General features: G+C 42.0%; 2 protein-coding genes across 4 annotated transcripts; one reads left to right on the forward strand and one right to left on the reverse strand.

Moving 5' to 3' along the window:
* Nucleotides 1-4,513: 4,513 nt before the first annotated feature.
* spg11 (SPG11 vesicle trafficking associated, spatacsin) lies at nt 4,514-51,105 on the reverse strand. 2 transcript variants are annotated; one of them, XM_084058945.1, is made up of 43 exons: nt 50,613-51,105; nt 49,917-50,104; nt 48,618-48,839; nt 47,108-47,312; nt 45,948-46,085; nt 44,243-44,634; nt 41,814-41,959; nt 41,528-41,645; nt 38,654-38,809; nt 37,903-38,087; nt 37,632-37,808; nt 37,463-37,534; nt 37,059-37,186; nt 35,739-35,917; nt 34,824-35,034; nt 33,612-33,794; nt 32,719-32,825; nt 31,042-31,187; nt 30,085-30,252; nt 28,984-29,050; nt 28,534-28,696; nt 27,053-27,261; nt 24,698-24,806; nt 24,355-24,514; nt 23,640-23,918; nt 21,706-21,906; nt 21,319-21,426; nt 21,016-21,181; nt 18,345-18,559; nt 17,557-17,763; nt 17,125-17,357; nt 16,695-16,786; nt 15,947-16,261; nt 15,230-15,375; nt 13,430-13,634; nt 12,969-13,103; nt 11,912-12,045; nt 11,039-11,158; nt 8,338-8,506; nt 6,352-6,428; nt 5,720-5,875; nt 5,482-5,633; nt 4,514-5,335 (listed from the first exon to the last, which is right to left on the reverse strand). In XM_084058945.1, the coding sequence occupies exons 1-43, from the start codon at nt 50,951-50,953 to the stop codon at nt 5,155-5,157; spliced, it is 7,461 nt and encodes a 2,486-aa protein (XP_083915071.1). In that variant the 5' UTR covers nt 50,954-51,105; the 3' UTR covers nt 4,514-5,154. The 2 variants fall into 2 exon arrangements, with proteins under 2 accessions (XP_083915071.1, XP_083915070.1); XM_084058944.1 differs by having other exon boundaries at nt 12,969-13,106.
* A 795-nt stretch (nt 51,106-51,900) lies between these two features.
* Nucleotides 51,901-60,579, forward strand: ciao2a (cytosolic iron-sulfur assembly component 2A). Of its 2 annotated transcripts, XM_084059995.1 has the most exons (6): nt 51,901-52,017; nt 52,133-52,213; nt 54,704-54,868; nt 56,055-56,104; nt 56,709-56,754; nt 59,931-60,579. In XM_084059995.1, exons 2-6 carry the CDS (start codon nt 52,186-52,188, stop codon nt 60,029-60,031), a joined length of 390 nt encoding a protein of 129 aa, XP_083916121.1. In that variant the 5' UTR covers nt 51,901-52,017; nt 52,133-52,185; the 3' UTR covers nt 60,032-60,579. The 2 variants fall into 2 exon arrangements, with proteins under 2 accessions (XP_083916121.1, XP_083916120.1); XM_084059994.1 differs by having other exon boundaries at nt 51,926-52,213.
* Nucleotides 60,580-72,089: the final 11,510 nt, after the last annotated feature.

Here is a 72,089-nt window from a genome sequence, read left to right on the forward strand (position 1 = left end):
GGCTATTTGAAATCTACAAGCTCACAACGTGTTGTGAGCTTGTAGATCTGCTGTTTTTTTTTCTTTTCAAAGCATTTTTACACATTTGGAAACGTGTGAAATGGGATATTCTGAAAAATGAGTACTTTTACTTTCAAGGTTCAACTTTATTAATGTCCCAAAAGGGCAAATAGGTTTACAGCAAGAGTTAGTAAACATAATCACTGCCGGTCGCTGCGCATGCGCCCTGTTCCCTCATTGCAAGCAGAGGGAATCCTTTTATTTTGGTAACAGCCCAACTCACTCCAAAACCAACTCACTCCAAATCGAGCCCAACTCACTCCAGACATCTCCCTCCAAAGCAGAGCCCAACTCACTCCACACACTTGGCCAACTCCCTCCACAGCAGAGGACAACTCACTCCACAAATTTCCACAAATTTGGACAACTCACTCCACAAATTTAATTTGTAGAGGAAGACATTTGTGCTTAAGTACAATATTGAGGAATTAAGTACAATATTGAGGAATTTGTTACTTGTGGAAGACATTTGTGCTTACGTACAATATTGACAGCAGAGGACAACTCACTCCACAAATTTCCACAAATTTGGACAACTCACTCCACAAATTTAATTTGTGGAGGAAGACATTTGTGCTTAAGTACAATATTGAGGAATTAAGTACAATATTGAGGAATTTGTTACTTGTGGAAGACATTTGTGCTTACGTACAATATTGAGGAATTAAGTACAATATTGAGGAATTTGTTACTTGAGGAATTTGTTACTTGTGGAAGACATTTGTGCTTACGTACAATATTGAGGAATTCAATTAAGTACAATATTGAGGAATTTGTTACTTGAGGAATTGGTTACTTGTGGAAGACATTTGTGCTTACGTACAATATTGATAATACATAACTTTGGGACTGTGAAATGCATAGGAAAGTGTTGTTAATTGTAAACTGTAGACATTGAACATCTATTTTGATATAAAGTTATACCTAAATAATTAGATGTTATTTTACAAGGTGAGGCACATTGCTCTACACAACTTTTGTTTTTTACTTTAAACTCCCGGTATGTTCAAAATGTCCCTCATTTTATTTATTTTTTAAATAAAATGAGACATACATTTTGAAAGTAGCCGATCTACAAGCTCACTTTATAGGAAGATGAGCACTTACTCCTATTCAATGAAACATCCATTACAATGAGGTGTTGATTAATGGGTCATGTGCCTGCATTATGCAATGACCAGGTGATAGGCTATATGCAGATAAAGTGTTGATGTGAATGGGTCATTTGTATGAAGTCAATTAATTATTCCAAGAATAATGTAAATGGCATGAAATGGGGGAAAAACACACACACACACACACACACACACACACACACACACACACACACACACACACACACACACACACACACACACACACACACACACACACACACACACACACACACACACTATAATATTATAATTTATAGCTGCAAAGTAACTAGTAAAACAAATACATTTAGTGGAGTAAAAAAACAATATTTGGATCCAATATGTAGTGGAGTAGATGTAAAACCATTGGAAGTTGGGAATACTCAAATAACGCACAAATACCCAACATTGTACTTAAGTACAGTACTTAAGTAAATGTACTTAGTTACTTTACACCACTGACACATTGAACCAATATTACACTGGTGACATTGCATGGAGTGAGTTGGCTTTGGTCCTGGAGTGAGTTGGCTTTGGTCCTGGAGGGAGTTGGTCTTTGGTCCTGGAGGGAGTTGTCCGAGCCCTGGAGTGAGTTGGCCGAATATTTCTTAAGTCTTCATGGAGTGAGTTGGATTTGGAGTGAGTTGGGTGGTATTCCCAATCGGAACCTCACCCTCCGCTGTAGGCTGTAGCTCATCTCGGAGCTGCGTAGCGGAGGGAGAGGTTCTAAATGGGGCTATGGCCCACTAAAAGTTGAGAAACACTGCTTTAGAGCAACATAGAGCAGTGTTTAAAAGGTATTTGGAACGTACTTATAGAACTCAATTAGGTTAGTCAAATCAACAGATGTAATGGTTCGTGCCGAGCTGGGATCGAACCCCCAATCTCCCACCCGGCAAAGTGACAACCTACTGCGCTGAGCTGACCCGATCGGCAGAACTGTTATATGAAGATGTTTGTTTCAACAAGTGAATTTGAACCAACATTTATAATATTAATGAACTTTAACCACTTAGTTTAAGATCTATTAGGTTTACCATCTGACTTGAGACAACGTAGAAAACCTTGTCTTATAATATAACTATGAAACTATTATTATTATTTTTAAGAAAAATAATAAAGAAAACTTCGTCTTTTTCAACTGACCTGTGCCCAATGCGTTAAATAAACCATAATTCAATGTAGCAAAAAGACGTGTATTTCCTGGTAGAAAGAAAAAAAACACTGTAATGGAGACAGTTGTGAAAATTAAATCGACGATGAACATAAGAATTTAGAACGAGCGACCGCCCCGCCCCCGTCCATTGAGTTCAATGGACAAGTGGCGCCATCTTGTGAGGTTTCAGCTATTACTTTCAATGGTATGACATCATGATGACATCACGTTGTCATTCTAAATAATAAAATAAAGTAAACATAATTGCATAAAATGCAAAATATTATCTCCCTCGAGCCGGATTTGAACCAGCGACCTAAGGATTTCAATCATGCCACTACAGTCCTCCGCTCTACCAACTGAGCTATCGAGGGGATACCGTCTCCTGTACAACAATTACAGTAATTAAAGTTATACCTAGATGTCGCTGTTTGACACTGAAATATACATTTCCAGAATCCAAAGACGTTAACCAATATCAAAATTGTCTGCATTTCTACATGGTAAATGATATGGTGGTTATCCGGGGAATACATGTGCATCATACGGAGAGGCTTTGGAGAGTTTACCAACAGAGTTGGTGATAGCTCGATACACTTATTTGTTTTAGCTCTTGCTCATTTGATTTTGCTATTTTGTCTCATCTGTTTAAGGAAATAGGTAGCTGATATATTGCACTTTTACCTTAGCGCTAGGTATACTCTTGGTTGCTTGTTTTGGCAGAAAATGAACTTAAGACCTGCATGGTGATTAGTAGTTTCGTTCCCTACCTATGTTGAATGCACTTATTGTAAGTCGCTTTGGATAAAAGCGTCTGCTAAATGACTGTAATGTAATGTAATGTAATGTAATAGCTAACCTTGGATCAAGATTCTCCAAATTCATGTTGCTGACATTGAGACACATTTCCAGTGGGTCGTTCAGTTGACATTTGAGTGCCATCTAGTGGCAAAAAGGAAAACGGCAGTGAAAGTTAAGACAACATTATACAAAGTGTGAAATGATATTTTCTTTTTAGAATATCTATTTCTACTGTATGTAGGGCAGGATCTCCTCTTTGGTCAGTAGGAATGCACCGAGGACACTAGCTGGAGCGCCTCCAGACCATAGACCCCGCCCACTCCACTGACTGGACTGCTTCTCTAAGCTTCAGTCTGATAATCAGGCTAATTGTATGTCTTTATGTCTTGATGAATTGAATTCATAGGACCACAATGAAAACCAGCCCTCAGGGCTTTTTGTGTTATCCTTTTAGCATTAGGCCTATTGTATGACTGTACCTCTGTACTTTTTGCAAACTGTTAATAAAGTATTCTATGTATGTATGTATGTATGTATGTAGCCTACTAGATTTACAGGCCTGAAAAGCTAAATTAAAGTAGTCTCCATATATGGACATGTTACCTTTGTTATGCCCAACCCATCCATCTCCATATATGGGCATGTTACGTTTGTGACACCAACTACCCACAAGACAATTTTTGAGTGGTGCCAACCACTCCTACATTTGACTTTGTCCGTGTGTCCGTATGTCCGTCCGTCCGTATGATTGGTCAAGCTTCACGTGTCACGTGACAACATATTGTTGCTGATTGCAACACAAGGATGCAACCAGTTACACTTTCAAAGGCACCACTCTCTTCTCACTCGGTGTGATTTTTATATACTAGACTCTTATTATTAGAGTAACTATAGGTACAGGCTGCCAAGTGGCCCTCACATCTATGGTATGTCGCACCGCCAGTCCACAGGGACTCTGGGGGCCCCCCAAGGTGGTCCACCGACCCACTCACTCATTAGGTCATTTTAATATAGAATAGTATAGGATACGATATGTCACAGGCTGTGTTTCTAAGCAGAACCCAGAGAATAGTTCTCACTACGGCTGAGTTGCCATTGGTTGCAATAGGGTCTGGCTGCAGAATGAGTATGTGACCTTGTCTGCTGGAACACGGCTGCAGCCAGGCGCTTCTCATTGGTTGATTGAGAAGACTAGCCTTGATCTCCAGGCTTTTATTGTTTAGTTTTGCTAAAAAATAAAAAAGAAGACTGTGGTCATACAGCTCTGAAAACAGCTAACGGACATACCGTACACATAACTCTAAGTAAATCAGTGTCAACCTTCAATTATTTAATCAATAGACAATTTATTTCATTCAGTAACAGTTTTCATTTAATCTCCACAGAAGACATTGTAGAAAGCATTTAGATTTGATGAGAAGTGTGCATTCAACAAAAAGTTAATAATGTTTGACATATCTAACAGGACGATCTGTTGATCTCCATTAGCTGGTAGAAACACAACCTCAATGTGATGAAGCATGAACAGTCACTCTCAGACAATGAACCAGTCAGGTCCATTTAGCCTCGCAAACCAGACAGCCTTTCCACAAACTCCTAATGATACAGTCTGTATCTGCGCCTTGCAAATGCTGTGTCAGGAAGCTGTCATCCGTTTGTTATTTCCATTCAGGAGTATCTATTTTAAGATATCTTAAAATAGAATTCCCATTTCTGCTAAGCAGCAAACTAGATATACTTTGACTAATTTTATTTACAGAAAATTATTTACGTGACTGCAGAAGAGGAACGGAAGCGAGGGGGATGCAGGATATCTGGTTTATTTTCTGTGGATTTTCAGTGATTCTGATGTAGTCTGTTAGGCGGAAGCATTTCAAAATTGAGTGAGACAATAGTCTGTCTAGACAGATCACTCACTCTTTCAATCAAAGAACCAGATGGTCAGTCATTTAACCAGTCAGTCACTCAGTCATTCAGGAGGTCAGTCATTTAACCAGCCAGTCAGTTAGCCAGGCGGTCAGTGAGATAGCTGCTGCTCTTGCAGTCTTGCAACAGTAGGTTGGCCAGGTCAGTGAGCTGGTGTTGGTAGGCCAGTCTGTACAATGTAGAAACATCATCACAGAACCGTAGGAACCTACGCAGGTTCTGACTGCTACTGCCTGCTGGACGACTCAGAGTCCACCTGGGAGAAAACACACACACACACACACACACACACACACACACACACACAAAACAAATCAATGTGTGAAGCAGGGTGTTGTTGTCAACGGGTATTGCATAATTTGTCAATTCTCTAAGGATCAAAGTTTGTAGTTCAAATCTTACTTCTTGGAGACGTCTTCAAACAGACTGGAGGTCAGCGGCCGGTGTCGTTTCAGCTCCTCTAGGTACTGGAAGTCTCCATTAACAAGGACCTTCTGGTAAACAAGCTCCGCCCAGTCTGGGCTGTAGTCATAAGCCTCGGACACCACAAACACCTACGCACACACACACACATAAATACAGTACACTCTATCTGGGTGCTTGTGTGCATGCGATATTGCATATGTGTGTGCGTGTGTACCTGGTAACATCGTGGCAGGGCTTGGGTAGCGATGGCCAGGTCAGCCTGACGCAGATTGATGATGCGTTGCTGTGAGCCGTCTTTCAGGAAGTGACGCTGCAGTAGCACCAGCTTAGCCATCCTCACACAACGAGATGCTTGACGCACACACTGGTCCTAATTCACACACACACGTCATTTTCTCTTTTTATTGTCCTACTTACTGTGTGAGCACAGCCGTGGCTCATAGCTCATGACTCGTACCTAGATACTAGATACTACCGTTGCTGTCGGGCAGAAACCTTGTATGTCCAAAACGGTTTATTTTCAAGAAATTGAAAGAAATACAGTCGAGCCAATGTAGTTATTTTAGTCATAAACTGTCATTAATACTTTCCGTTGGTTCAGTATTTATAAAACCCACTGACACATTTTCACCTTAAAAAAGAAATCGGAAATAGCGAAAATAGCACACTGTTGTACGATGAAATAGAGCATTAATTTTTTACAAAAAAAAAAAGAAATATGGAGGTTTCTGCCCGACAGTGCTGTATTGGGGCCATGAGCCATGGCTTGGCCCACACAGTATAAATTAAGACTTTTTAGATAAAGGAGAAATACATTATTTGAAACGTTCTAAACAGCAGTGTTACCTTGGAGTAGCTCTCTGCGGCATCTTTAAGCAGATCAAACACCTTGGACAGACTTTTCTCCAACTCAGGAGTCACCACTGGATAAACAGAAAAGAAGATTAATGACAGCCCTGTCTGTCTGTCAAGACAAACGAGTGCTCTCCGTCAAGCTTGGAACGACAGATTAAGATTAAGACAGTGTCAGGTCTACTTGGACTCTGGTGAATTCTGTTCATCAGAACACTCGTCTCTGAAATAGTTTCAGGCCTGAGAGACATGTCCTCAGTCTTACCTTCTGTCTATCATGCCTTCTGTCTATCTCACCTGCTGTATGTCTTACCTGCTGTCTGTCTCACCTACTCTCTGTCTGTCTCACCAGCTGTCTGTCTCAGAAAGGGAGTCTACCGGCGCACCTCAATCTAATACGTTTAGTCTGGTGCGTCACAGGGGCAGGGACACCAACATTTGCAGAAGAGATTGACACTGGAGCAGCTCATTGAGAGCACAGCCCTCGCCTGCCTCCCTAGACGCTGCCATTTATGACTCTGAGGAAGATTAAAAGATTGAAACGTCATTATTTATTGCACTAGCACCTGAATAAAAAGGCTTTAACTGTCCGAACTGCTCCAGTGTCAATCTCTTCTGCAAACAAAACAGTAGTTCGGCTATTATATAGTCTGAAATGGTTAAACAGCTTCATAGAACATACAATAAAGCTACATAGAAGCCAATAATACTATGGACGAGTTAAGTCAATAGGATGCAAGGGGAGGAGTTACAGGAGAGAGGGAGAACTATTTAGATTTAACTTTTTTTGGAACAACCGTTTATCTTTGCTCAGTTTCTCCTAGTATAACTACCATCAATTTCCTCCCTGTGTCCATGTGGTCCCTGTCGCTGCCAACCAACAGTCACGAGAGGGTGCAGACCCACCGTTTCTCAACCACTGTTTCCCCAAAAAGTATCAATTAAATATTACAGCCCGTTAATAAAATAGAAATGACTGTGTTATGACTCTTAGGTACAGTGTGAGTGTGGTCCTTGAGGATTGTTCAAATATGCTAGTGGTCCAGAGCAAAAAAAAAGGTTGATCCTCTGATCCACACAGACTCAACAGATGCTTCCCAGGAGTATTTCACTGGGAGAGAGTAACACATGTTCAGGTTCATGTCTTCCCCAGTTCCGCTCCCCTGCTGAACAGGTGCTCTGTCCAACCACTAGGAGCCGCTAGTGTACTGACACTGTACTCAATCTGCCGACTTCCCACCCACAATGCATTAACCACTTAAACCATATATACTCTGTTGTACACAAATAGCAAAAATAGATAATCGACAACTTCACTGAGATTGTAGATCTGCTATTTTTGGGGCGGTGTAACCGCCCCCTATAAGTGAGTTTTGGACACTGACCAATCCTGCACCGTGATTGGCCAATAGTCTACAACGCAGTCTACACCCCTAACCCTTCCACAGTCAATGCAAATCTATACTTTTGCAAAGTCAGCCAATCACATTACAGCTAGTGTCATCACCACTAGCTGTAATGTGATTGGCTGACTTTGCAAATTCAGGACTGTGATTGGCTAGCGAAACACATGACACATGTGCAGCCCTATGAATAGCAGTATGGACTTAAAAAAAAACAATTATCCTTTTTTTTAAGTTTGTCATGTTGTGATGACCACACACCGCCCACTTCACACTGGGTGTGATTTTTATAGAATGTTTGCTTATTTTAGCCAAATGTTCACCTATTATAACATGCGGTTAAAACACCAATTGTGTTTGCAGATGGAACCCGGGGTCTCCGTAGTAATGGGTGAGTGTTCCCTCTACACCACAACTGACAACCTGTTATGGTAATCCACCCTTTTCATCAGTGGGGGCACGAATAGCACAATGCACCTCTAAGAGGTAGAGCCCACCCAATAAGGATCCTGATTTTGGTGCGTCGTAGACCACCAATTACGAATGTTTTTCACTGATATTTTAGCGAAAGTCTCACCCCACGGTTGAGACTCGATAATCTTGAGTTGCGTCCTGGCTGCCATTTCATGGTTCTCTCCAATCTCGCGCCTCATGCTGAAGCAGAGGGCCACCATGTTGTGTTTCTCACTGTCTCCGGGAAGACAGCGCTTGATGTAGTCCAACAGAGCGGTCTTCAGACTGGAACTCTGCACACACACGACCACACAGACAGCATTGGGGCTTTATGCAGTATTTATCCTACAGTATACAGCAATGGTTCCCAACTCTTTTCCTTGGTGACCCCCCGTCTTACATTATGACAAAAGCTGAGACCTCCCCATGCACGCACACACTTGTGTTTTCCAGATATGTTAACCGCTTAAAGGGTAAGACCACTTTAGTAGAGGTTTGGGTTGTGTAGTTACCTTGCCATGATGTAACTCCAAAGGTGGGCAAGAAATCAAAAATGATTGCTCCATTGATTAGAAATTGATAATTCAAAATATGCTCCTCATTGACTTACATTGTACGGTAAAACAGCTCTCAAAGTCACTCTTTTAGCACATAAATGAACCCAAACATAGCTGATTCAGACAATATAGAGCATCACCAAACCCAGTACTGTTTGTTTTTTTAATATAAATGTCAACTTCCAGTTGATTTTACTATTTGAAGATCTGGATCCGGATCCGGATCCGCCGATCCAGTCCAGGTTTTCTACTTATTAAAAATGGCAAAATCAACAGGAAGTTGACATTTTTATAAAAAAAAAAACAGTACTGGGTTTGGTGATGTTCTATATTGTCTGAATCAACTTTGTTTGCGTTCGTTTTTGTGCTAAAAGAGTGACTTTGAGAGAAGTTTTACTGTACAATGTAAGTCAATGAGGAGCATATTTTGAACTAGACGCGTCGCAATTCAGGGCAATTGCAGAGTGTGGTTGCGCCGACGCGAGTCGCGGATCGCTGCCGTCGGGACTCGAGGAATACGCTGGGAGGAATACCATCAGAGGCTGTGCCAATTACATTGTCACATAACTCCTGAGATCACTTGCGTTTCATTTTGAGAGGATTGATCCCCCCAACATAAGGTTTTTGCATCAAACGGTTACAGTTTGAGCATTTGTGGCGCCCCCTATGGATCAAAGTGGAAATGCTTTTGGGGATTTGTTGAGTAAACCACCCTTGACATGTGATTCAAATTTGGGATTGACTGGACGTGTCGTTCGTGATTTGTGGCCTTTTTTGTAAAACGGGCCCCTTCCGCTAACTTTGGAAGCCATTTACGGACGAACGGTATGGACTATCAAAATTCTGTTTCGGTCCAGATTATCGCATGGGTCCAGAGATCATGTGTACCGATTTTTGTGAAATTTGGACAAAATATATGGGAGGAGGAGCTAAAAGTGTGTTTTGAAGAAAATTCAAAATGGCGGAAAATCTATCAAGACGCAAATGGGCGTGGCCTATATGGAAAGTTGCGTAATGACCCAAGGAATCTAGGGAAAAAGACATTTTGATTTTACGACCTACGGTTCAAGAGTTATAGGCCAAAAGGTAAAGTGGGCTGTTATAGCGCCACCAAGTGGCCGACTGGTGTGATTCTTTTCATAATAATTTCGCAAAAACCTATTAACCTCCCCTCCAAATCTTGTAACTGTAGCCCTTACGGTTTCCGAGAAAAAAATACTTGAATGCAATTCCCATTAAAGTGGATGGGGAAATTTAATGCAGAAATAAATCAATATCAAAAAATCTATCCTGACGCAAATGGGCGTGGCCTATATGGGGAGATGCGTAGTGACCCAAGGAATCCAGGTGAAAAGAAATTTTGATTTTCGGACCTACGGTTCAAGAGTTACAGGCCAAAACGTAAAGGGGGCTGTTATAGCGCCACCATGAGGCCGAATGGTGTGATATTTTTTTCAATAATTTCGGACAATATTATGAATTATCCCTCCAAATCTGATAACTCTAGCTCTTACGGTTTCTGAGAAAAAAATACTTGAATTTGAGTTTTTTCACTTTTCCATTAAAGCGGATGGGGACATTTAATGGCACTAATAAATTAATATCAATTAAACTATTCAACCAATCTCTTAGCCCTATACACGCGCACGATTCCCGATTTAGACGGTCATTTTGATATATGGCACAACATTAGGGGATAAAAACTGTGGGAGGAGATGCGTCTGAAAAAAAGTTTATCTATAAATAAATAAAGAGTATAGAGTACTATAGTCTGGTTGCCCTGTTGGGCAACCACACTAATAAAGTGTGAAGATAACTATAGTCTGGTTGCCCTGTTGGGCAACCACACTAATTATCAATTTCTAATCTAATCGAGCAATTATTTTTTATTTCTTGCCCACCTTTGGAGTTACATCACGGCAAGGTAACTACACAACCCAAACCTCTACCAAAGTGGTCTTGCCCTTTAAGCCTTATATATACTGTACGTCTAGTGGGACAAATAGCTAATATAGATCAGATATTTTTTAAGCTTTTTGAAATGCTTTGGCAATTTTATTGACAATAATTTGTCCAAAGTTGCAGTTTAACAATGTTTTTCACTGTGCTTCACATGTGGGAGTTAGGTATGTTAAAGTTACAGTTTTGGACTACAGCAAGGCCTCATCTCCCCCCTTGTAATCTTTAGTGCCCAGACCCCATGCTGGGAAACAGTGCTATGCAGTATAGTGTATAGTGTTAGTGTATGTCTATGATATTGTGTGTTACCTGTCCAGGTGGTCTGTCTACATTCTTCCTCAGGAGTATCTCAAACCTGTGGTTCTGATGAAGCAGGTCAAAGATGTAGGTCATCTCATTATACCTGCCGATACCTGTCAACAAACGTACCTACACAAGCGCACACGCACACACACACACACACACACACACACACACACTTTATTTTGAATTAAGGTTCAGTTGGTTTTGTTTGACCTGCTTCATGTTATGTTGACTTATGTCTTGTCTGTGTTTTATTTATTGTTATAAGTGGTTCCGTTATATTGATGATATCTTTTGTATATTCAAGGGCAGCTGTGAGGAAGTCCAATCATTTGTCACCATATTGAATTAAAGAAGTTCACATTGGAGTCTAGCCATGTGGATACTGGATATATGTATTGTGGATAATATCTTTGGCGCCTGAATTTCTCCAGCGGTATCAATAAAGGTCTTATTTTAATATTAATGGTTTATCTACCACAATAGTGGGTGTTGTCTATTGGTGTTGTCTATTGCAGAGTGTGACTTAGACGAGGTCTGAGTAGGCATGGTCTGCCTTAATAAATCATAATACTTTTTAAATGTATTTGTACAACGTCACTGTCGGGCAAAAATATCTCCATATTTTTGCCCTGCTTTGTCATACAAGAGTGAAAATATTCAATCTACAAGAGTTTTCTAAATATTGATAATATTGATGTATTAACAAGAGCTTGTGACTAAATAATAAATACATTGCATCCATTGGAACACAGGTTATTTTTTTTCCATTTCCTGAAAAGTAACTGTTTTGGACATTCAAGTTTTCTACCCCACAGCGACCGTATATTTAAATGACATCACAGGGCATGAACAGACAAGGGGGGGGCGGAGTCTCACCAGCAAGCCGTACTGCTCGCTGGGGGCCAGGTGGGCGTGGCTCAGGTGTCGGGCCGCCTGGAGAACTCGGACGATTCCCTCCATGTTACAACTCAAACTGAAACAGTCATGGACCACGATCAACACCTCCACAACTACGCACACAGAGACAGATAGACAGACAGAGAGACCCACACAGATAGACAGACAAAGATGAGTGGGTGTCATTTATAAAATGTGAGATTTGCACTTTTTTTGGTCTTTGTCAAACTTTTAGTCATTGCTGATTCTCTCCATGTGCACTGTGGTTCCTGTCGCTGCCAGCCCCCCTGTTGTCACATGGAGTGTGTAGTGTCTAACAGTACACCCCCATTTGACAACAGGGAGTTGTCTACACTGTAGATCCTCTGATCCACATGGAGTCACTGGCTGCTTCTTTTCACCTGACAGTGAGGAGGTTCACGCTATCTTTTCTAGCTCCGTTCCCCGCTGATCAGACATCAAGACCAACCAGTAGGAGTTTTAAAGTGCAGTGAAGAGGACACAGTCACCCGCCAGCTTCCCACCCGCTAATGCATGATTTATACATGGTTGTGTGCTGTGTTGCACACCGAAAATAGCAGTGAGCTTGTAGATCAAACTAGAACGTTGCGTTTTATCTCTTTTTATGCCACCCAGACTTTGACAACAAATGTTCTCTTATTTCTGTTTTCCATATCGAGAAATATGTACCCCTAGGGGGTTAAATTTGCCCTTTACAAAGTTAATTCATGTTCTTTTCTTAGAAATTATCGTTATACTTCCCCACATACATGGATGTTTTAAATGCTTTCTGTGCTTTCTTTCTTTTAATAACTATTTGAAAATACAAATAATAATTTATTTCGATACATATTTGAAACAGAGTGCCTGTGAATGAGTGATTAACAGGGCAGTAGTGTGTGTGTGTGTGTGTGTGTGTGTGTGTGTGTGTGTGTGTGTGTGTGTGTGTGTGTGTGTGTGTGTGTGTGTGTGTGTGCGTGCGTGCGTGCGTGCGTGCGTGCGTGCGTGCGTGCGTGCGTGCGTGCGTGCGTCTTACTGCAGTCCAGTTTGCTCAGTGGTACAGTGGACAGGAGGTCGAGTAGACAGAGTCCAACCAGGTTGGGGTCACCACATAGTTTGGCCAGCTGGACAAAACTATCTCTCCCTTCTGATGGCCTATACACTTGTCTCTCTGCTGGATTAGCAGACAGACAGACAGATAGACAGGTTAGACAGACATAATATCAATAATAATGTGTAAAGCTAGTAGGGGTGTAACAGTTAATCACACTAATGGTTTGAATCGATTTAAAAATAGTTTTTAATAAAATAATTGTTGGGAGCTTTAAAATCGTCTGATTTTGAGTGACACCATTGTACGACAAAGTAGAAAATAGTGCTAAAGTGGTTAATCACACTAATCGACTTAGACTTCTCGATTATTCAAAAAAGCAAGCAATAGAATAATCGCTAAGAGAATAAATGATAGTTGCAGCCCTAAAAGCTAGTGTGTCTCACCAGCGAGTGTGTCTTGTGTGGAGGCCAGTATTCCCTGTACTGTGCCGTTAGCAACCAGCTGGGCTACAGTGTTGGGTTGAAGGTTCTGGACTTTGATAAATGCCTGAGCCTTCTGGTAGCGCTCCGGCTGAGAAGACATGAGGACCTGAGAGAGGACAGCCTGGGGATCCTCTTTGTACAGATCATCGAACGAACAGTCCAACTCCTGGAGGGGAGAAGATTTTGTATTTGTATTTTCTTTTTAATGGAAATTCGTAAAGCTTTTAACTAATTTATTTGTCGAAACAATGTCCCATAGGAATTCATGTAAAACAATATCAACTGTGCACTTTCTGTTCCACACAGGATCAAAAATGGCTGTGTCAGGGCATTGGAGTTTCAAAGGGACTTCACAACAAATAGTGTACTGTAGAGACCGGTTTTCTGAAAGCAAACATTATATTTTTCAGCGGGAGAAGCGTAGATGGAGCAACTCATTACCTGAAAACAGTAGCCACTCAATACATCCATGGTTAGGTATCAAGTTTAGTTAAGGGTCATTTTGAACACACACCAGACAAACAACATCACCTATTCCCTCGACTGTAGTTTCGCGATCAATGTCTGATGAATTGGCATGACAAACCTTTAGACACATATATATATAACTACAACAGACAATACTTTAACTTTACCTGATGTGAAGTATGTGCTAGAAACATTGGCAGTGGCAACTGTTATACGATAATTAATACAAGTTGGAGTCATACTTTTTGGGAAAAACAACACAGCAAGAATAGGCACAAAAAGGGTCTATTACACTCATAGCTTCTCTCTGATTGTAAGTAGTCTTGGGAACCAATGGTTCTCGGGCCATGTGTCCCATCTCTCGGATTGGCTCTATGATCATCTTCTTCCTCCCACTAACTTCACAGTAGTAAGTTGGAATTTCCAACTTACTACAAGGAATAATGCAATGGAAGGGCCATTTAAGTCGACAACTAAATTCCAACTATGAAACTTGGATTTCTCGATATCTCCGAGATGCAGTTGATTTTGTAGCATCATGGCAGAGCAAACTGGGACCCATTGAATTGCTTTTTAGAATTGCTTTTTAGAACAAACTGGGACCCATTGAATTGCTTTTTAGAAAACTGGGACCCATTAGAATTGCTTTTTTCGAACATTTGCCAGATATTGTTTGGTAGTTGTCGTTGAATTTAATAAAACTGTTTTATGTAGTAATTGGTTAGCGCCTGTTGAGTGAGGAATGGTTGGATACAGAAAATAACCTTTCCAACCGCTTCCAATTATGAATGTCTGACTGTCAGGAAGGCAGCATTATCCCTTCATCCACCGTGCACAGTGCAACACCCTACCACACACTGTTAAAGAGGATTTCTATCAAACAATGAAGACATACCTCCTCTGACATAATTAAAGGGTTGGGAGCCCTAGATCAGCGATTCCCAAGTGAGCTCCCAAATAATTGACAAAACGCACTAAGAAGAGCTCCAGTCACAGAATTTGAAAACGTTTTATATAACTATGGTGTTTCCTTGATGAGAGCGAAAAGGCAGAGAAGACAGTGCGCATTTAGATTTTTTTGTTTTCTTTAAAACATTGGAAAAATAGTTTTCATTGTGATACCAATAAATGGGAACCTAAAAACTATACATTAGTTCCATTGATCCAAGGTGGAACACAATCAATCGATTGATCGTTCAAATAAACATGCTCTGAATCGGCTGCCGTGTTGTCTGCCGTGGTCATATGGGTGGGTCGCGAACGCTAGGTCCTAGATATAAAATAAGAGCGTACCTTAGAGAGCTCGTACAGGCTGAGGACCTGCTTACAGTAGTTGTTGCCATGGCGACAGCTGTTGACCAGTGTCTTCAGTTGACAAAGCACTTGGTCGTCAGGGGGGGGCAACAGGTCAAAGGACAACAGACTGCTGACTGATGGAGCTGAGAGGGAGAGAGATGGGGAGGGGGGTATATTTTTTAAAGGTTTTTTAAGGAAAGAGAGGAGAGAGGGGAAGGAGAGAAAGGGCTGTGCAACATCAAGGTTAAAGCCCCTCTACAGTTTTTAAAACATTTTTACAGCTACTTAATGCTCATTTTGAGTGCAAAGTTCAATATTGTATTCTACATTTGAGGTGGTATTTGGCTAAAAGGGACATAAGCATGATTATTATCCCGATCCCACTGACTGGTTAAATGGTTGACAAATCTAGGCTCTACCGTTCTGGTTTTATTTAGATTAGATTCTACAGGTGAAGGAGCATGAGAGTAATCTTCTTCCATCTCAAAGCTGTGCTCTGAGACATCGCTTTTGCTTTCAATTTCACTTTACATCGCCTTTGTGAGAATTGGCAGCGCGAATTGTGATTTCAAATCTCTACCATAATGCAGATTGGTGAGTTAATCAGTGGGGAAAACAGGAAATAAAATAGGCTGGAGGGTGGTTTTAAAGGTCACAATATGAAGATTAAATGTCAGGGGTCATATGAAGGTTAGGGGTCAAATGGATGCTTACAGGTAGTGAGGCTTCTCCCCGGCGGTGCCTCCGTCACTTCCTGTGTGCCAGGGCGGAGTTCTCCAGATGCCAACCCACGGCAATGTAGCACCACCCGCATGTCACTGTGGTAATAAGAGAAATAGCGACACACGCGGCTTGCCTCGTGGACACGCCCCTCATCCAACAACTGGCCAATGAGCTCAGAGAGGACACCCCGCTCCTCGGAACTCAATGCAGATTCGCCGTGCCCCCGGAGTGCAGAGTCGCTGTTTCCACAAATTTCTGCCATGTCGCCCTTTTCTTTCCCTACTGAGTCATGGTTCGCGGCCTCCTCTGTGTACGTGGACAGACCAGGGTTATTTTAGTTAACCACAACTTATGAAGTAATGGAATCTAGAATTAGTCAACTGAAATAAAAATAAAAACAAGGCTTTGCATAACTAAGTGAAACTGTATTGTGTGTTTACTAAACTAACTAAAATCACAGAGAAGCAGTCCTTAGTTATAGTTTTTGTAAATATTTCTTGTTTTACATTTCGAAAATAGCAAAAATAGCTGATCTACAAGCTCACAACTGAGTTCCCAATTTGCCTGACCTTTTTGAATCTCGTGCCTGACTACCCCATTTAAAAATGTAAAACATTTACTAACACTAAAACAAAATCTAAACTAAACTAGCAAACCTGCTTTAAAACCTAATTAAAAATAAACTGAAATTGGAAGAAAAAAAGTCAAAACGAGATTACAATAAAAAGGATATAATAACCTTGCGGCAGACCATCCAGTGTGAGGTCACTCTCCTGGTTCAGGGCAGAGATCTTGGAGAAACAGAACTGTTCGTTGACCAGCACCTCGTACCTAGGGTTGTCACCATCATGACATGTTAGTTGACCATTAATTGTTGTACTAATAATCGCAATTAACGATTTCATTGTTTTTGGCACTGAACATAAGAAACTACAATAAAACTCACATTTCCATTTTTTAGGCATTTTAGGCTGTTAAAAATTAATAAATTGCACTTGACAAAGAAATTACTGAGACTCATTGGTGCCAATAATCAAAATAAATAATGTACTATGGCCAAAAAGGTCCATGCAATTAATCATTTTATACATTCAAAAAGTTTGCGTAAAATAGGGGATCTAAATAGCGGAAATAGCCAATCTACAAGCTCACACTTGGCCAACTCGTACCATGAAGACAAAGAGGAAAACGAAGACGAGTCGGTCTCTTCTGAACTGACGGCTGATAGCGGTGGGAACGGGAGGCTGAATATGCTCTCGGTCTCCATGGAAACACGCAGGAGAACCCGCTCCCGGATGCGATTGGTCCAGAGGCATTTCTCCAGAAGCCGAAGGCGGGGCAGGGGAACCGGATCGACCCGGGACAGCCAATGACCTGCCAGACTCAGCAGTACACACCGCTCCTGTCAAAGGTCAAACATCAAAGTTTAGCTGCCAATGAAATGGGAAAACCTTGTGTTTAGTACATTTGTGAATTTGTCAATTCTATGTCTAATATTAAGTTTAATAAACTAGTCTAGTACTCTCCAAAATCAGGATCAGCATCTGACCCAAACATCTCATCTCATCATACTGTATTTCATTTCATCTCATCTCATCCACCTGGGTTCTCAGCAGTTCTGTCTGGGTTGAGGAGTTGTGGGGAGTCATGTCATCTTCTTCAGTCTGGGACGAGAAGAACTGGGCGGCTGGTTCTGGACTGGTACCATTGGACTCAAACTGCTCATGACATCTCCTCCAGAAACACACCCTCGCCTCCCTCCGCCCCCACTGCCGCTTGGCCTTCTGGGTAATAAACTCCTGGTGCAACTGGATGAGAAAAAAAGAGGGAGAAATCACCTGAAGTGAAGATAATGGTCACAGTGAAGATGGTCGTTCTCAATGATGGACCCACAAATGCCCTTTGATGATCTGGGATTAGATCCCACTAGAAACTTCTCTAATGTGTCTCCCTCTCAGCTTTCCTACTGTCTGTCTATCCCTGGGTCGGGACCCATTTTTATGGGTCGTGAGTAGATATAACTTATTTTTCGTTTCCTACATTTCGTTTTTAATTATTACTTCAAAAGATTATTAAAAAAAAAAAAAAAATTATAAGCATGTCATAAATAAATTCAGAAAAAAAATGTGTCCATAAATTAGGGGGGAAAAGCACTATTTTCACTAGTTTGGGTCCCAGGGAGACAAAATTTCTCTTTTGGGTCTCGAGCTAAAAATGTTTGGGAACCACTGGTCTATCCTACACTGTATCCCTCTCAACTTTCGGTCCCTCTACTACGCCGTCTGCTTTCCTAGAAGGTTGACTCATTCTACGTCTCTGGGTATACTGGCATCAGATACATTACCTCAAAGATCGAATCTGAATTTTGTGTTCCGTGTTGACGTCTCACCTGATTGATCAGCAGGTTATCAACAGGCAGGTCTGCCAGCTCCGCCACCTGCCTGGCCTGGGGGAAGAGGCCTGCAGCCTGCAAGCTGTCCACCAGGCCCTGGTACTCTGTCTGGAGCTCCTGCTGGGAGCACGGCTGCAGCAGTCTGCTAGACACACACACGGGACCAGCCTGAAGAACCTCTGACAACTGGCTCAGCTTTTTAAAGTCAGGACCTGTACCAACACAAGAGAGAGTTAAACGCACGCACACACAAACAGACACAGAAACAGATGTGCATACAAATATACGGTATGCGGGTCTATGCATCCATGGACATTCAATAAACACACACTCAGACACACACACACACACACACACACCCCAGTGTCATTTAGTTTAAGTCCTATTTTAGTCATCTGAAATGGTTTAGTCTTAGTCGACTAAATGAACACAGCAGCAAATTCTGATTTAGTCTTAGTCTTTTGAATAACACACCATTTAGTTTTAGTCCTATTTTAGTCTTTAATCTGTTGGCAAAAGTTGGCATTTAGCTCAGCACAAACTGTCGGCCGATGTGCCCATTGTTGTGCTAATGCATTATAGCTGTCATTCTGGCCTGCCAGTGTTGCCAGGTCTGTTTATTATAAGCGACTTTGGGCTTGTTTCCCTCTAAAGTCGCTTTTAAATAGGGATGTTCCCAGCGGGGTTTTTTCACTGACGTGTACACAACATTCTTTTAATCGGTTATTTGAATAATCAAAAATTAATTCATTCATTCATTAATTAATTGAAATTAACACCCAGAAAATAGCCAAAACTGAGCACATTTCGATCTATAAGGCCATTTGAAAAAATATATTAAGAGTATATGAAAGCCATTTAAAATGTTTATACGATTGGAATTTGACACATCTGCTCCAAAATAACAAATTACATCATTTCTGTGCACAGCGCAAAAGTATGTAATGCTTGATTTTTTTTTATTTGAAGGCTGGAAATAATGCTTAACATGTTTTGCTGGCCTTTTTGCTCTGTTTCAAGTCTAAAAAAGAACAACAAGTGATGTTCTATACTCCTGGTATGCACTGCAGTATTCATTTACAAACATATTTCATGATCTTTGCATCAGTCGGCAGTCGCACCCAGCAGTGCCTTGATGAAATAATATTCCGTACCATTCATGCCTTTTTAAACCTCACCACCACCACCACAGGCGATATCCCAGGATACTTCATAGAGTATCCAGAGATAAAATGCATTCTCACAAAGGAACAGCTACCTGTCACTCAGTGTCCTGTGGACATGAAAGACCACGTTTCATCTGAGCTAATTTCTACATCTGTCACTTCAAAATGAGATGAGACCTCTAATTTAAACTAACACATCAAGTGAGCAGGATCTTGCAGTAGTTTTTACAGCTGACAGAAGAACAGAGGGTGTTTGATGTTGTAGTGGCAGCCCTATGGGGTGGAGTTATCCTTGGGTTTGGGTGGTGTTATTTGTAATGCTTCTGTCCCCTCTTATTACCTGCCTGTCTGAATCAACATCACACTGACAGGAGTGAACACCAGTATGCTGACAGCACCACCTCATAGAGAAATATTAAAGAATGTCTTGAAGTTAATCTATTCAAAGGCTGCATAACTCCAATCCAAACTTCATTTAAGGATGAATGACAATGAGTCTGATAGACTAAAATGGCATTATTATTATTAAAGGACTTTAAAAAAAAAAAGCTATTAGTTCATTATATAAATCACTTGTTGACATGGCAAATTAATAACGAGAACTGGAAATAGTATGCTTTATTTCAGATAGGTCAGTGTAGAGCAGGGGTGTCAAACTGATTTTGGGGTTAGGGCCGCAATGGACGAAAGGTGATTTGATTAACCAGTCGCAGACGCTATGCAAGCTCGCTCACGTACAGAGAGACAGGAACAGGCAGAGAGAGGACAGGCATGCTAGACAAGACCGATGTGCACACACTGGCTCAGCCACAAATCACCTCAAAGGAAAGTAATGTTTTAGCTACATTTCAGCATAGTTTGAAACATATGACATAGTGCATGTTTCCCAGTATACAAAACTGAGTTCAATTTGCTGAGTATAATTAATTCCAGTATATCTAAATGTGTGTAATGAGTGTTCAATTTGATCATTTGGGGCGACCCAATACCTAAATGGTTAGGGCACATACCACATGTGCTCTAATGCCTGACGGCCAGTCCCCTGGTTTGATTCCCATTTGCTTAATGTCACTCTCCTACTCTCTCTCCCTGTGTTTCCTGTCTTTTTACAGTAACTGTCAAATAAAGGCTAAAAAAGCTCCAAATTGACTTAACTCATTGAGTGCCATTAACGTGTTTCACGTGTTTTACCGCTATGGCGCAACGTGCCAATGACGTGTTTGACGTGTTTTTGAAAATTAAAAAAAAAAAAAAAAATGTTCAGAACCTAAGATATCATCATTATCTGAAGATTTGCAGCTCCATCCACTCCTTGTTTAACTTATAACTGAAAAAGGCTGTATCTCGCTTCCTAAGCACTTTTTTTTTACTTTGAAAAAATCTCTGGCACTGCGACAACATAGCCAGAAATAATTCTGGCACTCTGTGAGTTAAGAAAGGGACCATTTGGTTAAATGGGTCAAATTAACAATCAGGATTTGGCTGAATATGAACGTTCTCACCGTTGGACTTGAGCAGTCCGTCCATCCCCGCCAGGAGCAGAAGCAGTCTGTGGAGTTCGTAGCGAGTAGCGCATCGCTGCAACATCGTCATCAACAATACTGATGCCTGGCTCTCCACCCACTGGACCGGGAGGCCCCCGGGGGTCACACACACACTAGACCGCAACTACAGTACAACACAAGGACAGAGAGAGAGATGGAGATGGAGTGAGACACAGGAGAGAGGTAGGTAGGCTATATGGATTAATTTTTAATGAGGTCGTGGTCGTCGTAACATGGGTGTCCCCATGACGGTATGCTTACAGCTACGAGGCTCCGCTGGAAGTCCAACAGTTTGTTCTTGGCCTGAGAGAAGTTCTTATTGTCTGAACATAACTCAAACATCTGGAGGACATGAACCAACACGCACTCCTGTTAGAGAGACAGAGAGACAGACAAGAAGTCAGTCTCAAGAGATTCATTATTTCCCCTAACATTATTGAAAGTTAAAATGAAAACAAAAACATTATCGATGTTTATCTATAACAGTGGTTTTCAAACTTTTTTTTTTCAAGGAATTCCAAGGAACCCCATAACTCTGAAAGTGTACAACTGAAAGTGTACTACACCCCCCCCCCCCCTCAAGGAACCCAGAGACCCCACTTTGAGAACCACCGATCCATAATAATGTTCAGCGATTATCTCTTCTACCTTCTGGAAGAGCTGGAAACCTCGAAGGAGAGGCCTAACGTGGCCCCGTCCCAGCAGGCCCCTCCAGATGATTGACAGGTCATGGAGACTCCAGGAGTGATGACGCTGGCTCTCCTCCAGGTGGGCGGTGGCTTCCGTAGCTGTGACATCATCAACGGAGGATAGAAGCCATACGCACAGACACTGCAGAAGCTCCGCCTCCTGTCATTCAAAATAACAGCGACACAAATAAAAGAGTGTTTTAAGAAGGGATTTAAAAGACTCAATAGAATTAGCACTTCTAATATAGAAGGGCAGGCTGTTCCAAAGCCTTGGAGCAGCAGCAGCAAAGGCGCGGTCACCCCTACTCTGAGCCCGTTATGTGAACCTCTAAGAGCAACTGGTTGGCTGACGTCAGTGCTCTGTGTGGAGTGTAGGGCTCCGAAAGTTCAGACAAGTATAAAAGGCCAGGCCGTGCAAAGATTTGTAAGTAAATAAAAGAAGCTTCAAATCTATTCTAAAATTGACAGGGAGCTAGTGCAGAGCAGCTAAAACTGGGGTTATGTGCTCTCGCTTTTTTGTACCAGTGAGGAGGCGAGCAGCCGCGTTTTGCACCAGCTGCAGGCGCCTGAGTTGCAGTAGTCCAGTCTGGAATATATAAAAGCATGGATTGGCATATCCAGCTGTTTAGGTGGGAGTTAGGGTTTAACTTTAACAAACAGTCGTAATTGGAAGAAACACACCCACACACACAAACACAGCAGTATAGTTCTGAAACCAGAATTTAGGAGATGACATGCCATTGGAGAACTGTTATACGCTAACCAGTTTGTTAACAGCTTAGTTATTTTACCTTCCTTGTCAGAAAAACATCATGGTTTATAACCTTGTAGAACACCGTTACAACGTTGGGGCCCGGGGCCCACCAGGGGTCCAAATAGACCCTTTTGAGTCTGTAACTCTGAGAGTGTAAAAATGTAACCAACTGGACCAAAGGGGCCCTTTGTACACTGCAAGGATTAACCATGCTCAACAGAGCTGTGGACAAACCTGATCACAACTGAACGACCTACTGACTCGGTGATGCAGTGGATGGGTTGTGTGATGCTTAATTAATAGAATGGTGGAAGGAGGGCAGGGTGGGAAGGGATCGGGGGTTGGAGAGTGGGAAAGGGAGAAGGGTGGGGGATACTGAGTTCAATGATGATGGTTTTGTACTTAAAATGCATATCTGTTTGTATATAAAAATCAATAAAAATGTAATAACAAAAATAAACATTTTACAGTTTTACAGTGTCGACTGGGGTCCCAGAGATAAAAATCCTATTAAACTGTTCTTGAATTAAGGATAAAAAATGGACCGCTGCCAACTTGCATGGTCAAGAGAAAAGTATAGATAAAGAAACATTTTGGTCGTGTAGACCTTCCTCAGGCATCTGAGAAAGGTCAACGCAAATGTAACATGTTTTTTAAATTAAAAAGGTTGGGAATAGAGAACCGAAGTCTGACTTCACTGCCGCTGGAGGCCCTGGGTCACATAGTTATTCTTTCCATTGAAAATTCCATAGGGTCACCTTAGATCGTGTCATATAACAGTGTTAAAAAATAAACAAATCAGCTGCACGATTTTACTCATATGGATATGAAGTATCAACTGACGGTGAAAAAGTACTAATTTATCCAAGGAGTAAAAATACTTTTTTTTTCTTCTCCAAAGTAAACACATACGTTATCAAATGTAACTCAATATCATAAACGACACAGTCACATAGAGTACCTGACAGAATCGCAGGGCTGATTTGTTTATTTTTGGAACACAGTTCTTTTATGACGTGATCTAAGATTTCCCAATGGGATTTTAAATTGAAAGAAATACTTCCGTGACCCAGGGGTAGCGGGAGTGACGTCAGGATGTCGGTAATCTATCACCGTTGCAGAGGGATTGTCATTCTGACCTGGTCGCAGGCAGCCAGTATGGCCAGTAAGGGGCAGCGTTGTGCCAGTGCCTCTCCTAGCAGGTGAGTCCAGGAGCGGGGCTCCTCCTGGCTCTGCAGAAGCACCTGAAACAACTCCCTGAGGGGCTCAGGGACCTCCCCCTTCACGTTCTCCTCCTGCTCTTCGTCTTCCTCATCCTCTCTGACCACGCGCTGTCGACTGTTGAACTGCAGCTCCTGGAAGGCCAGCGACAGGTGCGCCTGGAGGGCGGGGCCAAATTGTGTGGCCAGCAATCTCACCTGGAGGAGCGACCAAATTATGGAAGAGTCTGTAATCACTGACTAGGGTTCAAGCCATTTATGTGCGTTATATGCCTAAATTGTAAGCAGCAAGCTGGTTTCATGACATAAAATGTCTTAATTTTGGGATTCTTTTTATTGCAGCAGAAAATGCTTCAGAGCTCAGAGAGGAAAAAACCTGCCATGGCTCACTGGAGTGGATTTTTCAGTTAAAACCTTTTAATACACGTTTGAAGGACCATGATAAAGACTTTTGTTTTGTAAACCAACATGTCATGAAATCTTTAAATTGCAGGGTTTTTCTTTTTCTTTCTCTGTGAGGTGTTTATGTTTATTGTATGTTTATTTGTGTCTCATAAAAAAAACAATAGATCATTACGTACTAGTTGCAGTAGTAGTAGTTAGCAGTAGTATTAGTAGTTATTAGTAGTAGTACCTGTTGAGGAGGATAGCTGTGTAATTGGACAAACAGCAGGAAGTTGATCCAGTGTCCGTCAGCCGCACAGTGGGCAGGGTAAACAGAAGTGATTGGCAGGTGGTGGAGCTGACAGAACTGGACTGGCACCGCCCACTCCTGACCCGCCTCATAGGAAGTCCTGCAGACAAAATATGGATTAAATATTAATAACACACACACACACACACACACACACACACACACACACACACACACACACACACACACACACACACACACACACACACACACACACACACACACACACACACAGCGCGTCTGTACGTGTGGCGGTCATGTGAGTTCAGGGGATGTATCTAACCTGCTGATGCCACTCTGTTCCAAGCTGTCGATCACAGCTGACTCCAGGTAGCCAATCAGCTCCTCTGCTGCCGTTTGCTCCACCTCCAGCAACTTGTTGCCTTTAGCCACTGGGAGGAAGACAAAGCACTGGTTGGACGGTATGACGGTGGGTGCAAGTTCTCCCATAACCACTTGAACCCCAGCAACAATATTCTCGCATTGCGACGCGTCGTGAGCTTATTATTTTTGGCGAAGACATTGGGTGTAGATAAAAAAATCACACCTGTGTGAAGGTAGCGGCGCCTTTGATACATTTTGTCATCGATATGTGTTTATAATGTGTTTATAGCCATGTGTCACGTGAAGCTTGACCAATCACTTTGTCCCGTACTCAACATACGCATCCATGCGGAGTTTGTGTTGTCATCGATATTAGTTTAAACTTTATAGCCCAGTTAATAAGAATACAGAGGAGGGACATACGGATGGACATACACCTGGACATACACACGGAGAAACACTAGAGAAACAATATTAATTATCTGTCTTCTAATGTCTACGTCTTTGAATGTTTATATAGCCATCTCATTTTGTATTCATGATATAATAGTGATGTCATGAATAGTCCCCTTGCCTGACCAATCAGAACGTTGACGGGCCTGACCAATCAGAATGTTGACGGGCCTGACCAATCAGAACTTTGACGGGCCTGACCAATCAGAACGTTGACGGGCCTGACCAATCAGAACTTTGACGGGCCTGACCAATCAGAACGTTGACGGACCTGACCAATCAGAACTTTGACGGGCCTGACCAATCAGAACTTTGACGGGCCTGACCAATCAGAACGTTGACGGACCTGACCAATCAGAACCTTGGCGAGCCTGACCAATCAGAACGTTGACGGACCTGACCAATCAGAACCTTGGCGAGCCTGACCAATCAGAACGTTGACGCAAAAGCCAGGTATAGAGGGCTAATATCCGCTCTATACCTAAAGGTATATAGAGCGGCTAGCGCCGCTAAAAATCACACCCAGTGTGAAGTGGGCGGTGTGTGGTCATCACAACATGACTCACTTAAAAAAAAGGATAAATGACTTTTTTTTAGGTCCATACTGCTATTCATAGGGCTGCACATGTGTCATGTGTTTCGCTAGCCAATCACAGTCCTGAATTTGCAAAGTCAGCCAATCACATTACAGTTAGTGGTGATGACACTAGCTGTAATGTGATTGGCTGACCTTGCAAAAGTATCGATTTGCATTAACAATGGAAGGGTTAGGGGTGTACACTGCGTTGTTGACTATTGGCCAATCACGGTGCAGGATTGGTCAGTGTCCAAAACTCACTTATAGGGGGCGGTACACCGCCCCAAAAATCACACCCTGTGTGAAGGTAGCGGCGCCTTTGACATTTTGTCATCGATATGTGTTTATAATGTGTTTATAGCCATGTGTCACGTGAAGCTTGACCAATCACTTTGTTGACGGGTCTGACCAATCAGAACGTTGACGGGTCTGACCAATCAAAACGTTGACGGTGAACACGGACAAAGTCAGGTATAGAGCAGGATCCGTATAGAGCGGCTAGCGCCGCTAAAAAAGCGCACCAAGAATAGTGTGTAACTCAGGTCCGTTTGACTAAGAATAGAGGGTTCAAGTGGTTAAGTTGGGGTGCAAATTGCACACTAAACGATACGTCAAAACTAGTTAATTTGATACAAAAGCTGTGTTGATGTTTGGTTGTACCAAATCTTAGTTACACTGGCATAAAGTCCAAACAAACTAAAATATTGTCGCAGAAAATGACGTCTTCACTTTGAGTGGCCAAGCATTGAAAAGCACTATTCTTGATGCGCGTGTTGTCAAAAACAGAATAAACAGTCGGGCTGATCAATCTGGGACAAGGTTGTTGCCAACTGTAGTTACCGAAAATATGGCTTTCATATTTTATTAACACAATCAAATGATAACGCTATTTGGGTCATAGACTGTTAGTATAAATCTATGTCATACATTGCGCCACGGGGGATAATCTGTTAGAACGCGTTGCCGATGCCAATAATTCACTCCTCGTCTTGCTCCAAGTTATCCAAGCTTTGACAACCACTGTTTTATGGAGGACTTTACACCTACTATGACTAGGTGTAAGAATTAAGTTGTAACTTATACTGTACCTACGTTGGAACTACTTCAGCTATTGCAAGCCTTAAACTGTTAGTATTGGGCGTAAGTAAGTGCTGGTGTGTATCTACAGTATCTGTGTGTGTGTGTGTGTGTGTGTGTGTGTGTGTGTGTGTGTGTGTGTGTGTGTGTGTGTGTGTGTGTGTGTGTGTGTGTGTGTGTGTGTGTGTGTGTGTATGTATATCTTACCCAGGTTCTGTGTGTGTGTAGCAGGGCTGATGTGTGTGTTGCCGTGTGTCCAGTGATGTAGTATCATTATGAGGACCCTCAGGTCCACACGGAGCTTCAGGCTGCAGACACCCAGCAGTTCACAGAAACACACACAGGCTGACGATACAGACGGCACGTTGAAACTCTGCAGAGCAACATGGTAGGCCTGCTCTGCTGCAGCACACAGCCTACAAAATGCACGCGCACACACACACAGGCAATCCGTCAAATGGAGGTGGTGGCTATATATATGTAGTATAAAAACCAGCTCACTTGCTCAATAATGAAAATAATTGTGAATCGCTCGCAACGTTTCGGATCAAGGACCTTCTTTGCCCGAAGAAGGTTCTTGACCAGATTTTATTCAGATGTGCAAAATACTTTTGATCACCTTAGGTATGTGCCATGTAAAATCCTGATTTTAATCCTGATGAAGGTCTAAGGACCGAAACATTCATTATTATAATAAAGTATTTTTGCAAGTTCAAAACGACAATCACTCGTATTTTGTGTCTTATCCTATTCTCGACACCAGTTGCCAAGACACTCAAGGTGTGCATCAGCCTTCAGTCAAATGGCTGGAAGTAAAACATTTGACTGCTATGGTCTTTTAACCAAGTGGATCTCAACCTTTTCTGGATCAGGGCTCAGTTGAAAATCTCAAAAGGGTTCGGAGCCTTAACACGCTGCCGTGTTAAGTGGTCAGATGGGTGCATTTTATTGTGCTTATTTTATTGATCAATCAATCGATTTAACAGTATCAATGAAAACTCACATTTCAAGGTTTTAAAGAAAAAAACACCATGAGTTTTTATTTATTCATTTGTTATTTTATATCAAAATCTTAGGCGTTTTGTAAATATTTTGGGGCCCACTTGCAATACCCCCATGGCCCACCAGTGGGCCCCGGCCCACAGGCTGAGAAACCTTAACCGCAGCAACCATATTTGGTGGCTGAGCTTTGTTTCATACATACAGCATTTAACCCATTAAAACCGGGAAAGCGTACATGTGTCATTTTAGATTTCAGCGTTGGCTATTCAAAAATAGCACATCTATATACTTACAAGAGCTTGTACATCTGCTATTTCTGAACATTTTTGAAAAATCTTGAAAGTGAAAGAAAGAAAGAATTCTGAATAATTTAGCATTTTTTTAACACAAATCTTCTCTTCTGGGGGTCCCTGGCACAAAACGTTTTCAGATGGGGGTCTGCGGCCAAATACACATCATTTTGGAGATCCTTGGCACGAAAGTGTTTGAGTACTACTGATTTAGAAGACATTTTGTAGAATCGGCCTCGGGTCGAAATGGGTTAACAGGGTGAGTTCCCCCAGCAGGTGATTGGCAGTTCAGTGCTTGGTGCCCTCCATGTCCTTTAACCCCCCCCCCCCCCCCCACCAGGGACAGATGAAGGCTGGGGGAAACATGTGATACACAGTAAATATTCATACACTCACAGTGTTTTGACATCACTGCAGCCTGGTAGGTTCTGCAGTAGGAAGGTGACGTAGGCAGACGTGGGGCGGCCGTGACGGAGGTAGTAGGCAGCGTCCAACCTCTCCATCAGAGCGAACCTGTTGACCAGCTCTGGACTGGAGAAGTGAGGCAGTTCTGATACGTCTACAGACCACAGCAGCAGCAGCAGCGGCAGCGAACAGGACAGTTTCCGTGGCAACAGATAACATGCAAATTCAGGGTCAGGTCTTATTAACAGGAAATCACAGGAAACACTGTAGTTATTGTTGCTTGCATAATTATAAATGTCATCGAATGGAGAAGTCAAGGTCAACTTTAATGACCTACAATGATTATGGAAATGGAATAGATGCAACACACTTCCAGCATTATCAGAGAATACAACAACACACACACACACACACACACAAACAAACAAACACAGCTTGTACCATTGGGGCTGAGAGTGTTGGCCGTCTGCCAAACAAACAGGCGTGACGGATCCAGCGGCTGGAGAGACTGAAATGGAGAGAAAAGAAAAGAGAGCAAGAGAGACGAGTGAAAAATAAATAAACTTCATTATAATTCCACTGCCTGAGGAGCAAAATATTCAATCTGCTTTACAGCCCGTCTCTCATTAAACAGACCGCAGAAAAACAAAACTGAGCAGATGGAGATTATATTGGTGAATTTTCACAGAGAACAGATTCAAATGTTTCTTGTCTTTTATATGTTTTGACAAATGTGTGCCCATAAACTTTTTGTTTGAGGTTTGGCACTATTGAAAATTGATTTTTTTTATGAAGAATAAGTGCAAATTATGTCATTGCATATTTTCTGGCACATGCAAATGTCTCAGAATAGGCGTGAGTTTGTGTGTACCTAACAAACAAATCAGCAAAGAAAAAGAATGATGAATCAGACTATGTTTGTGGAAACACTTGCACAAGCTGCCAGACTGGCACTTCATTGTTCATCATGCACAAATTTTTCATATTTGCATACGCGCTTGTCCTGGTTATCAGCATTATTTTAAATCAAACACCAGATTATTTTTGCAATCAAAATCAAACAAAACACACAAAATGATTACACCAGGAATGCCAGCCGTGGCCATTTAACACTTCCTGCCCCAAGAACTAATTATTTTTATAGAGCTATATCATTCTGGAACTTCTTACCATCTCACATTCATCTTATACAAAATAAATGATCATTCAAGATAGCTTTAAAGACACACTTGTTGCAGCAGACCACAAGACCGGAATCTTAATCTTGTGTTGCATTTAATTTTTGTATAATGTAATGTAATTATGTATTTTTCATGTTTTATATTTGTATGCATCTTATATGGACCCCAGGAAGACTAGCTGTCGCCTTGGTGTCAGCTAATGGGGATCCATTCAATAAACAACAATAAAAAAGCGCTTTATGATCACGTTTCGTGAATTACCTTTTCATTACCTGAAGGAACACATTTACAGATACTAGCTCTGTACACAGTCCATCATGAAAAGGACACATCTGTTCAGAAGAGTCAGATTGAGCTGTACCTGCATCAGGTGGTAGATAGAAAGGTCAGAGGTCGTGGGGTTGCTGCGGGGGCCCCCCGCGGGGAAGAGGGCGGCTCTGAGTTTGGGGTACGGGGTCAGGGTCATCTTTAAGAGCTGGGGGTCAACTCTCCACGCCGGGCTCCCTGACCTGTCTCCCTGACGCATCACCTGAAGACAGAGAGACAGACACGTCACAGTCACCCCACGAGTCACTGCTGGTTCTCAACATGGGGTCGTTGAGCGGGTGCCAGGAGGTCTCCAGATAAATGATTGTTAGTTATGAACCAAATGGACCCTTACGGGTCTATAACTCAGAGAGTATAAATGGAACCAAATGGACCTGTGAGGAGTTAGATTAACACTAGAGTCCAAGAGATTACAAATCATATCATACTAAGGGTCCTTGAATCAGAATTCATACCCTCCCTCCACCTTCCTCCCTCTTCCTACTACTACTACTACTACCACTTATATGTTCTACGCCTCCGCTCCTCGTTCAGCTCCTCTTATTATTTCATCTCTTTTCAATCCACCAGTTTATTTATGTATTTATGCAAACACCTTAGTAATTGTTGCTTGCATAACTGTACAATGTCATCAAACAGAGAAGGCAAGGTCAACTTTAATGACCTACAACAATTATGGAAATGGAATTGAAACAACAGGGCAATTTCCAGCATTATCAGAGAATATATAATAAATCAGCGCGCATGCACACGCGCGCACACACGCGCACACACACACACACACACACACACACACACACACACACACACACACACACACACACACACACACACACACACACACACACACACACACACACACACACACACACACACACACACACACACACACACACACACACACACACACACACACAGTTAGGAATGTGTTGGGAGTCTCTCTGGAGGTTCAGCCAAATGACTGGAACGTAGACTGGGACAGTGTTGTTACCTGGTCTATTCCTCCAGGGGTGAACATGATGGTGGCAAGGGCAAGCAGGCTGTGTCCCTCTAGCAGCATACTGGAGACCGACGCCTGGCCACCTGGTAGGACCACCTGGGCACTGGTTAGACTGGTCCAGAACACACACTCTGGGTCTACAATAACAACAAAACATTAGGCCATGCAACGTTTGATTTGTAAAAAAAAAAACAGAGGGACATTTTCGGAACCACTTAAGCCCTATAAACTTTGTCATATGACAGATAGTGAATATAGCTATTTTTGAAACGTCTAACATTTTGCGAATTTGCCCCAAAATAGGGACACCAGGGTTAATGTGGTTAACATACATTTTTTATTAAATTGTTAAATTGTGATATTATCAAACATAACATATCAAACATATCTTCTACATTTACCAAAAGGAAATGCTTGTATTTAATTCAGTCTGAACAGAAGCAGGGATAAAACATATCCCCACTGCTGGTGATGAAAAATAAATGACCAGACAAGGGGATATCAAAAGCAGAGGCATGTATAACCCCCTCAAATCGAACCCTGAGGTTGTGTCCACTTTTAATGCAGAGCACCGACCCGTTGTCAAGTTGAAATATTAGCATTTTATTGGTTTGATTGAATACTTTATTCTCGATACACCTAGCAGAGGAACAATATAATTACAGAGGCCATTACTGTACATTAACCATTGCGCCTGAATGTAAACAGCGTGAAATGTAGCAGAAATGTAAACAGCACGAGGTACAGTGAGACATTTAGGCTAAAAGGATAACACAATGTTGTGAATGCTGGTGCCATATGCTTGTAATGTACAGTAATGGCCTCTGTAATTATATTGTTCCTCTGCTAGGTGTATCGAGAGATGGGTTCTGTTCTGTACAATGTTCTATTATTAACCATTGTGTAATGCTGAGGAGACAAATGCAAGGCGCAATAGTTAATGTATGCCATAATATGCACTTTGATAGACTGTTTGGTATAGCACTTTATATGATAAACTGTTAACTTTATTATATTATATACAGTGGAGGTACATAGCACTTTATTTAAAATGGGTTATATCCATTTACTGCACATCTATAGGGTACACAAGTTTTTTGAGTCTAGCTTCTGATCTGATGTACCTGTATCTGTTATGTAATGCATTGTTGTTGTGATGTCATTTGTCATGTGGTTTAGTGTTTTTTGTTGAAGAGGACCACAATGGAAATAAGCCCCCTGGTTTTATTGTGTTTTCATCCTCGGTGACGAATTGACTATATAGTCGGAAAGTGCTCTTGTGCTCTTTTTTTATGTCACCAAATAAAATCAATCAATCAATCAATCAACAACCGATCAAATATGGCGACTGAAGTAATTGAGTTTCACAATTACATAATTGTGAAACATAAAATCACGATTATTATTTTCAATGAAATATGCAGCCCTTACTACTATCCTTGCGGGGACAGACAGTTTGTAATCTTTAGTCTCAGTTGGACATGCCATGTTTGTATCTGTAGGACAGACAGTGTCGTTTGTATCTGTAGGACCGACAGTGTTGTGTGTATCTGTAGGACAGACAGTGTTGTGTGTATCTGTAGGACAGACAGTGCTGTGTGTATCTGTAGGACAGACAGTGTTGTGTGTATCTGTAGGACAGACAGTTGGTGAGGGACCTCTGCGTACCTGTCAAGTCTCTGCTGATCTCTTGGGTTTTGACCAGCATGTCAAACCAGGGCTGGCTCTCAGACAGCGTCCTGTTGGACAGACTGGGGCAGTTCCTGGGAGTCAGCCTGGACAGACAGTGGAGACAGAGCGGTCTATACTTAGTATAGTATAGTATAGTATAGTATAGTATAGTATAGTATAGTATAGTATAGTATAGTATAGTATAGTAGTATAGTGTAGTGTTGTAGGGTGGAAACCTTGTATGTCCAAAACCGTCACTTTTCAGGAAATGAAAAAAGAAAAGAACCTGTGTTCCAATGTATTCAGGGTAGTTATCTAGTCACAATCTCTTGTTAAAGGGATAGTTCACCCCCAAAATGACTATTTTTAGCGGTGCCAGCCGCTCTACATTTGAACGCGTGTGTGTGTCCGTTTGAGCACGGTGTGTCCGTTTCAGCACGGCAACTTTAAACAGCCATAACTCCAGTTCGCAGCATGCTATGGAGTACAAATTTTGTACATGGACTAAAACCACCAATAGGGAGGAACTGTAATTACTTAAGCCCTGCCCCCTCTGTCTGCCCATTGGCTGGGCTTTAAACAGCCATTATTCCAGTTTGTAGCATGCTACCAAGTACAAATTTGGTAAGTGGACTCAGACCACCAATAGGGACGCACTGAAATTAGTTAAGCCCCGCCCCAAAGGCACCGCTTCCTTCACACAGGGTGTGATTTTTCTATTGATTAGTCACCGCATGGAGAATTGAATTCATGGATATTTTTTGTTTTTTGTCGCATTCCTAAGCCAATAATTTGATGTCTGTATTCAGTAGGTTCTGTGGTCTATACCCGGGCCGTGCTGATGTAAGTATGTACTATGTATTCAATAGGTTCTGTGATCTATACTGCACCTGTAATATTGTAGGTATGTATACAGTAGATACTGCAGGCTGTGGTCTAGACAGAACTGTATGAATCTTTTATGGAGGTTTGGAGGCAGTGGGGTGCCAGCTGTCATCACGCCCCCAGCCTGGGACATTCGCCATAACAGCTGGTCAAAGTCACTCAGCTCAGCCTTGGTCAGCATGCCTCGCCTGGACACAAACACCCTGTTATGTTAGAGAGTTTGCTTCTATCTATCCTATGATCAACAAAGGACTCTTCTTTATTGGCTCTGATCCCTCTGGTCTTCTGTCAGGAAAACACAGTACGTCAATTAACACAACTAAACTTTTGTTTAACCCATTGAGACCTGAAGCCGATTCTACATGTCTCCTAAATACCAACAGTTTTCTGAAAAACGTATGTTTCTATATCAGTGGTGCTCCATCTTTTTCATGTCAAGGACCCCCAAAATTATATGTATTTGGCCGCAGACCCCCATCAAAATATGTTCTTCCAGGGACCCCCAGAAGCAAAGATTTGAGTTAAAAATGTTCGCTTTAAAAATATATATATTCAAAGATTTTCACGAATTTTCACGAATTTTCAAAAATAGCAGATCTACAAGCTCGTAGCGCGGCACTCGGTGCCGCGCTATGAGCTTGTATATCTCATATGCTTTGAATAGCCCAAAGTGTGAAATAATGCTTTTTAGCTCAAATCTAAAAATGACACAGTTCCAGGTCTTAATGGGATAAAACACTGGTTCTCCAACTTTTTAATTTCCATGACACCCAGTTTGGTATGCATTAGTTTAGTTCATTTAGCACATTGTAAAAGAATAATAGAAACGATGCATATCAAAGAAAAGAAGTTGCTGTGCGAGGAAAGGAAGAAGTCGGCAGGCTTACTTGGAATCCTTTCCTTAATGGAAGAGGTCATTAAATAAAATAACAGATTAAAAGTTCAATAGGAACAATACCACGGACCCCCATAAGAGAACACAAATGGAACAAAATGGAATCTGTAAGGGTCCATTACACCCAGAGTTACAGAGACGTAAGGGTCTATTTGGTTCCCAAACACCAATCCTTTAGCTGGGGACCCCCTGGAACCTCCTCGAGGGCCCCTGGGGGTCTTCAGAACCCACATTGGGAACAGACGGATTAGAATAAAAGAAAAACTAAAACTTAATAAAATGTGAATAGAGGAAAAATGATCAGACAACAACATCGGCGTACCTGGCCAGCAGGTACAGTATGTGCTCTCTGAGGGTTCTACTGCAGTGTGTGTTGTTGTTCACCAGGTCAGAGGTCAGCTCTGGCCAGCAGGGGGCAGCAGAGGGCTGCGTGTTCTGACCCACAACGCTCTGGATCCAACAGACCAGACGGTCGCGGTCATGGAGAGACGTCAGGTAACCCCACAACACCACGGGGTCACTGGAAGCAACCGCTGATGGACACGACAGGTAGACATGTACACCCGATAAGCGGACAGATGGAGAGACAGACAGGTCGATAGAATCAGCCAGATGGGCAGAGAGACAGTTAGTTAGACAGACACATGAAACTGGCATTTAATCACTTAAAAGCCTGTAGGAGCCAAGATATATTTTGCTTGTGTTTTTATTTTGTTTGGTTTTCCCATACTTTGTTTTGACTTGTTTCATTTCCGTTAATTGATTGATTTGCTCCTGTCTGGTGTCTCATTATCTTTTGATTTATGTCAGGCAGCCAGGCCCAATACAGAGTGAAGCTAGGCTCAATATTTTCTGTTGATCATCACCGTTTACCTTTTATTTGCCTTCAGTTTTATTTATGTAAGTTTCAGTACACACATGTTTTTGGACCACAACGTTACGTGACGCGTTGTGAGCTTATAGATCTGCTAGTTTTGCAGAATTTATTGGGATGCTAGTTTGAAGAGAATCTCGATTTCCTCCAGATGTTTACTGGTCATTTATCTGATATATTGATGCACAGAGATGCTAGGGTTAGCTTTCTATTCTGCCCTCTCCTATGTCTATTCTCTTCTGTTCTATTACATAATTATATTATGTTCTATTATACTATACAATTGTCTATTGTACTGCATTCTATACTATTCTAGTCTATACATTGTAATCTATTCGTCCATTCTATATGCTGGTTAGGTACCTGTGTCCTGGACTCTGGACAGCTGGACTGTCCTCTGTGAGTTCTGGTCCCAGTGTCGGACCCAGTCCAGTCTCAGAGAGCTCCACAGATCGGCTGAGTCTGACTGAGATCTGCTGTCTCCCATTAGGTCCTCCAGTACCACTCTACAACCTGGGTCTGACTGGGCCAGCTGTAGAACACTGTGAGAGATGAGACAAGACGAGCGGATGTTGAGTAGACACACACATGCACGCATGCACAATCACATCATGTTGCAATGAGTTGTGAGCTTCTACATCTACTATTTTCTAATCATTTAGAAAAATCTTGAACAATTTGGAATATTTTGGGGGGGTCTACAAAGCGTTTTCAGATGGGCGTCCGCGGCCAAATACATGGCCATTAGGGGACATTAGGGGTCCTTGACATGGAAATGTTTGAGAACCACTGCTCTAGAGCACAGGAGCATGATCAACAATATTTGGAGTTCATATATCATGACCAGGTAGATATACAACTTGGGCTGGGCAATTAACCTCCAATATATCGAAACCGATATTTAGAAACAATAACAGACTTAATCTAGCTCACGTAGGTTAATTGAATAATTGCATGTTATTTTAATAATTATTTCAAATTTCTTTACGTGTCGATCAACGAATCGACACGTAAAAATTTGAATATTCTTGCGGAAATAGCGGACGCATTGTGAGCTTGTAGATCGGCTACTTTCACTATTTTTTGAAATGTAAAAGAAAAAGGGGCTTTAGTGGTTAAAGATGGCGGTGTTGTGTTGTTATAGCTATAGCATCTAGTTCCGTGTGTTGTTGTCACCTCAGCTTGACCAATCCAGAGCAACAGCACTGCTTGCTTGTCCCATAACTTCCCATAACCTCCTGACTGAGCAGGGCCCAAATTAGGTTCTGAGTACCTTATCTGAAACTAAGCCATAGCGTATAGGGAAAAAATCCAGAACCTGTGAAATGTTACACAGCACGCATGCTTCGCTTATGTCTTGTGGTCAAAAAGTAGCCTGGAATCCAGCCTGATTCGCTACGTTCGTCTTTTTCTCACTTTGCTACTCAGTCTGGCCAGGGTCCTATTTGACTCGTATTTACATTACGTAGGCAAGTCAGGAAGTGACTCGAATTTTACATTGGACAACACTGGCCCCGCCCCCCCCTACAGACCAATCAAAAGCCGCGGGCTGTTTTCTCCCCTTTGGGCAGGGAGATAGGAGGCTTTCCAGACTGTGAAGCGAAGTGAGAAAAAAAAGGCAGAACCTAGCAAGCAGGCTGGATCCCAGGCTAGTCAAAAAGAGCCATGAAAGCAGTTGTGTACCTTGTTGTGTGTGTGAGTTGTGAGCAGCGAGTGGTGGGCTGTGAACCCAACACCTCCATCTGTCTGAGGAACGCCACTCTCTGCATCTCCTCCTCAGACAGATAACCCTGTGTCGCCAGCTCCTCCACCTCAACAGAAAACACACAATTAAGACCAATTAACATCTAGTAATCCTCATTAAGATCACAAGGGCAGAAAGAAATTCAATAAGAAGTAACTTTACACATTATTGTGAGAAGTAAACTGAGGATTGTGACCTTAAGTGTGTGTGTGTGTGTGTGTGTGTGTGTGTGTGTGTGTGTGTGTGTGTGTGTGTGTGTGTGTGTGTGTGTGTGTGTGTGTGTGTGTGTGTGTGTGTGTGTGTGTGTGTGTGTGTGTGTGTGTGCGCATGTTGCCCTTCTCACCACAAACTCCCTGAGGTCCTTGTCGTCAGTGTAGAGACAGACAGAATGAAGCTGTTTCTTCACATTAAACCCCTGAAAACACAAAAGACTTGAAACACACTGAAATAACTCTGCAGTCTCTCTGTCTGTTTGATCAACAACGTATTTTTGTGTTTGTGTGTGTGTGTACCATATTTCTCAGCAGTGTTTTAGCCTGCTGTAGGTCTCTGTTCGACAGGCAGTTGAAGACAAGGCGAAGACCTGTACATCTCAGATCTGAGATTGTCTGATCGGGTCTGCCCTGCCTCTGCAGGAAGGCCTGGACACGTGGGATCTGATTAGTCAGGACAGCCTTCTGGACCAGAGCCTGTAAACACACAGAGATCACAAACACACAGATTAAGAATAAATCAACTAATGTGAGCTATATGAACACATTTGCGTACATCTCCCAGCCTCACCTCTGTTGTGAGGAGGTCCCATTGCTCCTCCTTCCTCCCCTCCTCTTGCTGCTGAAGAGTTGCCGGGGTGTGTGTGCGAGGAGTGTCGCCCCCTGCCGTCCAGGGAAACTTCTTCATGTAAACTCTGAGCTCAGTGATGTAAGCATCCAAGATCTCCACACAGCGCTCAGAGTCAGCATCTAAAACTACACACAACATCACACTACATGAGACAACATTAAGTATAACTAGATAAACACAAATGTGTTGTGTTGTGTGATCACTGTTCCATGGATGCATATGAATGAATGTTTCGTCTTCATTAAATCCCACACTGTTTGTTACAACAGGTGACCCTACCTATCGGGACAATTCCATTGGTGACTTCTTCAGCAGTTCACTAGCTAGCGAACCAGTGCAACACTGGTGTTTTCACAACACAAAGTGAACTGGCAAGCAAAATGATATTCAGTACGAGAGGCAGAGAATATTGCTAGATCCTCCCCCGCATCTTCCTCCTCATTTGGTTCAGTGTAGGGGTCAACAATATGATTCTTTCAGGGCATTTACCGAGTAGTCTGGTGAGACGATAGCTGATGTTTTCAACCAATAACTAATTACAGTAAATGTAAAAGTCAGGCAGGCTAGATGCATGCAGGAGCAGATGCATCTCAAAAATTTAGCAGCCAGCATATAGTGTGTGTGTGTGTGTGTGTGTGTGTGTGTGTGTGTGTGTGTGTGTGTGTGTGTGTGCGTATGTGTGCAGTCTTACCCTGTGTGTTGTTGAGTATGGTAGTGACCTGTGTGTTGAGGAAAGACAATGCGAGGCTAAGTAGCTGTTCAGAGAACTGTCTGCTCTGAGCTTCACTGTGAGAGTCTCTGATGGACGAACACAGCAGGTCCAACGCAGGGCACAGCTCCTGGATGGCTGTGGAGAGGAAGGACACATTATTACACTTGCCCACGCTTAGCACAGCGAGTCACCTCTGTCCGTGTGAGTGTGTCTGTGTAACTTAAGGAGCCACAGCTGTTCTTGTCAGATTTGGATGAAATTCGCACATAAGCTGACAGTTGACCAAGGAACGAATTCTGTAAATAAAAAATGGGCTGCCGCTGACAAGTGATATTTTGTATACATTTTCAGCAATGTATAATGAAATCCAATGTAGCAGCACTGAAACTGCACTCCCTAGAGTCTAAGGAGTGCAGTTTCAGTGCTGTGCTTCTAGCGGAAGCCGGACTGAAACTTATCAAATGTATTATTATTATTGAGAAACTGTAAAAGTTGATTACAGACAACTTTTTTCTAATACTTTTGAAATGAAAGAGAGTTTGGAGATTGGTCTGTAATTGCTGTGAACTAGTGGATCAAGGCTTGTTTTTTTAAAGAGTGGTTGGATAATTGCATGCTTAAAGTGATCGGGCACACAACCAGAGGATAAGGAGCTATTGATGACTGACAAAATCTAAGGACTTGAGACAGTTAAAATATATTTTAAAAGTGCAGTAGGAATGGTGTCAACAGTCAGGGAACTGGAGGAGGATGGTCAACTATGGTGATGCTAGGCAGTGTTATCTTGGACCTTATATTGTCAACTTTGTCAAGAGAGAATGATAAAAAAAAAATCACAGTCATCATCAGAGAAGACAGGAACAGGGGAGGAGCTGGATTAACCAGAGTGTTAATAACGGCAAAAAGAGATTTTGTCTTATTCTTATTAATTAATCAGATTGCAGAAAAATGCAGATCTTGCATCCTTAATGTTGTGATTAAAAGCAGACAGAAGTTCCTTCATGTGGATGAAGTGAACCGTCTCCTTAAACTTTTCCCACCGCCGCTCTACCTTTCTGCATTCTCCTTTTAAGCTGTGGATGTCATCGTTCATCCATGGGGATGAGTTAACAGCATCAGCACATTTATTTTTTGTCTTGAGGGGGGCAACTAAATCTAGGGCAGACAAACATAAATTATGAAAATGGCAGACGAGGTCATTGGTGTCACTTGGAACTGTCACATCCTTACTAAGGTCTGAAAAAACAGAGGATTTTTTTCCAGCAGAGCAGCTATTGAGAGTGCGAGAGCGGACTGAACGTTTGATGGGTTCAGTCTCAGCAATCAAATCTATGTTAAAAAGAATATGTTTGTGGTCAGAGAGAAAGAACTCAACCAAACACAGCTTATTGAGGTTCAAGGACAGTGTCAAAACTAAGTCGGCCCAGACACATGCTGAGTCAAATTTAGCGTTTAGAGTAATGCTAATAAACTCATCAGCTAAGCTGTCGGAGTGATTGTCAACATGAAAGTTAAAATCTCCGGTCAGCACCAAGTTATCAACTTTCATAACAGAGGATAAAAATTCAGAGAATTCAGTTAAAACTCACTGTTAGAACCTGGTGGGTGATAACATCTTAAAATAATGAGAGGATTAGCAGATCCAATCCTAAGCAGGAGAGCTTCAAAGGTATTAAAATGAAATGTTCACAGAGCGGCAAGCAAACTGTTAGCAGCTAGACCACCTTGTGGAGGTGGTCTAGCTGCTGTATTTTACAAACAGTTTGCTTGCTAGACATCCTAGGAGCATTAATAATTCTACAGGCAGCGGGACATAGCTTGTTCACAGTTATGTTGTCTTTGTCTTTCAGCCAAGTCTCTGTTAAAAAGAAAAAATCTGTGTGTTGAGACTTAAAAAAGTCCCTTGAAATGAAGGGCTTGTTACAGGCTGACCTGGCATTAATTAAGGCCATTTTAAATGATACAGACTTAATGGCAGGAGCTATAGGTAGGCAGGGAATGTGAGTGAGGTTTGATGGAGTGACGAGGGGTGATGTTGAGTGAAGAGTGTCTGGTCCTGATAAGAACAGGGATGGCCAGAGGGCAGAAGAGGGATATGGAATCAGCATGACCCAAAGGGGGATGCTCATGATTATTGCAAGGTGAAACTACTATGGCGAAACTATCATTCTGGGGTGCATGTCACTTAGAGCTAAAAGCAATGAACTGAATGTAGTGAGTAATTAACAGATTGGTGCCTTTTGGATTATCTTGTTTATAAGTGATTACTGGTCCAAAAACTGTCAAAATTGTCCACTTGTGAATGTAGGCATCTCTCCGAGGGCCATTATTATTCTATTAGGGCTGAATATTGAACAAAATGAAATACCGGTATCACAATATTTTTTACCTAATTCCTCTGTTTGCCTCCTTGGCCGTGGGTGCTCAGCTAGCAATTAATACTCAACAATGAAAACCACAGAGGTGGAAAAAGAGGCACTCCATAAATAATGATGCAAGAAAATTAGCTCAGAAAACCATTTTCTTTATTCTTCCAGCTGCATTTTTGGTGTGTAGCCTTCAGCAGAGCAAATAGATTACATTTAACGCATCATTATTTGCCACTTTTTTCACTTCAGTGGTTTTCATTGTTGAACCCCAATATTAATATAGGGTGATGATAATATCCTATCCTATTGATGATAATATACAGTACATTTCTTTTTTTCAAAAATACCTATAATAGCCCATCTACAACCGTGCATCTAATAACATTAGATATAAGTAAGTGGCGCCCGGGTGGCGTAGGAGTGAACTTCAGGCGCACTACCATGGATATGGTCAAAACGGTAAGCTTAGAGAGCACGCTCTTACTGCTGAGCTGACTGGGTGTGTCTCCATCAGACACACTGCTGCCTGCAGGATTCAAAATGTTCTCTTTACTCTTCAGGAAAAAATCCACCGTGTCCAGCTGACGGTTCTTCAAACCCGCCTGGAAAACACAGAACATGACATGTTACTCTGAAATTCAAGACAGTCACTTTGTAAAATTACGGGAGAAGTTTTTTTGTGTGCCTTCTACAGAGACAGACTGAGAGGAAGACAGATTAGGGGAGACAGACAGTAAGAAAGCTGAGAGGGAAAACCATGGACCTCCTACCTGCAGTGCATGGAGAGGAATGGAACAGCGCCCCCAGCTGTTGAGGTGACACAGTGCGTCAACGGTGGCAGCGCTGCCAAACACCATCAGTCTGTTTAACAGCTCCTCCTGAGTCACTCCAAACAGAACCTGAACTAGACCACTACCTGTAGAAACGCAAATGAAAGGACAGACAGACGGACGGACAGACAGACAGACAATACAGAAACAGAAATGAAGAGACAGAAAGAGAGACCAGAGGAGTAGAGAATGTATCTATATTTATACTGTATCACAGTATCACACTAGGAGTGCACTGTATTTATGCATTTACATGCACACCAATACACCAGTCTTACCCCGATTAAGGCAATACTCTGGTTGAAAAAGTAATTTAGTGAATCAAGTGAAATGTCCGCACACGATAGATTGCTCTCCCGTCTTTTCTTTATCATTTTAACCAAACAACGTTTCACCCATGCAGTGCTTCATCAAGTTACAGCGTATGGCTTTGGAAACCTTAAGTAGGTCAGAATCAGTAGGTGTCTTCCTTCTCCAATCCAATGTATCTTAAAGCAGATACACTATGGCCAGCTTGCATAAAATGAGTCGCAACTGGACTGTGCATATTCTGATTTCTAATGTCACTTCAATGTTCTGTAATGTGCGTCTTCAGCACTCTTGTCGTCATCCCAACATTATGCCAGTGAACATGGACATTTCAACATGTACACTACATGTGTTGATTTACATGACCAATTAATGTTAATTTAATGTTATTGTTCTTTCCTGTTGATGGATGATTAAAAGACGTACATTTATATGTGAAATGACATTGTGTGCAATTACCATATTTGTAATTCCCATTTGGGATTTCATCCAGGAACGTTTGAAGTTTAGGTGGTAAATCCGATCTAACCACTAGGGACAATGTTAGGAGTTTGTTTAAAGACCACCTGTGGTGGGGCTTTGAAGGTATCTTTTGTTGTCAAAATATGCCAGTGTTTTTTAATAATATCTTTTTAAAACATTACCTAAAGGTGAATAAGTAATGAAACACTGAGGCATTTTCTCCAGAATGGATTTTTCTTTGGGTTGCAGTAGGCATTCCTCCCGAGAGATATTATCACCACAGGTGGTCTTTAAACAAGCTCCTAACATTAGGTCCCTAGTGGTTAGATCGGATTTACCACCTACTAAACCTTGAACGTTCCTGGATGAAATCCCAAATGGGAATTACAAATATGGTAATTGCACACAATGTAATTTCACACATAAATGTACGTCTTTTAATCATCCATTAACAGGAAAGAACATTAACATTAAATTAACATTAATTGGTCATGTAAATCAACACATGTAGTGTACATGTTGTAATGTCCATGTTCACTGGCATATGTTGGGATGCGACAAGAGCGCCGAAGATGCAAATTACCGAACATTGAAGTGACATTAGAAATCAGAATATGCACAGTCCAGTTGCGACTCATTTTATGCAAGCTGGCCATAGTGTAAGCCATCTGCTTTAAGATACATTGGATTGGAGAAGGAAGATAAACCACGTAGGGGAGGAGATTGGGAGACTCTCCAACTTAAAAGGGAGGATTTTGGGATTTATGAACAAAAAACCTTAAAACCTTTTAGTATAAATTTGGATATTAGACCGTTCCTCTAATATATATACCATGCCGTTAGAGGAGCCTATTGTGTGTATATATCATCTATGTATATCTTTATATTGTATGTAACATTGATTGTGTATGTTTTGGTATATTTCATATGTTTTTTTGTATCTATTGTTCAGAAGTATGGCCCCTTAATTGATGTAATTATGATTTTCTTTTGGAGTGGACTCTCACATAGAGAACTGCAGCCTACCTATTGGTTTATCAACTTAGTGATGACACCCACTGACTCTGACCTACTTAAGGGTTCCAAAGACATACGCCTGTAACTTGATGAAGCCCTGCATGGGCAAAACGTTGTTTGGTTAAAATAATAAGGAAAAACGGGAGAGCCACCTATCGTGTGCGGACATTTACTTTTTCTTCACTTGATAATTTTTTGGGATCCAGCACTGTGTTTAAATAAACTGTGGGGATGTGCATATCCTACTCATTTTTTCATATGAAATAGTCATTTAGACACTTCCAAAATGGGGTAAGGGCTTAATCAGGATAAGCGAAACCTGAATAACAGTATTTTTACCAATATTTCAATTTAATAGGGCATGTAAACACTTAGTCAGATGTATTTTGAATGTGTGCATGTCTATATACACAAATGTAAGATGTAACAACATCACTGTACCAGACTTTTGGTTAAAACATATATAAACCGTTATTGTCCTTATCACACTAATGTTATGCTTCAATGGAATTACTGGATTATTCCCAGTAGTCGGAGTATTAGTGCACATTTACTATAAACGCACTCATTATCAGGCTGACCTTTCAGCAGCAGACTGTGTTGCTGTTCTCCACATCGCTGTACTGGCACTGCCTGGCAATCCGCCCTGTGGTAGCTCACACTTTGCGACTGCAAATCCCACAATGCCACAGTAGCCTGGTGTTCACCAGGGTTTGAAGACACGTAGGTGAGGACGGCAGAGAACTCGGACACAGAGAGCAGAGACAGGGAGGCCGAGTCCGGGATGGATAGACTGACAGCTGCTCCGCAGGGAGGGGCTCTGCTCTGGGAGAGCCGGGCTGAGGAAAGCGCCTGTAGGCACTCTGGATGGGGGAGGTCAGAGAACCAGGGCTGGGGGACAGAGATAGGGGGCTGGGGGACAGCGCCAGCCTTGGCTCTGTTGTACATGGATGAAAGGCGTGCCTCCCAGGAGCTGATGGAGAAGAGAGAGGATGGAAAATTAACAGACAGAAGTCAGGAGGAGATTTGATGTGGTTTGATAATACCAACATCTGTCCCTTTCCCTCACTGCCTGAGTGTCTATCAGTGCAGCGTGATTTGGGAACCAACCGGAGCTTTGGGTAAACCACGCCCCCGGAGCTCTCTGTTGGGTAAAGCGAGCTTGCTTTAACGTTGAAAAGGTATCCTGACTGTGTGGCATAACATACAGCCAGGCCCACCTATATACACTATGTTTCAATAATAAAATAATGCATCACTCTATTACTATACCACCTCCGGGGGTGTGGTTTGCCCAAAGCTCCGGTTGGCTCCCAAATCACGCATCAGTGTATCTGTCTGTCAATCTCTTTCTGCATGTTTTCCCCTCTATCAGTCAACTTCTCTGTCTGTCTATCAGTCTACCTACTTTCTTCTTGTTACTGTGATTAGACTGTATATTCCCTCTTTTACTCTGTAGATTTCACCAGGCATAGATTGTATATTTCTCACTATTCCCTGTGGATTGACTGCTCATAATTACCTACGGTACATGCCATGGCATTCAAAGTGATCACAAAAGTCAATCAAAAAACAAGATTTTTGGGTAGAATCTCCTCGTTTATCAACAGGAGTGCACTGAGGACTCTAGCCGGAGCCCTCATTCAGTGCCATTTTGACTATGCTATTGCTTGCACTTCATGGTAAACTAGCGTCGCCAAGCCTTTGGAAAATTGCAAATCTCCCAAAATAAGCTTGTGAGATCAACTTGCACCCCAGGACTCACCTAATCCCAGCTAACTTCATTAGTCTAGGATGGCTCAAGGTTCTGAGCATTCTACTACATAGCCACAGCATAGTACAGTGGAATGCTCTACCAAGAGCCCTGAAATGTCTAAATTCCCGATTAAAAGTTTAAAGCAGCTCCCAAAAATCATGGCTCCATCAAAATTCAAATTGGTCTTAGCCAAATTTCCACGGATTTAACAGAAATTTGCATGCAGTTTGTGACGCTCCAACAGAATTTGTTGTTGGGGGAAGGCGATTTGTTGCCCGCGTACCCGTCCGTAAGCAGAGACGTTGGGTTACTACTATACCTGTTTACTCCTTTTATTATTATAATTATCATTTATTATTATATTATTACTCTTTGCTCTAAGCTCTATCTTTTTTCTGTATGTGTCCTGTGTTTCATTACTGCGGCACTGCCATGAATTTCCCTCATGGGATTAATAAAGGTCTGTCTGTCTGTCTGTCTGTCTGTCTGTCTAATGCTGTCTGTCTGTCTGTCTAATGCTTGCATATTACCGGTCAGAGGTGAATGTGGTGTCCAGGGCATGGTGACTCCACGTGGAGCTGAGCAGACTGTCCTGGTCTCTGGGCTCTGGGGGTCGCATGGAGGGCCGCCCCGAGGTCACACGACAGAGCAAATGGTCTGGGAAGGTCCTGGTTGGAGGTGGGACAGACATACAGTACGTTAAGTTAAGATAAGATGTTTATTGTCACTGTATGGAACATACAACATTTTGTTTAGTGCATCCACTTAAAACAAAGAGCAGCATGCCAGCATCAACAAAGAAATACAGATAGAGCAACATTATGCCATAGACTGTTAGTCCATCCTAGTCAAGTCATCATCATAGTCTGTTGTCAAGTCTGTATGTTGAAGAAAGAAAATGTCCTGAATATGAAAGTATGTTGTATAGACCAACTACTTCAGCTACCATCAACCCGTTTTTTTAAAAGATATTTTTTGGGCTCTTTCTGCCTTTATAGATAGTAGATAGTGGAGATGGACAGGAAACAGGGAGAGAGATACAGGGAGTGACACACAGCAAAGGTCGTCGGTAATGGGACTTGAACCCGCGACGCACTGCCAGGCTGCACTAGAGCCCACATGCGGCACGCGCCCAGACCGCCAGGCCACCGGGCGCCCCCTCCATCAACCAGTTTAAAATAACGTTAGCCAACGCTGGACGGGGTCCGGGAGAGAGAAGCAAAAATGATCAGTTCTCCCAGTGGTGTTTATATTTTCATCATAATACCTACTGGACATTATACGTAGCTACTTATCTAAGCTAACAGCTGACTAACAGGGCTAACAGAACAGAGGTTCCTATGGGTTTGGAAAGCTCACTGTTGTTATTGTTATCAGTTGGAACACTCAACTGCACTGAGGATTTGTCTCTTATTACATGTAAGCATTTTAACTGCTATTTTATACTTTGTCGTAAAATAGCCTTGTGTGGGAAAATAGCCGACAACCTCACAATGTGTTGTACTGTGATGCGTTATCTGCTATTTTCACTACATATGAAAATCCTTATTTGAAATGTTTTTAAAAAAGTGAATTCTTCAAAACTTTGATAAAGATCATTGAGCGTTTTAATGACATTCCCAAAATAGTGATGCCAGGTTTAATGTGGTTAAATGAGTCCAGCCCCCACTGTGTCCTAAAGAACTGTTACCTGAAATAGTGGTTGAGGTCGACCGCTACGGCCTCGTGGGACAGACTGACGGCTACAACTGTACTGAGATCAGCAGACACCTGCAGGACACAGAAGGAGGAGGGGCAGGGGGAAGAGGTCTGCTCCTCTTCTTCAAGCCCAGAGCTCATGTACAGAGGGAGATTGATCATGGCCAGCTGTCTCCCCTCCACGCTGTCAAACACATCTGGAGCTCACAGATAAAGAAACATGTTCACCAAGACACAGGTAGGGCCATCACGATCATAAAACACTTTAGTTGTGTTTTTGGCATTGAACACTGGAAAATATGAATACAATTGACATTTATGTTTCCCTTTTAGGCTTTGTAAACAAATACAGGGTAGACATGACAAATAATTTAGAAATACAAAGAAATTAATAATGTACTATGGCCAAAATAGGCCATATTTAATCATTTAATACTTTAAAGAAAATGTTTTAAACAGTGGAAATAGACAATCTACAAGCTCACAATGTATTGTGATGCAACGCATTTTGGGTTTGTAGATCTGCTATTTAAACTATTATTGAGAATGTTTGAAAATATATATATTATAATATATTTTCAACATGGAAACGAGTATGCAAAATAATTGTGATTATCTCAAATAATAGGGATCAATCGATGATGTAATAATTGTGACAGGCTTAGACACACGATGTGATGTAAGTGTCCAAAGGATGTGATGTAAATGTCCTCAGGGGGTGATGCAACTGCAACTACTGCTCTTGCTATCTATTTTTTTTAAATAAAAAAGTGGTATAAAGGTTTCGATTATCGTTTTTCACTTTTATCGAACTTTATAATATGTTTTCAATGCTAAAAGTTAATCACTATATCTATCGTCTATAGGGCTGGTCTAGGAAATATGAGATGTAGAGGTACACACACCTGTGTTGGTGAAATCCTGTGTGGGCACAAACCTTTAGCGGAAAAACTTGAAATTGAGGTTACTGACAAAGTTTCGACCTTTGTCTTCATCAGGGCAAATTAGGGTTTTCCCTGCTGAAGACATAAGTCAGAATGTTGGCAGTAGCCTTGATGGATTTTTGAATTGAGGCTGGAGTGTACAAATTGCTTTTCCTTCAATTTATGGGCCTAGACCACACAGCCGTGTTCAGCATTTTGTGACTATAATTGTCTTTCCTTCTGTTTACTAGACTAACTTCCCACCCAGTTCCTATCACAAGCACGCACTATACTTCATAACAATGCACACCTTGTGAGCGTGTAGATCGGCTACTTAATAAATGAAAATGTGGAAAATTCTGGATTTTTTTTAAAAAGTTAAAATTTTTCAAAAGTATTTATTGATATGTCAATAACAACATGCCCAAAATATGGACGCCAGATTAAAAGTGATTTTAAGCTTGTGTAGGCACAACATAGCTTTGTATTGTCCTCTGTATTACGTACTCCCCTTTCCTCTACACACTGTACTGCCTCTGTGCACTCTTTGTGAAACATGGAACAAGGATTTGAGGATACAAATGACTCTGTTGGTGGAGAGAACAAACAGAGTTCCTCTACAGAGATGATACTGGCATGCTGGGGTAGGCAGAGGGAGGTCACAGCAGGAGAGAGGCTGTGGGTTGTCTCCTGCTCCCTGCTCCCATTTCAACCACAGCAAGGAACTGTCATTCAGCAGCAAACAGCACCTCCCGTCCACAAAACACAGCATACGGATGGACGTCATTGGCTCACACACACCTGCAGGGGAGACACAGACGCAAATCATTTTATGAATTTTACATGTAAATGCCCCGCCAACTGTACCAAAAAAACTGACCTGCCTGTCTATCAGTGAGTACAAAGCTATTTTACAAAAGCTCCCCTCCTCTAGTTCCACCCTGCTTTGTTGTTATATTGGTACCCGTTCACAAACTTGGCTCACCCTGCAGGTTCCAAAAATCAGTTAGGAAGATCTGCTTTTTGTTACTGTGACCACGTGCTTAAAACATGCTTCAAAAACAAGTTGTCCACATTAATACCATTGAGCCTATTTCAAGGTTTAATTGCCAATTGTATTTATCTTAACTGTCATTGCCATAAGCTTTTTTTTTCTATTGTCATTGTTTTATTAATCTATTTTGAGTTACATTATCAATTCATACACTTATGTTTTTATTTTTATTTAGTGCTGTTATATTCTAAATGTTTTAATTGATAATGCCATACATTCTTGTGCTCTTGTATTTTATTACGTCTGCAATTATTGTATGCCTGTACCACAGCCCCATTGAAAATGAGGGTCCGCCCTCAATGGATTTTCCAAGGTTTTAAATAAATAAATAATGGTGGTGATGATGATGATGATGATGAAGGCGTCAGGGCTCACTGTCCACAGACTGACATACAGAGAGCATCGAAAGGCTGTCAGAGATGCACGGTCACAATTCTATTTCAACATTATCAATAACAGTTCCGGTAACTCCAAGCAATTTTTCTCCACCATAAAGAACTTCCTCAAACTACAATCACCCACTCACAATAACAGGCTATTTTAGGCATTTGCCTAGATGGACCTATTGATGCCTTGTGTGTTTTTAAACTTGAACCTTTTTTAGCTGTGTATAGTTGACCATTGATCTGAATTTTATTCATTTAATTGCTTTTATTATTATTTTTAATTATTAAAAAAAAAGAAATCCTGCAATGTAGCAGTTTGAGATTTGTGTCAAATATACATTGCGCTACAAATAAAACATATTATTATTATTATGATGATGATGATGATGATGATGAAGGGACAAACTGCCAACTTTGGGAAATTATAACAACACTTACTGAGGTCCTTGTCTTTGAGCATCTGTACCAGGCTGCCTGCAGGACACTGACACAGGCAAACCAGAGTAGTGGATCCAGATCGCTCTACTTCCACCTCAAACAGCTTCAGTGCACACTGTGAGCCCACGGCCAACAGTCTGAGACCACTAACAGAACCTGTATGGACAGTCATCTCTTCCCAGGAAAAACTAAAGCAAAGCACAGTAGAGAACACAATGTACTGTATGAAAACAAATGTAGCCTATTTGTTGAACATTAAGAAACCTATTTTTAATGTTATAAATCCCTATGCTGAGTGCTGACATGACATGCCAAAACCCATCTGACCCTTAACTCATTGCTATAGAGTGTTTATTCGGTAACAGGCCCCCCCCCCCCCCCCCCCCCATCTCTCTCATAATACACAGAAAATACATTTTCATTTTAAAGTGTTCCATTTTGTCTGCTCATTTCTTTGTGTTATCACTGACAATTGCACTTGTATATAGAGCTATTTAACCAAAGAAAATCCCTTACCCTACCTTTAAATTTGAGACGTACTTCCATGTTGGTTTTTACTTTTATAATACTACACAGTACATGTTGTGTTATTTTACCCGTTAGTAACTCCAAGAGGGCATGTACAAAATGTAACCAAAATGGACCCTTTAAAAGTTAAGGATTGCAGCTTTGAAGTAACACAGTCAGTGTACTCACTCTGAGTAGGTCCCCTCCAGTGTGGTCCCCATCGCCTCCTCTGTGTGTGTGACATCAGTAACCAGCAGTGCTCCTGTCCTCCCCAACACACAGATCAGAGAACAGCCCTGGGCCATCCGGACCTTCTCTGCCTCCTGGACCACAACACCTCCTCCACACAGACTGCTCTCCTGGATCAGACAAACCTCTATGGAGCTGACCTCCTTCTCTGCACCCTCCTCCTCCACAACAACAACACCTCCTCCACACAGACTACTCTCCTGGATCAGACAAACATCTATGGAGCTGACCTCCTCCTCCACCTCTTCCTCCTCCTGTTGTTGTTCAGACATGTTCAACATCTTCAAAGCAGGTCAACTCGAGTAATAACAATAGACCCAGGAGTCAGGCTTTTGCCCTTGGAACCATTTTCTACCAACAACACTAAACTAAAACACTAAATATAACATGCTGCGAGAACCCAGTGGTAAACAGACAAGTCGAAGTGGACATTATCTTCCTGCACTGGTCCGTCAGTCACATGTCATGTGATGTCTTTCCCCTCCTCCCTGAGTGTCAGCTGACCGAAGCCGTCCAATCAGGAGCGGAGCTAGTCATGGATACACGACGGTCGTCTGTCCCGACCGTCATGGATGAACTTCAACCTGGTGTTTGCATTTTCTTCATTTTTAACTCATACATCTACATAAACTTTCAAATTTCAAATATAAAGTGCTTATGCTATGGCCACAAATGTTAAAATTATTCACGGGCTCTCAAAAGTACCTGTATCTTCCGTATTGTTCAACAAAAAGCATTTTAATCTGATTGGTGGCCATTTTCTTATAGAGTTATAATATATTTGAGCGCAATACACCTCCCAACCAATAGGGTCACGTGTTGAAATACGGAGAAAATGGCCACCAATCGCATTAAAATGCTTTTTATTGAACAATACGGAAAATACGGGTACTTATGTGGACCAGTATATAATTATAACATTTGTGGCCATGGGATAAGCACTTTATATTTGAAATCCGAACGTTTATACAGATGTACAGCCAAAATGAGAAAGAATGCAAACACCATTTTGAAGATCATCCAAGACGCGGTCATGGCAGATGACCGTCTTGTGATCCAAGGCTAGTATTGATCGTTAGTCGATTGCTTCTTCCTGCAACAAATACGCTACGAAGTGTAGCGCACCGAAAATAGCCGATCTACAAGCTCACAACGCGTCACATCATGTAGCGTTGTGAGCTTGTAGATCGACAATCTTCGGTGCGCGACACCCAGACGCAAACAAACAACGATGTCCAATGTGCATAGCAGAGATCTCAACCGCCATCGCAAATCCAGTCAAAACACACGGACCAGATCCACAGTAGTTATAGATCTATTGTAAACTGGCAGCCCTAGTTTTGATGTATGTTTACCTGTCAAAGTCATTCAGTCCCAGTTGTTAACTATAGTCTTTTATTATGGCGTTTTGTGAAATATGGAAGTAGTGTCGAGCCTTGTGTCTCTCACTGTCACTAAAGTCTTACAGGTTTCTGGACTTTATGACAAGAAGAATGCACTCAGGACCCAGAAAATGGAAGAGAAAGCATTAGAAGTTTATGGTAAGCTAACAAGTGAGCTAAACTCGTGGCTAGAATTATTACAAGATCAGTGGTTCTCAAACTTTTTAATTTCAAGGACCCCCATAACTCTCACAGATTTACAGACCTGTAATAAGCGTTCATTTGGAACCCCCTCAAGGAACCCTGAGGGTCCCTGGAGAACCAGTGCTATTGCTATAGATAAGCTTATTACACTCATGATTACATTACATACTAAAACTAGACAACCTGAAAGAGTCAACATATCAGTTGGTAGGTGCTGATCAAAGTGTTGTCTGTGTAATAATCAGACAACTGATTAAATGTATTGTATTGTTTTGTATATGTTTGAACTGTACTAGATTATCATGTGTTAACTTGTCAAAGTACTGGTGTCATTGTCGACTGGTTGAGTCAGCATTGGGTGACTCATGTCTGTGACTGACAACAGACCATGTGACTGTGTGTGAGGTAGGGGGTACTGTATGTCCTACCCATCAAAACTGGGTCAGGAGACCACAAGTCGAGGTGAATGCAAATTCCCATAGAAAGGAGGTATCATCCACTGCCACAGTTTTTCCCTTTTCACCTTTAGTGTTTTGTATCTGTTGATGACATGTATTATTGTGTTATTTTGTGTGTTCAAGTTTCTTTATTAGGTTAACCCCTTGAGATGTACCATCTCGTTGTCGTCACAATCGTTACATGTATACAGAGTAGACGAAACAAACCATATATACTGTACATACAGTACCTACATACATGGACAAAAAACACATACAGCTTGAAAAAGTGCTCATCAGAGCACAGGTCTCCGCCAGGTCAGGTGTGGGCCAGCAATGTTTGAAATTCGCCAATCAGGATGGAATATGGATCCGTCTTGAATGATCACATGACTAGTGATATAAAAGTAATAAAAAAATCAATGCTTTGCAAAAATCGGTCTCCTAGTGGCGCAATGTAGGGCAATATTAAAAGGGTGGCATTTGTTCCTCAGCGTAGTGCGAATATGCATGCAAAGTTTCACCGCAATCGGACGCTGCGTTCGTAAATTACAGCATTTTGTTCAAACGGGCTAACTTTAGATGTCAATCAGGATGGAATATACAAAATCTAACAGATTCGCCCTGATCACATGACTATAGAGATGTGTACCAATTTGCGTGACATTTTGAGCAAATCTGAAGGAGTAATATCAAAAATGTGTTTTGAGGCATTTTGTTCAAAACGGAGCACTCCTCCAAACTTAGGAAGCTGATCTTAGCCAATCAGGATGGAATATGACAAATCTAAAAGACCTGTTTCGTTTAATGACTATAGGGGTGTTTTGCGTGATTGTTGGACAAAATCTGTTGGAGTACTGTAAAAAAAAATGTTTTGCAAAAAGCGGCCTCCTAGTGGCGCTATAACAGGCCCATGTGAAAAATTTGGGGCAGAGGTTCTGCTCTGGCATCCAGGGAGTGTGCGTGCACAGTTCCGCTGCGATCAAGCCAACGGTGCCGGAGATTAGCTGTCCACAGACGGACGGACGGACAGGGTGCAAAACATAGACAAAAATAAAAAATATTTTGCTATGTTGATGAATTGAATACATAGGAACACAATAGAAACAAGTCCCCAGCACTTGTTTCTGTTATCCTTTTAGCCTTAATGTCTGACTGTACCACGTGCTGTTTACATTTACGACTAATAAAGTATTCAATAAATCAAAAACCCGGGATTGGAATCCCGGTCTCTCGCATGGGAGACCAAACATTCAATATGTCCTATCCCACACCAATGGGAGATATAGGGAGACCACACCACTCCATGATTTAATATATTTTACATTTAATATAACTTTCATTTTGAATTCATCGATTTGGGGGGAAAAGAGAAAAAGCTTCTAAAATACGCTAAATTCTTTAAAAATAGCCCAAACAGCAGATTTACATCGGTAGCCAAAAGAGTCAAGAGCCTAATGTGTTTTGGTTATGTTGGTCTATCAGTAGCCAAGCTGCGTATGCTATGTCTTGTATTGTATTAACATAATATATTATAATATTGTACTAGTGTAGTATAATATATTATCTATAATACAATTTGAATCCTGCGCCATGTCGGTTGTCAGTATGTTGTATGTACGTAACGTTGCATCTCTTTATATGGTTATGGCTGAGTCGTGTGACATGAGCGTGACGTCAGAGGTCCGTGCTCACAGGTCTGCCATGCCAGGTGTGAGTAATCACAAAGTGGGTTTTGGTCATTGCAGAGGTCATGCACGTCACCTGTTTGTCAAGTGGGTATTTTCATAGCCTGGCGTGGATTTAGGGGAGCACAAAACTCTCTCTCACACTGTGAGGTGCCGGTAATGTGGCACTGCCAAGTGGACGCCGCGTCACGCTAGACGTTCGGGCCGCGTAGTGCTTCTAGTACTACACAAATTGGTTAAAATGCAAATGTATTCATTAAATTAAATATTTCCAGCTTTAACTTCTCTAGTGCTGTAACTCAACTCTCCTGGTTCCCCAGATGTGATTCGGTCGATCCGGGACCCAGAAAAGCCTAACACCCTGGAGGAGTTGGAAGTAGTGACAGAGAAATGTGTGGAGGTCCAAGAGATTGGAGAGGAGGAGTATCTCATCATTATCAAGTTCTCGCCAACTGTTCCACACTGCTCCCTGGCCACACTGATTGGTACGATGTCCCCCAGCTGATAACACAGCCGTTAACAGACTGTGTGTGTGTGTGTGTGTGTGTGTGTGTGTGTGTGTGTGTGTGTGTGTGTGTGTGTGTGTGTGTGTGTGTGTGTGTGTGTGTGTGTGTGAGTGAGAGAGAGTGTGCGCACGTCTTGCTATTTCTGTGGTTATTTTCATTGATTGAAGCCCTGTCTGCAAATCAATTGTCCCTTTTCATAATAAAATGTGAATTGAACATATCTCCTTGGGCATGAACAAAATGTCCTCTAATTTTCCCATTGAACTGTGGTCTCTCCTGGGACTGAACAAACGGGCACAATACAGGTGTCAGAACCAGATAAATATGAATCAGCGGTCCACTGAGTCACAAAATAGGAACATTGTGTATCAGATTGAAATAAAGCAATATGCTCAGAAACACACAAACACACAATGATACACGCACAAAAAAAATCTATTCTGTTATCGCGCAAAAAAATCCTTTCACATTATATTGGCAGAAATGTTGGCGCTTCGCAATTTTGGGTGAATAGAAAACACAATGTGGGACCGCTGTGATTTTAATAATAAACCTTTTAATCAAAGCACCTTTCGAAACAGTCTTACAAAGTGCTTAAAAATAGTGTTATATATGCACAGCACGGCAATTTTCAAATTCTTTGCTGCTCCGCTGGCATGGTGGAAAGTTCCTTTGTTTGCTCTAAGGTTGGGCACCTGTTTTGACAACTTTGGCACAGCCATGTCAATTTAAAACACTATAATGTGAATGTTGGCTTAAGGTCTACTCTGGAGCCTTCTGGGAATAACCTGACATTTTAATTGAACTGTCATTGTGCAGACACTTTGTCAACTCTCTCCCTGCATCCCCATTTAACAAGAATTTATAGCTCTCCTGACCAACACTGGTCTTTGCTATACAGTACACGCTCTTTTCCGATGTCCAAACTTTTCTTCGCAAAGGGACATGAAATATGTTGACGTCATTCAGAACTTTAGATTTTTTTAGATGCTTCTGCACCTCCAGATGTCCTGACCATAGAGTTGGTCCTGACTCTCCGATCTAGTTCTGAAAGCCCTTCCGAAACGAATATGTTCCAACGTCTCTGACCTTTACTCTGCTCATTGAGCTAATCATCTCATATCATTATCTATTTCTGGCAGTAACTTTCTTTGTGTGTTTTCAGGCCTGTGCTTACAAGTCAAATTGCAGCGATGCTTACCATTCAAACACAAGGTGAGTATAGAACCATAGGGGGTATTGGCTATGTTATGGGCCAGTTACACTTATCCGTTCTCCCTATAAGGAGTGATTATGCCAGATTCATACAAGGAATTTAGTTTGGCACGTGGTACAGCAACAACTCAATATGTTGTTGGGAAATGTCCAAGTACAGGTAGTAAGCACCCAAGTGCGAGGGTACCCAAATTAGACATACTAGCTAGTAATTATGGGTATACTGACACCATAATAAGCAGGTAGTGCATGAATCAGCAGTGTTTGTTTTCAGAGCATTTTCTTTAAAATAATGACTATCTAGCCAGACCAAATCACAAAATGTCATCTGACTGAGAAGGCTAATGACAACATGGGATAGTTAGGTACAAGAATCTATGAGTTCTATCATTCTAGTTCACTCACTCACTCACTCACACAATCCTGTGAGGTTGTGTGAGTGTGAGGTTTTGCGGGATGCTGGTTGTAATTAAGACATTGTACTTTATTTAACTCCCTGATAAAATGAAAGTATTTAAATAAATGATATACTGTATACACATCACACAATATACAGTAATTGCCTTTTTAACTTTTCATTATCTTCCCATTTTTACCTTTCCAGTTGGAAATTTACATTTCTGAGGGAACTCACTCTACAGAAGAAGACAGTAAGTGTTCATGTTTAACCAGCACATGGTTTCTACTCAGAGATTAGAGTCTCAGAAGTAATGTAGCATGTTAGTGTTTTGGGTATTAAAGCTACTTTTGGTTGTCTAGTACAGCTGCATCTTCTTATCAGTTAATTAAATTCACCTGCTTTTCGTGCAGTATGTGTATTCAAAGCTACTTGTTGTTACTATTATTATTTTAACATAAAATAACAGCAATACTAAAATGTTATACACAACATCCATTCACACAGACAGTAGGCTATTAGGCTTGGCAATGATGATAATTGGGAAGAGCTCCCAATGTTAATAAATATATATCAGAATATTTCAATATTTAATCAACAAAATGGTATAAACTCTAGTGTATCTTTGACCATGAATTCAGCAAATGAATCCACAGCAACCGTGTTTGACACGGTACATTTCTCAACTAGAAAATTGTGCTCCTCGGAGCACAGGTCTCCGCCAGGCCAGGTAGCTTTTATGGGCCAGCAATGTTGCACGGCAATCAGATGCTGTGCTCATGATTTGAGGTATTGTGTTCAAAACATGCCACACCTGCACACTTTGGAAGCCAATCTTGGCCAATCAGGATGGAATATGAAAAATCTGACAGATCTGTCTTCATCGCATGACTATAAAGATAATGTGTACCGATTTGCGTGCTGTTTGGACAAAATCTGTAGGAGTAATATCAAAATAAAATATATAATGTTTTGCAATAATCGGCCTTCAGGCGGAGACAACAACAACAATAACAAACATGCCGATCGATATTTTGTATTTTATTATGATATCCCAAGACTATACATAAGACACAGTATCCATCCAGTCAGTAGACTGTGCATTGGTCTTAAAAGTCTTTAAATTGTGACTTTATAAATGTGCAGATACCCTGTATACACTTATACTGTGTATAAGTGTATACTGTTGATTTGTTTACTGTTGAGTGAGAAAACAATGTTGCACATTAAGCTAATCATCTGGGGACCACCCAAAATCACTTGGGGGCCCCCCCCTATTGTGAAATACAATGACATGCAAACCCCAATAGATGACAGACAATAGTGGCTTAGGGCACTCTGACCCAGTGTGCTTTTTCAGAACCATTTCCAAGAACACATCTACCATATAATCATGAGTCAACGTTATTGTCACGTTTGTACAAGGCAATAATGGCTCTATGTCATTACCTCTTTCTAAGGATGGATACTTTTTTGCTGATGATTTGCAGAAGAGCCTGATGTTCTTGCCACTGATGACTTTACTTGGAAAATCATTTCATGCTCCACAGGCAGATTACTATGTGTGCTTTTGTGATTTGTGATGGGACGTTTTTTTTCCCCCCACACCTTTTCTGTTTTTGTTGCCAGACCCAAGGGGTCGGGCTTACATGAGGCTTTGTATCTGTTTTCTCCATACATGGTATGTCACTTTGTCCCCCGGCCCCAGCCAAAAAAGTCTATCCCCCTTTTGTCATAGAAGGGACATAGACACCTGATTCGGATGCTATCAATGCATTGAATGGGACATTATCACCTTTTATTAGACCATTGAATGGGCGAAGTAGGCGACCTACTTACCTACCCGCGATTTATCAGACCATTCATTGGGTGTTATCAAGACATACTGACCTACCAACGGAGATGACTTAAATTGTTCAGTTTCGGTTTTGGTTTTGGTTGTTTTGGTTTCGGACCATGACGGAGGCGCGCAGTCTCAGGCGAGCTGGAGCCCCGCGACGGACCACCGAGGGAGCTAAAGCGACCGAGTTGCCGTCCGGAGCGGTGCGACGCTCGCCTGAGCCTACTCAGCGCCGTTGGAGTTATGTACCGATAGGCACAGAATCGTAAATATTATTGTGGGGACTGCTCCGCCTCCAAAGTAGGTCAGTAGCTCCTGATTACGCCCAATGAATGGTCTGACAAATTGCGGGTAGGTCCGTGTATCGCCTACTCGTCACCTACTCGCCCATTCAATGGTCTGATAAAACGTGATAATCTCCCATTCAATGCATTGATAGCATTCGAAGCCGGTGACATAGAAGGGACACACGTCATGCAAAGCCCGGCCATTCAGATTTCAACCACTAGGGGTCTGGCAGTACCAGGTCTCCTGGTTCTAGTTTATAAACGTGCGAATAATGGCTTCTATTATAGCATTGCAACTTTCCAGTAATAGAAAGCCTACAGTTTCTATAGCTTGGATTTCCCCATCGATGATGTCACTGGTAAGCGGGATTCTGAACTGTCCTCAGCACTCCTCTGACAGAGTAGACAAAAATGGTACCATAGTATCATGAGTATTAGTGAAGACCAATTATATGAAGATAGGTTTAAAATGGGTGAAGTCATCCTTTAAGTAGTAGCAATACCACAAGTAAAAGTCCTGTATTCAAGTCGAGTAAAAGTGCAAAAGTATTGGCATCAAAGTGTACTTGATGTACCAAATCAAGTATATTTGATTGTTACTGTTAATAAAGTATTCAATCAAAATGTGCACATATAATCGCATGTGTCTGCTCACGCAGATACAAATCAGTAGCCTATAATATGAGTTTAACCCATTGATAGCTGGAACGCATCGGTGTCACTTTAGATGTCTTTGGCTATTCAAAAATAGCAGATATACAAGCTCATAGCGCGGCACCGAGTGCCGCGCTATGAGCTTGTAGATCTGCTATTTTTGAAAAATCTTGAAAACATTTTTTTTTTTTTTTTTTTAACTGTTATGATTTAGATTTTTTTAAAGAATCGTCTCAGGTCTTAATGGGTTAATGGAAGGATGGATAAAGTGCGAATGGAACCTTTTTTTTGTTGCTCCGGAACACTTGCATATTTCAGTTAAATAATGTCTACAAAAAATGCATATATAAGTTCATGCAGGTCCTTTTCTTGATAGGACCCGCATACTGTCAGGAACTTGCCAAAAAAAATTAGCTCTACATTTTTTTGCAAGTTCCTGACAGTGTGTGGGTCCTTTTCTTTGATATCACCATCAGAGATCCCCTTCTGTATTTACATTTTAAAACATGTTCCCATGGACCACCTGCAGGCCTAATTATGCCATGGACCACTAGTAGTCCGTGGACCATTGGTTGAGAAACACTGGGATGGGATGTATATGGGATGCATGCACTGATGATGTCTTGTCTTGTCTCTGTGTCTCTGCAGTTAACAAGCAGATCAATGACAAGGAAAGAGTGGCTGCAGCCATGGAGAACCCCAACCTCAGGGAGATAGTGGAACAGTGTGTCACCGAACCAGATGACTGAGAGAGACACATAGTCTGACTGTGTGTGTGTGTGTGTATGTGTGTGTGTGTGTGTGTGTGTGTGTGTGTGTGTGTGTGCGTGTGTGTGTGTTCAGCTGAAAGTGGTTGGTCTCATTGTGGGAGGACAGCTAAGTTGTTGTTTTAAAGGAGCAGAAGTGGACAGACCGGTCTCCACAGCATGCCCCTTGTGGTTCCAAACATCAACAGAAACTGAACTGGTCGACTGGATGTTTATATTAGTTATTTTTTCTATATTTTTATTTGATGAGCTTTTCCACCCCTTCTCCAAGTTACTGACTGGAGCTGTCAGCCTGTCAGTCATATGAATTGGTGAGGAAGAAATAGCAAAATACAGGATTAGATTTCAACACATCTCTTCACAGCAGGGACTCGGAGGCTTATCACTTCTCCTCTCACAGCCCAAATGGGATGCCAGGCTGTTTTCAATCGAACCTGAACCAGAGTCTGTGATTCATGGCTCGTCTTCGATTCCTCTGCCTTTTACTGTCTCACAATTCTGAAATTAAAAATAAAATGTAATTTTTTCTAGTGGCTGTGTACGCTCTTTTTATTTTATCGTAATTTGTTTATCACATACCCATTGCCCAATTTATGTATACTATACACACAAAGGCAATGAGAAAATAATGTGAACAACACTTCTAGAATGAAATGGTATAGGATATGTATTTCCTTACAGTGTGAGAAGAAATTTGTCTCAGAACACAGAAGTTGCTTCTAGTGTGCTACGCCTTTGATCCTTTTCCTTTACACCCTGATAAACTCCAGTGTCTCCTCAGCTGTGAATTGTACCAATTCAACCTCAGCATCAATGTTTGATGCAGTACATTTCCTTAAGTAGCTAGTTTGCTTGTAGTGCCAGTTCATCGTGCAAAGGAAGTTTAGCCTCCGATTGGTCAGCTGCTGTGTAACCTTTAGGGAAAACACAGCTTTAGCTTCAGTGGCCACATACAGCACAAGCTTATCACCGCCTAGGTCCAGTTCCCACTCGTCTCACCCAGGGCAAATAAAGGCAGGGTATGTGATCTAATGGTAATATGTTTAAAATATGATGGACCTCTCACAATTTTAAATTTAACACACACACACACACACACACAGATAGATTATGTTGTATGCTAAGACTTGTTCACTGGATAACCTCCCCTAGACAAACACAAAACTAAAGTGAAAGCAGTGGGTAATGCTTTGAGACACCAACATATTGTACCAGTTATAGTGCAGTGGATAAACTGAATTTTCAGCTCCAGTCTAACCTTGTACAGCTGAGTGATGTCTTTCACAGTACATAACTGTACCACATCTGTCACAAGGACAAAATAACTAAATTCCCCATAGGGACACCACCGGGTGTTCATTTGCAAATTTCCACTGATGGCTTATTTTTGGGAAAAAGTATACATTGACCTTGATCTAAACACATTTTCTCGAATACTGGTGATCTCAAAAGTACACCAAATGAATGGGCATCCCAATTTAGTTGGGAATTACACCTTAAATGATTTTCTACACTGTTTGGTTCCAAAATGATATGTGTTATATACTGTATGTGTTATATTTGCCATCAGGTATTTGACCTCTCACAGTCCTCAGGGGTCAAATCTGAGTTCCCTCTACATCTGAAACTAATGGCATTATGGTATTTACTAACCGTGTTAGAAGTGTCATGCCCCCCCCCCCCCCCCCCCTTTCAAAAGTGCACGATGTTGTTGCTTATCCAGTGCAATATTGTTCTTTGACTGCCAGCCGAGTCCTCACAGAACCTGCCAGACACTTTGATAAGTTGTCGACTCGTCAGTGACAGCTCCTTACCAACTGATAGAGAAAAAATAAAATTGAGAATGCTGAAGCTTTTATGTATGACTTAAACAGACTTCCTAACGTCTTCAGTAAGCAGCTGTTCGGGTGTTTTCTAAGAGCGGAAACTATAGCCTACATACATAATATGAATTATTTCCGCATGAACATGATTAATTTACTCATGGTACAGCTTCACTGAGAAGGTTGTAGAAATATGTGTGAAATGCATACAGTATGCTATTACGCATGCTTGCATGTGTGTGTGGGTGGGTGGGTGGGTGTTTATCAGCACAGTAGAACATGGTGGTTATACTGTGTAGCTCCCAGGTTTGAATATGCGTCACTGAGTGAGTGCAGCAGAATGTTCTCAGAAAAGTGAGGGGCAGACAGGTGATATAGAACAGTGGTTCTCAATCTTTTCAGGCCACGACCCCCAAAAAAATCATATTTTAACTGGCAAGCACTTGGAATTGTAGGAATTGAGGCATTACATTTTGTTTGACTCGGTTCCACTGATAAATAATGTAAAAATAGCAGATCTACAGTACAAGCTCACAACGCCTCGCAACGCAAGGTGTTGTGAGCATGTAGATCGTCACTTTTTTTTCCTCTGTCTTAGGTAAAATTCGACAATTTGGCAAATGTTTGACCATTTTTGTTGTATAGTTTGTTGATTACTTTTGATGCAGTAATGTTCTCTTTTTATTTCTATTTATTTATTTAAATGGTCACTTAAGAAATGTGCAGATACCCTGTATACACTTATACTGTATGTGGGTTTGTTTTCTGTTGAGTGCATATCATCTGGGGACCCCCCAAAATCCCTGGGGGTCCCGACCCGCAGGTTGAGAACCACTGATATACAGTAGAGAAGAGAGGATTTGATCCTGGACCTGCTAAAAGTAACAGAAGTAACCGTTAAGCAGTGGAATTCATGTCTTAGAAAAAAACATGCCTCCTCCGCTACATTTTCACATGGAGTAAGTAAGTGCAGGCTAAATGAGCCACCCAAGTTAAAAGTGTACATGACAAAGATTAGGCACTTCAAAGGAACATCTGCACTCACAAAAGTTGGCCTTTAATGTACTGCAGCAGCAGTCCACTAAAGAACGAACGCATTTCGACCCTTCTGGCCTTCGTCATGCAGTGTTTTCAGATTACGCACTAATCTGGGAGCACGCCCACCGCCCATACCATCAGTGAAGAATAATTAAATTACAGTTTTTAATTATATGTCAATATAATTAGTCACCCATAGTATGTTACATGGGCTGCAGTGCTTTCATCTGTGTCAGGGAGATGTCAGCTCTGTCTGAGATTAATAGAATACGCTACAGTCAGTGGTCATTAACCACCCCTTGAAATAAGCCACCTGGGTTCATTTCTAGCAGTGGGTTCACTATGGGTTCAGGGTTCACAGATAGCAGTGGACCCCATAACATACTGTAAGCTAAGCATTGAACACATTTACATTTTATGTGTCTACATTCTCATTTTAAGCATTTGGCGGGTGCCAGTTATTTCACTTAAGTTCATTTTACATGGCCTGCTGGCCTGGATCCTCTATTGAGACACTGACTGTCTGGGCAAGTTAAAACATTGCCTTAATAGAAGAAAAAAAATAGGAAAACTTTAAAATGCTTCTTTTTTTTTGTCAGTGGCTATTGAGAAATTGTCTCGTTAATTACTGCTATAACTTCAATGTTTCATAGTTCCACTGTCTAACAGAATCAACAGAATCAGAATCATCTTTATCACAGATTTACGGGTGTAAAGCAGTGGGTGAAATTTGTTTTCGTGCAAGTTCCATGGTTTTGATTGTTTACAGAAAGAGAACGACAAGAAAGAAGAGGGAGTCAAGGCAAGGACATTTTATTTGTATAGCACATTCCAATAACAAGGCAATTCAATGTCCTTTACATAGAACATCAAGCAAAGGAAACACAATAATAAAATGACAGTAGAATGCATAAAGCAAAAGAAGTAAAACATGAATTGATACAGTTATAGTGCAGAGGAGAAGAGAAAAGAGAAAAAAGAAAAATAACAGGAGGGGGCAAGGGCGGGGAAAAAAGAAGGAATCAAAAAAAGACAACACGGTATCTACATATTTACACAGAATATTCATCCAAACTTATGTATACGAAGTTTAGAAATAAGGTGCATGAGCATAGCAGCTGATATACTATTCATGACCTAGACAGTGGTGCAAGAAGAGTATCAGTGTGTTGTACATGAGATTAAGGTGCAGAGTATCGGCAAGTGTCCAGTTAAACCACATAGTCCAGGTAGGTCCATGGAGAAAGCAAAAGTCCAAGGCCAGCCTGACGACAGGCGGTGGTCATGCCTTGTTAAAAAGTCTGATGGTAGCCGGGTGGAAGCTGTTCATAAACCTGGTGGTCTGGCCCTTCCTTGCCCGTCCGTGGTTGTTGTAGGGGTTTGAACAGTTTGTGGCTGGGGTGGTGCCCGTCCTTGATGATGCGCTGAGCTTTGACGACGTACGCACCTCTTGTACAGTTGGAGCGAGGGGAGCTCGCATCCCATTATGAGTTCTGCTGACTGTGTTACAGTGTTACTGCCAGGCTGTAACACTGTAGCCTGGTATAGGGACCCCCCAAAAGTACGCTTTCAATGGAGCTGTTGTTGTACAATCTGAGGACGCAGGGGCTAACTCTGTACGAAACCAGTATAGTCGCTGCTGGGCCTTTTTCCTCAAGTGTGTCCCACTTGAGCCCCTCCTCGTTGTGTACTCCAAGGAACTTGAACTCGCTGACCCATTTCACTACAGCTACATCGATGAAGACGGGCACATGCTCTTTCCTCGGCCTCCTGAAGTCCACGATCAGCTCTTTGGTGTTGGCGACGTTGAGGGTGAGGCTGTTCTCCTGACACCAGAGTGCCAGTAAACGGATCTCATATCTGTAGGCAGACTCATCGTTGTTGATAATCCGACCTACCACTGTGGTGTCATCAGCATACTTCAGGATGATGTTGGAGTTGTGTGTGGCTGTGCAGTCATGCGTGTACAGGGAGTAGAGGAGAGGGCTCAGCACGCATTCTTGGGGTGCTCCAGTGCTGAAGATCAGGGTGTCGGATGTGATACTGCAAAAGACAGCCACAGCAGACAGCGCTTTGCACGACTCCAGCTTACTGCTGTGACTGCCACAAGCACACTCATCACAGTCTGCAGCGGCATCAAGATCCACACTTAGCAGACACATTTTGCGACCCTGATTGCCACATATGACAAAATGCTGTCTGAATAAGAGCAGTGTGCTCAAAACGTCACTCACTTTGGTGGATGACAAAATAAAGTCGAGGGAGCAACAGCGTGCAACCTTCTTTATTCTCTTGATCTTTGTCACTTATGGTGACACACTGCTCTCCGTTGTGCCACACTTTTATAAGGCTATTAAATTAAGACTAGAAGTTGTCCATTTTAATAACTATACATAACTATAAGTGTACCTGTTCTAGGGGGTTTATTGAATAGGGGTGGGGGGGGCAACAATAGTCTGCTGCATCTCTTTATTTTAAGATATTTTGAATGTATCCCACTCAAGTTTGCATGTAAGGCTTGCAGTCCATAGTGCCTTGTCCTGAATTGAATAGCTTAAATTTGTTATACTGGATGCAGTCCTCAATTAAGGTATGAATTATATGTGTGGCATTCACCATCGTTTTGTCATTTATCGGTGGTCTATTTGTATCATGGGAACTGTAGCTGATTGAGTTAACCTCTATTTGGGTTAACATACCCTGGACCCTGGCCTATGTTTTAACCCATTAGACCTGAAAAACTGTTGCTACTGTATGCCAGTGGTGCTCAAACTTTTTCATGTCAAGATCAAGGACCCCCAAAATGATGTATTTGGCCGCTGACCCCATCTCAAAATATTTTGTTCCAGGGGCCCCAAGAAGCAAGCTCTCATGCCACGCTACGAGCTTGTATAATAATGGGTTAATTACATCTTTGCCGGCAACAGCCGTAGCAGCCGGGGGCATTATGTTTTCAGGTTGTCCGTACGTACGGTATGTTCTTCCGCATGTTAGTCTGTCCCATTCTTGTGAACGTGATATCTCAGGAACCCCTTCAGCAAATTTCTTGATGAACTGAATAGAATTGGATGGTCATAGGTAGGCCTGTCACAATCCTATATTAAAATCACCTAGTGGGTGGACTTCCTGTTTATCCGTGTGCCTTCTTCTAGCACACCAGCAGTGCAATTGCTTCCACACTATGCACAAATAATAACGCATGCCATGGGAATGTATTTGCATAATTGTAATAATCATTTCCATGTTGAAACATTTTCATATGTTTTCAAACATTTAAAAGTGTTTTGGAAATAGCAGATCTACAAGCTCTAAACACGTCACAATGTTATGTTTTTTTTTAAAGTATAAAGTTATTAAATTATGTACTGTAAGTTATTTGTCTTGTCTTGTAATTAAATCGTTAATCGCAATTATTTGAGCGACACTTAATCGTCAAGTAAAATATCATAATCGTGACAGCCCTGGAGGATGTGACGACATGGTGGACTTTCTGAGAACCTGCAGAAAATACACTTCTGAAATACAAAAATATGAAAGACATTAATTTGCATTCTGGGACCAGAAACACTGTAGGCCTACTTGTGAAATTGGCTTCATTGCAGTCAAAACAAACGAAATATCTTCCATGACCCTCCAATGCCCGATATCTCATCAGTTTTCACATATAAGCTAAGACAAGAACACCTTGAAAAAGCAACAACCCTCAAACTACAAAAAAATCAAGTCTAGACACGAGCGGATAATTGTCTCCTCTGAGACAATACAAACATTTTGTAGGTAACTGCGTCAGTAAATACGCAGGTTTGACTTGAAGCCTGTTGAGCATAGCCTGACCATGATTACAAAGGTTCGATGCTGTCTCTGCGTACAAGGAGGCAGCGATCAGCTACATTGCTGGCAATGAAGCACTGACATCTGAGTATCTCAAGGCAGAGAGGTGGAGATTATATTTTTGCCCATCCATCTGTGTCTGTCTTTGCACAGCTAATCAATGGACTGATCAGTCAAACTTTCTGTGCATGCAGCCAGTAGGCCAAGGAAGAAACTCCAATTAAATGCACCCCTTTCTAGTTCAAGTGTGCATCCCTTCTTTCATTTGAAGAGTTAAGGAGTTTTGCAGAAACTGTCCCTGTGTTGCTACCTTGTCGTTGGTGGGGGGGCTTGTGCATCTCCATGACCCTGGGGGCTATACCGGAGGGGGGTCAAACCCCTCGTAGGTTCAACCAAGCCGGGCAGGTTTCAGGGTAGAGGTCAGACGAAACGCAGCACCTGGTCCTCCAGGTTGGGGGTTGGGCGTGGGGCTAACAACCCTACCCCGTAAAAACATCGTCTGTTACAGAAACGCAAACAAGAGTAAACCAAGACATCCAGTCCCGGGGAGAAGATGGACCTTCGTCAGAAGGACCTATGACGCAGGGTGGTGAAAGCCAGAAGCAACTGGAAGCCACTCTGCCGAACATCATCCTCTCAACCAGGGCTACCACCACCATCGGTACATGGAACGTAAGGACCATGTTCGAAGCTGGAAAGGCCGCACAAGTTGCTGCCGAGATGAAGAGGTACAACCTTAACATACTCGGGATTAGTGAGTCTAGATGGACGGGTTCCGGACAGAAAAGGCTTACCACAGGAGAGCTGCTGCTGTACTCAGGCCATGAGGAGGACAACGCACACCATACCCAGGGAGTTGCTTTGATGGTGTCCAAGGCAGCTCAGAGAGCACTCATGGGATGGGAGGCCCATGGCCCTCGAACAATAACAGCATCCTTTAAAACAAAAAAGCCAAGAATAACCCTAAACATCATCCAGTGCTATGCCCCAACCAATGACAGTGACGAAGAGAGCAAGGACGAATTCTATAGCAGGCTGCAGACCATCACCCAGACATACCCAGAAAGAGATATCATCATTCTAATGGGAGACCTCAACGCGAAAATTGGAAACGACAACCGAGGATATGAGAGGATCATGGGACAGCATGGTCTAGGAGAGATGAACGAGAATGGAGAGAGATTCGCAGACCTGTGTGCTAACAACAACCTCGTTATTGGAGGAAGCGTCTTCCCCCACAGGCGAGTTCACAAAGCCACATGGATATCACCGGACCTCTCCACCGAGAACCAAATAGACCACGTATGTATCTCTAAGAAGTTCAGGAGGTCCCTTCAAGATGTACGGGCCAGAAGAGGAGCCGACGTAGCATCAGACCATCATCTTCTTGTTGCCAAAGTTCAGTTGAAGTTGAGGAGAAATTGGGCAGGTGAAAAGAGCCAGAGGCAAAAATTCAACACAGCAATATTAAGAGACGCAGCAACAGCAGAGAAATTTAAGATTACACTAAAGAACAGGTTCCAGGCCCTACAAGAGATGAACGGAGAAGAGGAAGGAAGTATAAATGGGGTGTGGAAGGCTGTTAAGGAAGCCGTAATCACAACTTGTAGTGAAGCACTGGGCCCACGGAAGGACAGCCACAAACCGTGGATATCAGCAGAGTCACTGAAGAAGGTTGAGGAGAGGAAAGAAAAGAAGGCAGCCCTAAACAGCAGCCGTACAAGAGCTGCGAAAGTTAAGGCTCAGGCACAGTACAGTGAAGCAAATAAGAAAGTGAAGAAAAGCATAAAGACAGACAAGAGGAACTACATAGAGGCCCTTGCATTAGAAGCAGAAGAAGCAGCTAGACATGGGAACCTCAAAGACCTGTATGACACCACCAAAAAGCTGTCAGGAAAGACCAGCAAACCTCAAAGGCCGGTAAAGGACAAAGAGGGAAAGCCGATAATTGGTGAGGAAGGACAGAAGAGAAGATGGATGGAACACTTTGAGGAACTGCTTAACAGACCTGCTCCACAAGATCCACCGCATATCCAACAAGCAGACAGGGATCTGCCAATAGACCTCAGTGCACCAACAAGAGAGGAGATCCGAAGTGCCATTAAGAAGCTTAGAAACGGCAAGGCCGCAGGCCCAGATAACATCCCGGCAGAGGCATTGAAGACAGATACTGAGACAACGGTAGCGATGCTCCACCCCCTCTTCAAGAAGATCTGGGAAGAGGAAAACATCCCCTCTGAATGGAAGGAGGGCTACCTCGTCAAAATTCCAAAGAAAGGGGATCTCAGCAACTGCGCTAACTACAGGGGGATCACACTACTTTCCATCCCGGGAAAGGTTTTCTACAGAATCCTACTCGACAGGATGAAGGACGTGGTGGATCTTCAGCTAAGGGACCAAGAGGCTGGTTTCCGCAAAGACAGATCTTGTTTAGACCAGATTGCCACGCTGCGCATCATCCTTGAACAATCACTAGAGTGGAACTCACCGTTGTTCATGAATTTCATAGACTACGAGAAGGCTTTCGATAGTGTGGACAGGGAGACCCTTTGGAAGCTTCTCAGACACCATGGAGTACCAGAGAAGCTGACCAACATAATCAGAAACACCTACGAGGGAATGACCTGCAGGGTGATCCATGAGGGTCAACTCACCGACGCCTTCTACATAAGAACGGGAGTGAGGCAAGGGTGCTTACTATCGCCATTCCTGTTCCTGCTGGCTATGGATTGGGTGATGAAGCATTCCACAGCTGGCAAGAAAAACGGTATACAGTGGACAATGTGGACTCAACTTGAGGATCTCGACTTCGCAGATGACCTGGCCCTTCTCTCTCACACCCAGCAGCAGATGCAGGAAAAGACCAGCACCATTGCATCCAACTCTGCTCGCCTCGGCCTTAACATCCACAGAGGGAAGAGCAAAGTCCTGAGAGTAAACTCTGCCAGCAATGCATCCATCATGCTGGAAGGTGAAGCACTTGAGGAGGTTGACGAGTTCACCTACCTCGGCAGCATCGTCAACAAGCAGGGTGGGACAGATGCTGATGTGAGAGTCAGGATTGGAAAGGCCAGGGTAGCTTTCCTCCAACTAAAAAACATCTGGAGCGCAAAAGACCTGGCCATCACAACAAAGATTAAGATCTTCAACAGCAATGTGAAGTCAGTCCTACTCTATGGTGCTGAGACGTGGAGGACCACAGTAAACACCACAAACACAATACAGACATTCATCTGGCCTAACACCATCAGCAACAAAGAACTGTGGCAACGCACCAACCAAAAGCCAGCAGATGAAGAGATCCTCCAACGACGTTGGAGATGGATAGGCCATACTCTCCGTAAACCAGCCTCAAACACCACAAGACAGTCCCTCAAGTGGAACCCCCAAGGGAAAAGAAAGAGCGGTCAGCCACGAAACACCTGGCGACGTGACCTGGAGGCAGATGCCAAGAAAATGGGCCACACTTGGGGACAGCTTGAGATGTTGGCTCAGGACCGTGATGCTTGGAGAACTCTTGTTGGCGGCCTAAACCGCCAACATAGGCGTAAGTAAGTAAGTAAGTCACTGGGGCATAATTGCTATACTGTATGTGCACATGATTGCGTATGTGTTTGTAGGTGTGCATGTTTTTCCTTCCCTACCCCCCCCCCCTTCTTTCTCTTTCTGGAAACTATGGAGCTTTTTTGTGCAGATGGAGCTTACACAAAGGATAAGGATAATTCCTTTTAACAGGTCGTTCATGAAAGTCCTTGCGGCCTTGTTTCCAATGAGAACCTGTGAGCAATTAGGGGTTAAGAGTCTTGCTCAGGGACAAATTTCATTTCATCGACGCATATGCAAAAACTGTGTGTGTGTGTGTGTGTGTGTGTGTGTGTGTGTGTGTGTGTGTGTGTGTGTGTGTGTGTGTGCGTGCGTGCGTGCGTGCCTGCGTGCAGGCGTCCGTTTGTGCGTGCATGTGCCCAAGCATGTGTGAAGTATCTCTGAATATAATATTACCCGTCTGTGTCTAATCTGTAATTCTGTTCCCGTTATAATAATTGTATTCAATTGTTATTGCATCGGTTCATTTCCTTCATTACATGGGTCAATTCCAGACGGTTCCATAAATCAGTGCTATTGAACACCCTTTATGTCTGTGTGTTGGTAAAAAATAATATTGAACCAATGAAAAGTATTAAAAAGCGCTTTTGACAAAACCAGCTAACTCCACTGGATCTGAATCCTCAAACTTTCTGCTAAACCAGCTAACTCCACCAAAGGGGGGTGGAGTTGTTCTTATCATGATGAACAAAACCTCCTAACCCCATTTTTTTTTTCATTTCCTGAAAAATGAACATTTTGGAGTTAGCTGGTTTCTGCCCAGCAGAGAAATATAGATTTGTATCTGATACTCTTATCTATTCTAGAGGAAATGAGCTTCAGTTCGAAATGACTATGCATCCACAATCCAGGGGATGCATTATTGATAGTTAGGAACCAAATGGACCCTTACAGGTATGTAACTCTGAGTGATAGTGTGCAAATGGATCAGAGTTAAATTCATACCGAGGATTGTAGATTGGGGTCCAAGGAATAGAAATATGGTTCTGTTGCCAATGCATGTACAATTTAGGGTCCTTGAAATAAAAAGGCTTGAGAATCAGTGCCCTATATCCCCTCTGTCCAGCCTCTCTTCTCTAAACATCAGTGCTTCCCAAACGTTTTCATTTCAAGGGGCCCATTATACAGAAAATGCCAAAAATCTTTAACACATCAGGATGGACTGCAAATTTGAATCACATATTGAGGGGCCTCTACACAATGCAGAGACAAAAGCCATTTCTGTTACACCCATAGGAGGTATCACAAATGCGACAAAAGCGGTTTGCAGAAATACAATTTCCTTTTACCTATCTTCATCAAATTAGGTACATATGATCTCAGGAGTCATATGACAATGATAGTTTCCTGTAATCAACTTACAAAATTTGGGTAAGGGGCCTATTTTATTATTTATTTATTTTTAACTAAAAACAGCATACCAATCACTAACACAACATCCAATTAAACTCAAATGAGAATCGCATGCTGTTTCTATTTCTTCCAGCAGCTTGCTCAGGTCCTGACAGCTGCAACCCACAACTTATACAGCCTTGGGTAGGCCACTTGGCCTGGCAAAGATATGCACTCTCATACTGAGATTGTACTTTTATTAAATGTCTAACATTAGAAAATGTGATTAAATAATGTATTCAGTCATTCAATAATAAATTAATAATTATGTTTTGTTTGTTTGTTTGATGTTCATTAGAAGGACAATATCAAATATCATTCACCCCTGTGGGCAGGGGTAAAGTTCTAATCTA

This window comes from Gymnoscopelus microlampas (assembly GCF_963454915.1).
Source record: "Gymnoscopelus microlampas genome assembly, chromosome: 6".
NCBI classification, from domain to species: Eukaryota; Metazoa; Chordata; class Actinopteri; order Myctophiformes; family Myctophidae; genus Gymnoscopelus; species Gymnoscopelus microlampas.

Coding starts and splice junctions, on each gene's coding strand:
- spg11 (XM_084058944.1), bottom strand. CDS start 50,953: ATGTTGAACATGTCTGAACAACAACAGGAGGAGGAAGAGGTGGAGGAG. Junction 21,907..23,639: donor TACTGGCTGCCTGCGACCAG/GTCAGAATGACA, acceptor TTTGAATGACAG/GAGGCGGAGCTTCTGCAGTG. Junction 5,634..5,719: donor CCCTGCCACGATGTTACCAG/GTACACACGCAC, acceptor GTGTGTGCGTAG/GTGTTTGTGGTGTCCGAGGC.
- ciao2a (XM_084059994.1), top strand. CDS start 52,090: ATGGAAGTAGTGTCGAGCCTTGTGTCTCTCACTGTCACTAAAGTCTTA. Junction 52,214..54,703: donor GAAAGCATTAGAAGTTTATG/GTAAGCTAACAA, acceptor CTGGTTCCCCAG/ATGTGATTCGGTCGATCCGG. Junction 56,755..59,930: donor TCACTCTACAGAAGAAGACA/GTAAGTGTTCAT, acceptor GTGTCTCTGCAG/TTAACAAGCAGATCAATGAC.